The sequence below is a fragment of the Miscanthus floridulus genome, chromosome 7, assembly GCF_019320115.1.
Source record: "Miscanthus floridulus cultivar M001 chromosome 7, ASM1932011v1, whole genome shotgun sequence".
Classification (NCBI taxonomy): domain Eukaryota; kingdom Viridiplantae; phylum Streptophyta; class Magnoliopsida; order Poales; family Poaceae; genus Miscanthus; species Miscanthus floridulus.
The window spans coordinates 11,158,464-11,230,552 of NC_089586.1; the positions used below are offsets into that span (position 1 = coordinate 11,158,464).

At 47.9% G+C, this 72,089-nt stretch overlaps 2 non-coding genes across 2 annotated transcripts; both read right to left on the reverse strand.

Annotated features, from left to right (window-relative positions):
* Positions 1 to 22,913: 22,913 nt before the first annotated feature.
* On the reverse strand, positions 22,914 to 22,995 carry LOC136468224 (small nucleolar RNA Z196/R39/R59 family). Its single transcript, XR_010761757.1, has one exon. It is a non-coding gene; the product is annotated as a small nucleolar RNA Z196/R39/R59 family (small nucleolar RNA).
* Positions 22,996 to 48,976: 25,981 nt separating this feature from the next.
* Positions 48,977 to 49,058, reverse strand: LOC136468226 (small nucleolar RNA Z196/R39/R59 family). Its single transcript, XR_010761758.1, has one exon. It is a non-coding gene; the product is annotated as a small nucleolar RNA Z196/R39/R59 family (small nucleolar RNA).
* Positions 49,059 to 72,089: the final 23,031 nt, after the last annotated feature.

The window sequence follows — 72,089 nt, forward strand, 5'->3', positions numbered from 1 at the left end:
CTTGGCAAGAAGGTCTGCTTCCATTTTGTTCCACTTCTTAATGGCAGTCGGGTAGCCACCTGATCCCAAGGTATGGTGGTATGTCTTCTGTTGGGCATTACGTTGGTTCTTTATCACCCGACTCACACCCTCTTCCAAAGTCTTGTACTGTACAAACTCATCCCAATAGGGCCTCTGCTTTGAGATCGGGCCTGGGACAGTAAAATCTAGTGCTATGTTCTTCTTGACATACGTCGTGTATAGGTGTTTCTTCCAAGTCTGAAACTGGGTGGCCATCTTCTTCATTGCCCAATCCCTAACTCGCTCCTTCAATTCATCACCATCTATTATATCATCATAACCATCTGTTTGGAGCGTGAAATGTACCAAGACATCATTTCAAATTAACGCCTTGTCACGATCGGAGACAAAACTGATATGAGGAGCATTGGTCTTCTTCTTCCATTCACGGGTACTAATCGGGAGCCGGTCCCGTACAAGGTAACCACAGTGGTGCACAAATTTCATTTTATTCGCCCCCCCGGTTCTCCTGTATCCACATTGAACTCCGAGATGATGAAGCGGCCCTCCAATGGCTTTTTGGGACCTCAAACATTTTTACTCTTCGTTGTAGTTGTTGATGTCGATCCAGAGGGCTACAAAACATAAACATTATTTTTAATGTCATGAGCACACATAAGACATATGATAATATATATAGCTAATAATAAAAAATATATACTTGGCCAATATGTTGTTGCTCATTTTGTTCAAGAGCTAAGTACTGACTCCCGTCATCTGCATCCTCTTGCACATTATTTTTAGCACCATCATCGCCGGCAACTTGAGTGCTAGTGTTGATCAAATTCATCATCAACTCCTCCTCATCCATGTTTCTTGGGTCGGCCATCTAGCTTCAAAAAACAAAACCAATATATAGTATGTCAAATCTTTGCTTACATGCGTAAAATCTACGAACCACGTCGGTGACTAGGGCGAACCACGTCGGTGACATCAACAGCGCGGTTCGCCCTGGTGTGATTGTTTAGCATTAACGATAACGATAATACGAATGTTGATCAACTAGGCCACGAGAAAGGGCGGTGTGACAAGAGTGGCGGTGCTCCACTCCGCCGTATATATGTCTATACACATGGGTGAACGAGGGCGGCGGTGCTCCGCCGTATACATAGAAACGCATGGACGAACGAGGGCAGCGGTGCTCCGCGACGTATATATACATGCATATGAATACAAATGACATATATATACGTGTCGGCGCGGTGGCCGGTGTGCTGACGACGACGACGTGAGGCGGGCCGACGTGCTGACGACGACGACGACGTGAGGCGGGCCGGGGCGGTGTCGGTGCGTGATGTTGTGATCCTATGTACCATGTGAACCATGTAGTCATTCATCATATGAGAAAATTCTATGTTAATAATGTAAGTATAAGTCATTATGAAATGTAAGTATATGTGTCTTATTGCTAATATAACCGTTACTATTTCCGAAATGATAAGAATTTATTTTCTTCTTCTACAGGCGATCTCTGATGCTATGATATAAAGTTTGAAGATAGTCTTCCCGGAAAAAATATGTAATGCTCATATTACTTTAGCAACATTAATATATTATATCTGTATATTCAAAACGCTTAGTTTACAAACTGGGTATCAAAATTGAGTTCCTATTTGACCATTATATATCCTACAACAAATCCTTAAAAAAAAGACCCTACATGAATATATTTGGATAAAATTTCGTTAACAAACATTGATCTATAAAGATAGAAAAAATTCTTCTATTGAAACTGCATCTTGGAATAATGGCATATCATATAGTGATGAATATATGGCGGTTGATGGGCTGGATCATTTTCAGCTTTAGTTCATTAGCGGATGGTTCGTAGCGTTGTTTCCAAATAATATATAGCGTGTTTATTATACAAGCCATGGATTTACATCGATCTAATTAATTTCTAAAGTAATTTTATTGGTGGTCCTTAATTAAACTTGTCATGAGTTCAGGTCCCAGTGATCTTAAAATGTATTTTAGTACCATAAAATGCAGTTTTTGACACTCTAATTAAACTTGCTAATTTATCCATATAATATCCAAATATTCAAAACTTGCGTTAAGATATGTTTTTTATTTAAAATCATTTAGAGTTCCAAATATTCATTTTCAGTTCCTAGATTTTGTGATTCAAAATTTGGAATTTTCAATCGACCTCGAGCGTTGACATGGCTTACACCAAAGTTGTAGTTTTCGACGTGATCTATAACTCGGCAGTGGAGGGCTCGGGCGAATGTACAAAGAGATCGACGAACATATCACCTCGAGCTCGGCAGTGGAGGGCCTCGGGCGCGGTGGGGCAACTACGCGCGGTGGAGGGCCTCGGGCGCGGAGGAGGGCGCGGTGGAGGGCCACGGGCGCGCGCGGAGGAGGGGCACGGGCGCGCGTGGTGGAGGCCGCACGAGGAAGAAGAGGGCGGCGCCGGTGTCACGGAAGGCGAACAGACGCGGCGCGAGGAAGAAGAGGGCGGCGGTGTTCGACGAGGAAGAAGACGAGCGGATCGATCTACGCCAGGCGCTGGAGGTTATATATCAGAGAGAATTACTCCCGGTGCCAGCCACCAACCGGGAGTAAAAACCCTTTACTCCCGGTGCGTATTACCAACCGGGAGTAAAGGTACCTTTACTCCCGGTGCGTGTTACCAACCGGGAGATACTCCCGGTTGGTAACACGCACCGGGAGTAAAGGATTTTTTTGGCGGGCCACGAAACTGCAGCCCACCTTTACTCCCGGGTGGGCTTCCCACCCGGGAGTAAAGGTGGCCTGCAGTTTCGTTTCCCGCCTGTTTTAAGCAATAGTCTTGTTAAATACAATAGAAATGCAATAGTTTTTGTTAAATACATAGTAAATTAAATAAAAGGCATAAAATTATTTTGTTAAAAATATGAATTTTCTTTTTGTTTATTGCACATAGGAAAAATCTATAACCTAACTTTTTTTATTTTTTGTTAGAATTATAAAACATAATGTAACTAATATTTATTATTTCGTTAATGCAAAAATGTAGTGTTTAATTAAAATTATTAAAACTATTGGTTTTGGACAGGAAATTTGTTTTCACATCATTTTAACGTTAATATTTTAATTTTTCATCACTCAGTATCCTAATTTACCTTTTTGAGAGAGAAATCCCACCAAATCAAACATTGATTTAATTTGAAACATGACATAATAAACATCTGAATTCACAATTATTACATAATATCTCAAACACACACTATATTAAATCACTATATCATCAAGTGGGCACAGCAGTGAACTTCTTCTTTACGTATGTCCCTTGGTTATGATCGCTTCGTAACCATGGAGTGTCCTCATCATTTACCAAGATGCTAGGGTCTTTGTTCACTTTGAAGGGCGGAATTCGGTCATCCTTTTCATATTCTTCTGACATGTCCGACTTGTCCTCAATTCCCACGATGACTCTTTTCCCTGAAAGAACTATGTGGCGCTTTGGCTCTTTGGTTGAGTCATTATCGTTTTTCCCTCTTTTTGGTTTGGTAGACATATCATTGACATAGAACACCTGATTCACATCCTTGGCAAGGACGAATGGTTCGTCTTTGTACCCAATATTACTAAGGTCTACTGTTGTCATTCCATACTCGTTGTCTACTGTTACCCCGCCTCCGGTCACCTTGACCCATTGGCACTTGAACAATGGGATCTTCAAAGTAGGTGCATATTCTAGTTCCCATATTTCATCTATGCATCCATAATATGTCTGCTTATTCCCATTCGGGTCTGTGGCATCTATGCGGACACCACTGTTTTGGTTGGTACTCCTTTTATCTTGGGCTACTGTGTAGAATATGTTCCCATTTATCTCGTACCCTTTGTATGTGACGATATGCCATGATGGTTGCATAGCCAATAAATACAGTTGCTCATGGATGCTCTCATCACCTTGACATTTTTTTCGCAACCAACCGCCGAAAGTTTCCATGTGCTTATGCGTAATCCAAGCTTCAGTCTTCCCTGGAAACTCGGATCGTAAGAGATCCTTGTGTGTCTCAATATACGGATCTACCAAAGAGGAGTTCTGTAGAACTGTGTAGTGCGCTTTATTGAAATAATCATCATCCGTACCAATATATGTTTTCCTCCCTAGTGTCCCCTTTCCGCTTAGTCTCCCCTCATGTCTCGATTCAGGAACACCAATCGAGTCAAGGTCAGGGAATAAAGTCAACACAGAACTCAATGACCTCTTCTGTTCCATAGCCCTTGGCGATGCTTCCTTCTGGGCGAGCACGGTTGTGAACATATTTCTTCAGGACTCCCATGAATCTCTCTAAGGGGAACATGTTGTGTAGGAACACAGGACCGAGAGTGAAAATCTCCTTGACTAGGTGAACTAGGAGGTGTGTCATAATATCAAAGAAGGAAGGAGGGAACACCAACTCAAAGCTGACGAGACATTGAACCACATCATTCTGTAGTTTAGCTAGATCAGTTGGATCAATTGCCTTCTGAGAAATTGCATTGAGGAATGCACATAGCTTCACGGTGGCTAGACGTACATTTGGAGGTAGAATTCCTCTTAATGCAACTGGAAGTAATTGCGTCATGAGAACGTGACAGTCATGGGACTTTAAGTTACAGAATTTCTTCTCTGGCACATTTATAATACCCTTTATATTCGAGGAGAATCCAGATGGTACCTTGATGTTGTTTAAGCATTCAAACATGATTTCCTTCTCCTCTTTGCTTAGAGTGTAGCTAGCAGGACGTAAGTAATGGCGTCCATCATCTGTCTTCTCTGGATGCAGGTTGTCTCTTTCTCTCAAACAACGCAGGTCCTGTCGTGCTTCAAATGTGTCCTTAGGCTTTCCATACACACCCATAAAGCCTAGCAGGTTCACACAAAGATTCTTCGTCAGGTGCATCACGTCGATCGAGCTACGGACCTCCAGGACTTGCCAATAGGGTAGGTCCCAAAATATGGACTTCTTCTTCCACATGGGTGCGTGACCGTTAGCGTCTTTCGGAATAGGTTGGCTTCCATGTCCTTTTCCAAAGACGACTTTCACATCATTGACCATATCGAGTACATCCTCACCGGTTCGGTTGCGAGGCTTGGTCAGGTGGTCTGCCTTCCCTTTAAAATGCTTGCCTTTCTTTCTTACGGGGTGATTTGCAGGAAGAAATCGACGATGGCCAAGGTACACGACCTTTCGACATTTTTTCAAGAATACACCTCTAATATCACCGAAGCAGTGTGTGCATGCATTATATCCCTTGTTTGACTGTCCTGAAAGATTACTTAGAGCAGGCCAATCATTGATTGTTACGAACAACAATGCTCGCAGATCAAAGTGTTCCTGTTTGTACTCATCCCACACACGTACACCTTCTTTATTCCACAAAATGAGAAGTTCGTCAATAAGTGGTCTCAGGTACACATCGATGTCATTGCCAGGTTGCTTCGGGCCTTGGATGAGCACAGGCATCATAATGAACTTCCGCTTCATGCATAACCAAGGAGGAATGTTGTAGATACTTAGAGTAACAGGCCAAGTGCTATGACTACTGTTCTGCTCTCCAAAAGGATTGATACCATCTGTACTTAAAGCAAACCTTAAGTTTCTTGCGTCATTTGCAAACTCCGGGAATTCTCTGTCGATTGCTCTCCACTGGGACCCATCAGCAGGGTGTCTCAACATATTGTCTACCTTACGGTCTTCTTTGTGCCATCGTAACAATTTTGCATGTTCTTTGTTTCTGAACAGACGTTTCAAGCGTGGTATTATAGGAGCATACCACATAACCTTGGCAGGGATTTTCTTACGCGGACGTTCGCCCTCAACATCACCAGGGTCATCTCGCCTGATCTTATACCGCGACGCATGGCATACCGGGCATGCATCCAATTTCTCGTACTCTTTGCCACGGTACAGGATGCAGTCATTAGGACATGCATGTATCTTCTCTATTTCTAGCCCCATAGGACAGACAACTTGTTTTGCTTCGTAGGTAGTGGCGGGCAATTCATTGTACTTCGGAAGCATCTTCTTTTGGATTTTTAGTAACTCTCCAAATCCCTTGTCAGATACACCATTCTTTGCCTTCCATTGCAGCAATTCTAGTGTGGTTCCCAACTTTTTCTGCCCTGCATCACAAGTTGGGTACAACAATTTCTTGTGATCTTCTAGCATCCGCTCGAACTTGATCTTCTCCTTTTCACTTTCACATTCTCTTTGTGCGTCACGAATGACCTGACAAAGATCATCAGCCGGCTCATCTTCTGCGGCTACCTCTTCTTCAGCTTCTCCCATTGCAGTATCATTGAAGCACGCACCATCAGGAATAATATCATTGTCGTCCCATTGTTCTTCTTCACCTTCTTCCATTACAACACCGGTTTCTCCGTGCTTTGTCCAACAAATATAGTTTGGCATGAAACCCGACTTGAACAAGTGTGAATGAAGAGTCCTTGAGCAAGGATATTCCACCGTATTCTTACATATGGCACATGGGCAGCACATGAAACCGTCGCGTTTGTTTGCCTCGGCCGCACGTAACAAAGAATGCACGCCGTCAATGAACTCTTGGGAGCGGCGATCAGCATTATACATCCAATGACGGCTCATCTGCATTACATGACATAAATATCATATTAAAACCTAGATCATAATTAATTATTTATACAACATGCGTGCCACCACAAAAGATACAAATTTATGAAAGCATCGCTACAATGTAGACAATCCCAACTACCACTAAAAGAACTAAAGCTAAAATACATTTCAGGAGCACAAGGATTTCGCGACCAATCTCAACTAAAACAGACAGATCCCCCGATTGTGCAACATCTTTGGGCTTCTTCGGCTGGATCACTGCCTCATTAGCCGCCGTATCTGCCTGTTGTGCAAGATATTTTTGCACGAGTTCAACATACTCTTCCTCCCAGTAGAAGCCTGAACATCGTCCACTGCCATCCCACTGAAATTAAAACAAAAAATTAGAACTTTAATCACAACCATCATGAAAATAGGTATAAACTAACCATAATCATTAAATACGATAAAATAACTCACATTGCGATCCGGACACTTGTAGAAGATACGATCCTTGTTGGGACCCTCCTTCTTCACTCGGTACTCCATCACAATCTTCGTCTCATCACGACACTTGCCGCATGGAATGAGAGGAAGGCCCGGCCTAAGTCGCTTTGGAAACCCATGAGAGGCCGAGGACCCGGAAGCAGTTGCCATCTACTCTCTATACTCATTTTTTAATACACTATAAATTTCTCCTTTTATAAACAAATAAAATTAACAAACTATAAAATTATCTAGATCTCTAAACAATGATATTTTTAATGGTCATTGTGTTCTCGTCTTTTACTGCGGCAGGTAAGTAATTCACATGATATTTCCGCAAATTAACAGAAGAATGGGAGTGTACACACATAACAGACTACTGCGACGATATCGGGACGTGTGAATAAATAACCATCCGTACTAGTTGACCTTGCTTACGTGATCATCTCGGCGAGCATTTCTCCACCGGACGGCACCGTACTTGGCCACGGAAGAGCTCCAATTCTACGAGGAAGGGAACACGGTCTTCCACGACCGTTGCCGCTCTCCCTCGTAGAATCAAAGCTCCTCCTTGACGTCCGTTACCGCTCGGCAGAGAACATGCTCGCCGAAATGAACACGGTCCGCTAGTTCAACTAGTACGGATTTTCTATAATTTTCTAACTATTTTCTAAGTTTTTCATTTCATAAAAAGTTAAAATAAAAAGTACGGTGATTGACAGACTACTGCGACGATATCGGGACATGTGAATAAATAACCATCCGTACTAGTTGAACTTGCTTACGTGATCATCTCGGCGAGCATTTCTCCACCGGACGGCACCGTACTTGGTCAAGGAAGAGCTCCGATTCTACGAGGAAGGGAACACGGTCTCCCACGACCGTTGTCGCTCTCCCTCGTAGAATCAAAGCTCCTCCTTGATGTCCGTTACCGCTCGACAGAGAACATGCTTGCCGAGCTGAACACGGTCCGCAAGTTCAACTAGTACGGATTTTCTATAATTTTCTAACTATTTTCTAAGTTTTTATTTATATATACTACGTTTAGGTACGGTGATTGACAGACTACTGCGACGATATCGGGACATGTGAATAAATAACCATCCGTACTAGTTGACCTTGCTTACGTGATCATCTCGGCGAGCATTTCTCCACCGGACGGCACCGTACTTGGTCAAGGAAGAGCTCCGATTCTACGAGGAAGGGAACACGGTCTTCCACGACCGTTGTCGCTCTCCCTCGTAGAATCAAAGCTCCTCCTTGACGTCCGTTACCGCTCGGCAGAGAACATGCTCGCCGAGCTGAACACGGTCCGCAAGTTCAACTAGTACGGATTTGCTATAATTTTCTAACTATTTTCTAAGTTTATATTTATATATACTTTAACCTTCTTTCATGTAAATATGCAAGCTTGAAGTGATTTTGAGCTCAAATTGCTTACAAATGAAAAAAAACCACAATAAAGAACCATAAATATATATAGTGAACAAAATGGCATAAGAAAATGGTGAAAAATGAGAGTATGAGATTGGTAACCTTTACAACTGAAGAATCGACGGAGGAATCGAAGAAATCGATGGAGGAATCGAAGAATGGATGGAGGAACAATGGAGGGAGGGAGGAAGCAAGAACACTACTGCAGTGAGCTTCAAAATGTGCTGAGCTCGGGCTCGGGGAGGAAGGAGGAGACGGCCGATTTATAAAGGGAGAACATTTAGTCCCGGTTGGTGGATCCAACCGGGACTAAAGGTAACTTTCCAACCCCGGGCGCAGCCACGGCCCGGGAGTAGACCTTTACTCCCGGTTGGAGCCACCAACCGGGAGTAAAAGTATACCTTTAGTCCCGGTTGGTGGATCCAACCGGGACTAAAGGTCCCTGCCACCTCTGTCTGGCGCAGTAGCCGTTGGGCAGGGACCTTTAGTCCCGGTTGGAGCCTCCAACCGGGACTAAAGGTATTTCTAGTCCCGGGGGCAAAAAATTCCTGGGACTAGAGCCCATTTTGACCGAGGATCAAAGGTCTGTTCTCTACTAGTGTTTGTTTTGACGTAGATGCTAGCGTAAGCGGTTACCGCCGAGGATTGGGTGTAATCGACGTGCTAAACGGCCGTATCTATTTCCCCTGGAATCCGATTACACCATACGCGAAACAAACAATAACTAATGCAAACGAGTAGCGCTGTGATTGGATCACGCTACAAAATAAACCAACCAAACAGCACCGGTTATACTACGATCCAGTTCCTTGTTTACTGACGGAATCAAGAAGCAGCAGCAACGAGCGCCGCGTGCATGCAATTTATATTGCTTCTTGCCATAATATATGTTCCCAAAGGGCCAGTACAGTAAGTAGAATAACATCACCCTATTTTTTTGGTTGACAAACTAAAACACAAACTCTATTAAGCAACGGGTCACGCGCGACCCGTCTTCCACCTCGCGCTCGCCTCCTAGTGCCCGTGGGCGAGCTCCTCCCTTCCTCGTCTCCAGCGGCGGCGGTGCCGGCGAGGTAGGCCTCCTCCCCCCTCTTCCACACGACCACGTGCCTAACCGTGCCCAGGTCTTCTTCCCCAACTCCAGCCGGCGGCTAGGGTTTCGGCGACTGGCGCCCCTCTTTCTTCAACAATTTTGGAGGGCTATAGAAGGGACGGACGGGGGGAGGCAGGCCGGCCAGGCAGTGGGGAAGGAGGCCAGACGGTTTAGGGGCCCTGGTGGTGGTAGCGGCGGCCTGGCTAGGTCGGGGTAGGGATGCCATGGCTGGAGCTTGGAGCTCGGCGTCACCAGTGACCATGACCATGGCGGAGCTCTGGCGAGAGGAGGGAGGGGAAGAAGGTGGCTGCCACAGGCGCTAGGTTTCGCTGGAGCTCCGGCGAACCCTAGCGCCCGCGGCGGGGCTATGGCTGGCGGCGGGGGCGAGGACGAGGAGGAGGGCGGGGTCGAGGACGACGGCGAGGGAGGGAGCAGAGGAGGACAGGCACGGGGAGGGAGAAAGGGCGCGGGGGGCAGAGGCCGGGCACGAGGACGACGGGGTCGCGCGATAACCTTGCCCAAACTAATAGTCACACAAAACAAGGATAAAAAATAGACCATTTTAATTTTTTAAGTAAGTAAACAAAGGGGCTCAGCCGTTCCCTTTCGCCAGTTGTAATTTTCGATGTTATTGGTGATAGCTAATGTAACAAACCAAACATTTTATAGAGTTATAACATGGAAATTGTAGTACAAGTGATGCACTTCAGATTTGTATGGAGCCAAGATTAAGGTTTGGTGCAAAATCAATTTAGGCGATAAAAAACCAGACTATTGATGTTATTCACTTTTTAATTTAGGCCATCAGTTCGTTTTTTTTTTTTTGCCTGAACTAGGCCACAGATTGTTTTCGTGCTTTGGCTCGCCATTAGTCTGGCGGATGTTGTGTTCGGCACGCGGCCTAACTGTGGTTGCCTTCCAAATTGACCCTAATAATACTCAAATGTATTACTAGAACTAACTTGCCTGTCATATTTGGTGTATTATTATAAGTGTGCCGTTTGAGTATCTATACTATAGTATAAAGATACTATAGTATAAAAAGCGTGTAAGCCGGCAACTTCCGTCCCTCTCACATATCACTGTTACCGGCACAGTAAACGCGAGACGGTTTTCGTTGGCAACAGTAACGGACTTTCTGTGAACAGCAACGGGTTTTATGAACAGTAACGGATTGCTATGAACAGTACTCGATCCATTAAGGAACAGTTCGGTTTTTTTTTTTTTTTACACAATACAAATTTTTTTTCCCCACTATTACCTGCGCAACGCGCGGGGTTACCTGCTTGTTTCTATATATACGTGTGCAATAAGCAGGCCGGGGCACGCTCCCATGTGTTACACACATGTACGTATAGCAAGTGACTAGCAGAACCTACCTGTGGTAGCATGTGGTTAATGACAACATCATCAAGATAATGACATTTTCCATGTTGGCTTCAGATTACGTGACATGAATACATTCCGTCAGGAAAGAAAATCTTATCTCCTATATACAACTAAAAAGAACAAAGCGTGGACACTTTTTGGTGCGACATTTGTTTTGGGCCTGCCTCTCCCCGTGTGATACCGATACCGCCGCGATCGCTCGCACACGCACACGCAAGGAAACCTCGCGCAAACGCCTCGCCATCTCGGGAAGGAAACCTCGCGGCCTCCATCATCCTGTGACTCATCGATCTTGAGCGGCAGTCATCGCCATCGCGCGGCCCTCCCTCATCCTCGCTCATCGGGCAGGCACCCGGTGCTGGTGTTCTACCACGGCGGCGTGTTCGTGATCGAGTCGGCGTTCACGGCGCTGTACCACGATACCTGAACGGGGTGACGATGAAGGCGTGCGTGGTGGCGGTGTCCGTGGAGTACCGCCTAGCGCCGGAGCACCGGCTGCCAACGGCGTACGATGACTCGTGGCAGACGCTCAACTTTGTGGCCCAGAACGCCGCGTCCGGGCTGGAGCCGTGGCTGCGGGACCGTGCCAACCTGTCCTGGCTCTTCGATGCCGTGGACAGCGCCGGCGCCAACATCGCGCACTACATGGCCATGCATGCAGAGGGCACGGAGGAGGGTGGGCGGCGGCTGGACGGCGGCGCAGCCAGCACGGGGTCCTGCTCCTAGACCCTTACTTCTGGGGGAAGCTTCCGGTGGCTGGGGAGATGACGGACCCGGCGAGGCAGCACCAATATGAGGCGACATGGTCCTTCATCTGCGATGGGCGGTATGGCATCGATGACCAGTGGGGGGACCCGCTATCGATGCCGGCGTTGCAATGGCGGAAGTGGGCGTGCTCGCACATGGCGGTCACATCGTTGGGCCCCAGTGTTTTCTGCCACCTCCAGTGTTTGGAGCTGATACAAGTACGTCATCGATTCCATCTCAGCCATAGCAAATGTGATTCATCGCTTCTCATACTCTTTGTTTATTTGTAGAATTAAGTCTATTGTACAAGTGCAGATACTAAATAATTTTGTGCCAGCTCCGACCTGATATAAGTACGTCGACGACTCCATCTCAACAATAGCAAAGGCGATTCATCTATTCTCATGCCTTGTGATTACTAGCTCGCTACCTGATAATAAACGTAACATTATCTTTAAAATAAACAAGTGAGATCAACTGTTCATTTTCTAGAAAATACACTACGTGAAAAACAGTTTATAGCAACGGGGCTTTTTTTTAGGGGCGGCTGGCATTGGAGCAGCCCCTACAGTGGCGTGCTCGGGCTCCGGTACAGCAGCCGCCCCTATAAATAGCACAGTAGGGGTGACTGGTAATATGAGCCGCCCCTACAAATGCGTCGATTCGTAGGGGCGGCTGGTATGTATAGCCGCCCCTGCTGTGTCCATTTGTAGAGGCGGCTGAATCACCAGCCACCCCAACAAATGCCCGCTGTATATATAGCAGCCACCTTCTTCCACCTCTCATGGGCTCGACACAAAAAATATCTTCCTCCTCTCTTCCACTTCTCATGTTGCCTCCTCGTCTCCACCGCTTCTTTCTCCCCCAACGGCGACTCCTCTTGCTCCATCCGTACCAGGCCACATCGGTCGGCGACCGGCCCTATCAGCACGGTCGCCCTAGGCGCATGCGATGCCGACAACCTGGAGAGGAGACCCTAGTGCCACAGCTGCTGCTCCGCCCCTCCCGACATGACCAAGCCCTCGCGCAGCGACACGGATGACGACCGGCCCCAGCAGCGCGGCTGTCCCAACGCATGCGACGCTGGCCGCCCCGACGGCGTGGCCCCAGTGCCATCGCTGCTGCTCCGCCCCTCCCGACACGAGCAAGCCCTAGCGCGGCGGCACAGATGCGGCCGTCCCGGTGCGAGAGGCCTCAGTCGCGACCAGCCCTAGGTGAGGGTGTGTTGTCTCCTTTGTTCCTCTCCCCTTCCCTCGCCGATGCCGGGGACAAGCGATTTGTTGATGGAGATGACTATTGGAACGAGGGTCAGGCCACCACAATGAGTTTCTTTGAGGTTTGGTTCTACTGCCCCTTTGTCCTTCTTTCTTGTCGCAAGCAAAGAGATAACAAGCACGCTCAATGTTTGTTCAATCCAATTTAGCCAAGTTGCAGACCACTCAAATGTTGGAAATTATGAGGATGTTTATTTTGTCCTAAATTTTGTGCTGCAGCTTCGATCAACTAACTTGCTTTGGATATCAGTTTTGCCTTGCTAATATCGTAGAGTTAATGAAAGGGATACCTTGTCCATGCTACCAGCTTGCAACTAATTTTAGTTGGGGATTCTCTGTAGTTTTCGATTACTGTCATGCTTCTATTGTCTAGAAAAAGTCTTAATTTTATTTGTAAAATCTTTGGAGTAATCTATCCTTGAAATTGAACTATATTAATGCACCCTTCTTTTTCTTTTAGATGCGATCCGGTGATTTCCATGTTTCTCTTTTGTAACCACTATTGTACCAAGGTGATCTGGGTTTTATTTAATTTTTTATTCCCTTTCAATAGTTGTGTATGCAATTCTAATGTTCTTCATGTATATGAGCGGGCATGTTTCCTATATCAGAAAATACAGAGCAACACGCAGTAGAAGATATTCTTCAAGATTTGCCAAACTTGATTGCTTCATCTTGAATTTATGTTGCCAATTCTCTGGCCGGACACAAAACTAATATTGTTGGACCTTCACTTGAATTATGCTTTATGCGCTCCACAAGAATAAACCCTGGGAGAAGATAGGCCAATGTTTTAGATGAACAACCTGTCTTTGCCACAACTACTATATCGTGACCCTTTATACCAGTTGGAGATGACTGAGCATAGATACAATTTCCCTAAAGCAATATGCTAGATATTCATTTGGTATGTCATTCCTATCAGATTGTTCAAGCATCTTTGTTGAGCATGGACATTAATTAATTTAGAGTTGCTGTAGAGAGGCCTAAAAGGCATTCATTTCTGGTAGATTAGTTTGCACAGCAATCAGAAAGAAAAATATTAGGCCTGCCCTTGTTTCAATCATAGGGTCAGGTGACCTTTCCATTCCATCTTACAAGAAGTTCAGGGCATCTGTGTCAGCTTCGCTTTTTTCCCATGTGTTCTCAGTTTTCACGGTATTAGTTGGTCCTCATGGATGTGAAGCTAAATAATTATGTTCTGTATATAGACCCAGTATAGAATTATCAATGCCTACCTACATTGTCCATGCCTGATATTCTGTTTTGTTTTACTCTTTCTGCTACTACCATGAATTGAATGAGATTTAGATTTGAACGCATAAATGAGTCCTCCTACACGGATTCGTGGACTGGATGCTTTATGGATTAAATTTCACTTTAACATTGGTATTTAATTTTACAGTATTATTATCTTATCGTGTGATCCGTGTATTTTTAGTATAAAATGTTAGCTATCCCGTAGCAACGCACGGACACGCTACCTACTAAAGCATATAAAATCCGACCTCTATACCCGCGTGGGAGATATACAGCCAATAATGCAAACCCCTGCTATGTGCTATCTGATGCAAATCCATTTATATGCACACTGCTCAGGAACACGCGCGCATGCAAGCTCTGTCTAGATACACCACTGTACCAGCAGGTAGCTAGAATTATTGTCCATAAGTAGTATAGATAGCCTTCAGACGATACATGGATGGAGCCATCTAGAGCCCTAGCCGACGACGGGGGTGAGGGCCACCTTCAGATTGTAGTCTTGGTAGACGAAGAGGCGGACGCGCTTGTCGTCGTAGTCCGGCGGCACCTGCGTGCCGACCACCAGCACCGGGATCTGCACGTCCGGCCTGTCCTTGTGGATCATGTCATGCGCGTAGTGCCCCGGCGATCCCACCAGCTCCGGCCATGACGTCTTCAGGTCGTCGTCGGACCCCTGCCCCTGCGCCTCCATGTGTCTCTCTCAGTCTGTCTTCAGGTAGCTGCTGTGTCTGCGCTTGTAGCGAGCTCCAGATGCTTGCTTTTGCTGTATATACAGGCCATGCGGCCAAGGCCCTGCAATAATCTGCATGCATGCCTCGATCTTGTCCATACATGCATGGGATTAACCAGCAGCTACATCGCGTTAATCGCCGTCGCTGGGGTTAACACGAAGCCACATCTATCACGTCTCCACGGCATTGCGCATTGGTTGCATTGGGAACTTCGATGAGCTTCGTCGCATGCATCGCCCGCGTTTGGTCGCATGCAGGCATGCACTCCACGTCTCCACGTGTACGCACCTTAGCTTGTTTTCCATTGGCTCCTGCCTTGCTTGATGACGATGTTTTCCAGGTGGTACATAGCTAGCAAACGAATATGTATAACTTCTGGATATAGACAAAAGCCGGCCGGAATTAGTCAGCACGTACAACTATACTCATCCGCGTGTCTTTCTTTTCAGAGAGACCCATGCATTGTTTCCAGTGACAGGCTAACGGCCCGTTAGGCAGAGCTCCGGCTACGGTTAAAACAGTTTCAGCCATGAATTTATCCGTAGAGCAGATTCACCTGAGGAGCTAAATCAGTTCTTTTTTTTTAACCGTTTGATAAAACAGTTTCTCCGGACTCCAGGTAGTCTAAAAGGTTGAAATGTCCATAATACCTTTTTTCTTTTCTTTTCTCTTTCTTTTTTTTCTTTTTTCCTTATTGTTTCTTCCCTTATTCTCTCCTCGCTTCTTCTCTGCCCCAGACTGCACGCCTTGGCCTTATCGCCCCCATCTCAACCGCCCTTCTTTTTTTTCCTTTTTTTCTTTCTTTCTTTCTTTCTTTCTTTCTTTATTTTCTTCCTTTTCTGTTCTCTGTTATCCTCTTCACATCACCGCGTCCGTTCAACGCAGTACGCAGCGCCCCGCCGCCAAGCCCCGCGTTCGTCGGCCACCGGGTGACTCCGCCCCGCCCCCCAGCCACTCCGTCGCTTGCACCTGTGCTCGCCCGGCGCTCAGCACGCCCGGTAGTCCGGCAGCTCCGCGTCCGACGGGGCCGCCCACCCCCATCGGCCTTGCGGCTCGCGCACGTAGCACCGGCGGACTCGCGCCCTCGCGGTGGCGGCGGCCTGGAGACCGGGCGGCGCCGGCGACCCCGCGCCCGCACGGCTCGGTGGGGGCAAATCTGCCCATTGCCCTGCGCTGGACCCACGGCACCTTGCGGAGCCGGTTGAAGCTAGTTTTTCTGGCTCCGGTTCTCTCTCTCCTCTCCTCTCAGCGGGTTTACCGTGGCTCCCGGCGCGGAGCGGAGCCGTTTTCTCTCGTTTGGCTGACGAAGCAGCGAAACTGCTCCCGGAGCTGGTCCAGGAGCCATACCAAACAGTCTCTAAGGCCGGCTCTGATCCCAAATAAAATGCTGCAAGGTACAGTTTGGTTCTCATCAAAACTGAGACAAGCATTGTCTGGAGAATTATTGGAATTAGCTAGGATCCCACAATTCAACTTGTAGGTTGAAGATGAGCATCATCGCTGGCCTCGCTATAAAATCAGCGCCATCATTTCACATAAAAACATGTATTTTTTATTTCATAAAAGCCGCCTCTGGTCCCAAATTCTGTTACCAATAATGGAATATATATAGTATCTGCTAGTTTACGCAAAGAGAAACAACCCAGAGCTCAAATAAATCTCATAGCAGAATGTGTTTTTCACTGTTTTCCAAAGATAAAGTTTTATTTTTTTTATAAAAAGAAGTACTGTAGAAATAATTTGTAGGATTGACTAGAATTTCTGGGACGGTTTTCCCAACCGGCAACCTGTACTTAGGGTATAGAGAAATCAACATTTCTTAAGAAGGGGGTGGGGGTATGTTGTACAGTTTCCTCAGAATTTGAAGAACAAAGCACACAATTGTAAGAAGGGAGATGCATGCATGTGTTTCCTCCTCAAAATGTTATGGGTACTTGGTCTGTCATGAGTGAGCAACCAGAAGAAGATAGTGAGACGACAGAACTTATTGCACTAGCGGACCAAACATCATCGAGGAGGCAGGCAGGTCACGCGGTGGGTATTGGCGGTTTGGGTGGTTATACAGGCTTAGCTCCGATTTTAGGGCGTGGAACAAGTCCTTTCCGTAGGAAATTACAAGGTTCCATTTGTAATGGAGTAAAATTTTCTGGTATCTGTTTTTCTTGTGTAAAATGAACTAATTCTTATAAAATTTCTATGTAACTCCTGTGAAATTAATGCATTCCAAAGGAGCCCTTTTAAGCTGAAATAGGAACATTGAGTATATAAATAGGGATAGGAGTGCACTGTGAATAATATAAATGGACCGTATAAACCGCCGCCCATGCATCACTACGGGGAACGGGAACTTTGTCCTGTGCCTAGGGCACATGGCAAAGCCACTAAAACACTCGGCAAACCCTTTGCCGAGTGGCACTCGACAAATGGCACACGACAAAAATTCTACCGGCAAACTAACTTTGCCGAGTGTTTTTAGGGACAAAAAAAACACTCGGCAAGCAAATTTTCAGAAAAAATAAAAAAAACCAAGCCGCCGACTTCTCCTCCCTCTCGCCGCGCCACCACCACGCCCCACCATGTCGCACCACCACCACGCCGCACCACCTTCACGTCGTGCCGCCACCACGCTGCGCCACCATGCCCAAGCCGCCACCACGCCCAGGCTGCCGCAACAGCCACGCCCGCCACCACCACCACGCCCATCCCTGCCGGATCTGGAGAGGGAGGGCCGGGAGGGGGGCAGCGCCGTCGGATCCGGGAGAGGGAGGGCCGGGAGGGGGTAGCGCCATCGGATCCGGGAGGGGAGCGGCGCCGTCGGATCCTGGAGAGGGAGGGCTGGGAGGGGGTCCGGGAGAGGGAGGGCCAGGAGGGGGGCGGCGCCGTCGGATCTGGGAGAGGGAGGGCCGTGAGGGGGGCGGCGCCGCGGGATCCGGGAGAGGGAGGGCTGGGAGGGTGGGGGCCGTCGGATCCAGGAGAGGGAGGGCCGGGAGGGGGGTGGCGCTACCGGTTCCGGGAGAGGAAGGAGGGTCGGGAGGGGGAGGCGCCGGATCTAGTGTGGGGAGGGTGGGGCCAAGCCGGAGAGGTAGGGGAGGCGGGCGCGGCGGAGAGGGAGGATGAGGGGGCGTGGTGGAGAGGGAGGGTGGATGGAGGGGAGGGGGGGCGCCGGCGCCGGAGAGGGAGGGGAGTGGCTTGCCAGCGAGGGAGGAGGGAGGAGGGGAGGGAGGGAGGGGGCGGCCGCGGGAGAAGAAGAAGGGTGAGGGGAGGGGCGCGCGCCGGGGAATTTAATAGGATTTTGTCCTTTGCCGAGTGTCCTAGATCTGGGCACTCGGCAAAGTTTTTTTTTTATTTTTTTTCTTTACCTTCTTTTCCAGAAAAAAGATTTTATTCCTTTGCCGAGTGTCTTAGATCAGGGCACTCAGCAAAGTTTTTTTTTCATTTTTTTTCTTCTCCTTCTTTCCCAGAAAAAAGATTTTATTTCTTTGTCGAGTGTAAAAAAAGAAAACACTCGGCAAACCCCACTTTGCCGAGTGTTTTTTTTACACTCGGCAAACCTCCTCTTTGCCGAGTGTTTTCAGCGCAGCACTAGGCAAAGAACTTGTTCGCCGAGTGTCCGAGGGAATACACTCGTCAAACAAAAAAACACTCGGTAAATTTGATGTTTCCGATAATGCACACTACTACACAAACTTTACTGGAGGCGGGCGTTTTCAGTTTCCCGCGGCGGGCAAAACCTTCCGCCGCGGCCTAGAGGCCACGGTAAATCGTGACTTAACCGCGGCGGGCAAGTAAGGTGTCCTGCCACGGTAAACCCTTTTCCCGCAGCGGGCGCCTCGGTGGCCAGCCTCGCTGGCCGGCCACCGGTTAACCGTGGCGGGCAAAAGAGGTGCCCGCCACGGAGCCCATTTTGGCCACGCTACGCAAATTGATTCCTGTAGTAGTGGCATTATTTCGTGTTTATTTATAATTATCTTCCTTGCATACATAGTCCTGACCTGATGGACTGCACTGTGCCGAAATAAACTGCCGCTGTGATGCGGCGTTCTGAGCTAGCCAACGACGGCAGTCTTGACGACGACGCTCCCGTAGTCTCTGAAGATGATGATAACGCGCTTGGAGTTGTAGTCCGGCGGCAGAGGGGTGGTGTCACTGTAGAAGGCAGTCGACACGTCGGGCCGGTCGCTGTTGATCTTGAATGACGCGTTCAGCGTCACCCATCCCACCACCTCCGGCCACGACGTCTTCAAGTCCTCGTCGTCGCTCGCCGCAGCAGCGGCCGCGGCGGCCGGGGTAAGGACGACTCTGCCCATATTTTTTTTAAAGCGTGCATTTGCACGTGCTTCATTAAGGCAAGTGGGAAAAGTTACAACGCCTGTGGTCTGTGATGGCGAGATGCCGCAGGAAGCCAACAGAACGAACGCAGACAGAGATCACCGGCTTGAACGGTGGCGCTAAAGGGATGTACTAAGAGATAAACAAATTACGTGAGCAGCGACGAGAAGGTCGGCAACCCGGCGGCAATGCAGGCGTCAGCTTCCTCACGGATTACGGCGATGACCTGAGCCGTCGTTGCGTTCTTTCCAAATGATCCAAGAGACCAGCAGGACAAGGGAGTCGAAGCCTACTGGAATCTCGCTTTTTTCTGTGTGTGCGAAAATACAAATACCGTCACAAATTTTTTTTTCTGATGGTGTACCTTCAGAAAAATACACACAAAAATATAATGACAGAAAAATCAAATTTTTCTGTGGGTTCATCGTCAAAAACAATTTTTCTATGAGTCTCACATACATAGAAAAATTGTGTTCATCCAGATTAAAACTAATTTTTCTATGTGTTAATCCACACAGAAAAAGAAATAAACGCACAAAAAAACACATGTTTTTTTCTGTCGGTCTAGGTGACTCACAGAAAAATTCATTTTGCCCAGATTAAAAATAATATTTCTGTGTAGCCAGCCTCACAGGAAAAAAGAGTTAAACACACAAAAAATATATTTTAAAACAGTAACAACAGCATATTAAAATATATATTTTTCATACAGTAATTTTTGTGCATGACCAACAAGGTTTCATTCAAATAATACACAAATCAGTAGTTCATCATTAATGGAGTCAACACTTATGTCAAAAATAGAACCAGTCTGATCTATCAGCACATATATCATATATACAGATATGATATCTGGTCATCTACATGTTCAACATGAATACTACAATGAATTCACAAATATGGATATCTGGTCATATACAGAGGAGGAACCAGGCACCAAAGCAGAAGGGCTCCCACCACCTCCAGCTAGTGGCGGCACCACAGCACGACGGACTGGGCATTGGGCTGCGTTGGCAGCATGAGGGCGCAGGCCACAGGGGCATCGTGGTGTCGGGGGCTGAGGGGCGCCGCCGCTGGGATCGATTCCGTGGAAGGAGGCGTCATGGTCGCATCCTCGCATGAGGCTCTCAAGGTCAGGGGAGGCAGCGGGGAAGAAGAAAGAAACTGCTTCACCTTCTACTCCATCTCTACCTGTGAGAATATTACAAAGGCACTAATTAGTGGGGTCATTCCATTGGTATGCATTATTATCTATTGCGCAGATTTTTTCTAGAGTTTTTATTCAAACATTTGACTGGTGACAGACAGGGAGCCAAATGTCTAAGATCCACTTATGTGGTCAGTAGAGATAACCTAGTCCATAGCAAATAATTTGTAAGCCTCTGATGAAAACTTGTCACTCAGAATCAAAGTTTCAGTTTAAATATATAAATTGCTTATCTAATGCCAGCTAATCAAGAACATCTTATTTGGCGAAAATGTTAAATGCCATAGCCATACCTTGGGAGTCGACAGCGAGGAGAACATCTTATTTGGCATCCCAACAGAAGTAACCTAAAAGCTGGCATCAATGCTGGACTGCTGCATCAATGAAACAAAGCGCGTAAGTGGAGAGCAAACAGAGAAGAATGGAAGACAGGAATACTCAGAAGTCCTAGACTGATTAATTCTCGTGACAGTACAGTGCATGCAAACTACACTTGGAGAATAAGAAGTCCTAGACTGATTAACAATAAGATTGTAAGGAATACTGAGTACTATGAAGAAACACTTATTAGTTCACCAACGTATATCTTGACATATCACCTTGAAGGAAAAAAAGGATAGCTTGATTTATGAGTCAATTCCTTATCTTTAGAAGGTAAACATCGATTTTTCTACAGATGGTTATATAAAAGTAGTTGTTGACACTAAAATTGCTCATTAATAATTGATCAAACATAAAAGAGGGCTTTGCAATCTTTATTCAATGTATCTCTTCCCTTATTTGAGTATGCCTTCCAATGCTCATGTATTCTGATCAATGATACTTTATACTAAGATCTATGAAAGTTTGCATCAGCTAACAATTGGCCAAAGATGCATGAGTTAACCACAAGGAACTACAAAAAGGTAGCTCATTAAGTCATTTGCACAACAAAAATGTAGTTGTTGTATGTGGACCTACTAGACTTCCCATACATTTCTAACAAAAATGTAGTTGCATTTGATTTCCCAATATTCTTAGAAGGGCTACCATGTTTCGAGACACACAATCACAAAGAATGACTACAACACTACTACAGAATATTTATTCGTGTCGGGCATTTTGGGTTTCCCGCGGCGGGCAAACCGGTCCGCCGCCGCCGAAAGGCCACGGTAAATCGTGGCTTCCCGCGGCGGACAGCTTTGCCCGCCGTGGTTAATCGTTCAGGAAAAACAAAAAAAAAGAAAAAAAAGCCCACACGGGCTTGGATCCGGGCCGCACTGAACCTAGATCCCGCCGCCGCCGTCGATTGGATCCGCCGCAGCTCCAACCCGCCGCACCGCCGGAGGGAGAGGAAGGGCCGGGGTGGGCGCCACGCCCACCGGATCTGCGCCGCTGTCGATTGGGTGGGAGGGAGACGACGCCCCTCCGTGGATCCGTGCCATCGCGGTGGGTTGGGGCCCCTCCGTGGATCTATGCCGTCACGGCGGGTTGGCGCCGCCCCGCCGTGGATTCGCGCCGGACGGGCCACGCCGCTGCTCGCAACCGTGCGCGGAGGAGCACCCGTCGCCGCTGCTCGCCACCGTCATCGGGGATCTACAAGGGTGCGAGTGTGAGAGGGACAAGATCCACCATTGATCTGAGAGAGAAGAAAGAGGGCTCCACACCTTGCGCCGGATCCACCGCCGGGGCCTCCATGCCGGCGTCGGGGCCTCCACGCCGGCCGGAGGAGGGAGAGGAAGGGGCGCCGTCGGGGCCTCCACCGCCGGCCGAAGGAGGGAGAGGAAGGGGCGCCGTCGGGGCGGCCTGACCTGGAGCGCGTGGGGAGGAAGAGAGGCCGACTGCGCCTAAGTATACCTATATATACGTGTAGACGAATATCGGGCTAGCTTGGGCCTGATGGGCCTAGGCCTTTTCCGTGGTGGGCTTTTAACGTTGTCCGCCACGGTAAATTGATTTACCGTGGCGGACACCTTACGATGTCCGCCACGGTAAATAGGGTATTTACCGTGGCGAGCATCTTAATATGTCCGCCACGGTAAATCGATTTACCGTGGCGGACACCTTACGATGTCCGCCATGGTAAATAGGGTATTTACCGTGGCGGACATATTAAGATGCCCGCCACGGTAAATCGATTTGCCGTGGCGGGCAAAAGTGCCCGCTGCGGTAAATAAAAAATACCCGCCGCGGTAAATCGTGGGATTTACCGCAGCGGGCAAAAATAGGTGCCCGCCACGGAGTGCAAAAGTGCAACACTGCGCATATTCGTTTGTGTAGTAGTGCAAGTCAGATACCAAATGGCATTGACTACAACAAACTACACTAGAAAACATACTCTGAATGCAATAAAAACTAAATTTGCGGTGCAATCTCTGCCGAAAGATGGTGATTTTTGTTGCAATAATCATAGTGATTCACGAAATGGGAATTTGCATCACAGATTGCACATAAAAAATACAACAACCAACAACCACCACCACGCCCCGCCGTCGGCCACCACCACCACCACCGCAGCCACCGGCCGGATTCGGGAGAGGGAGGGCCGGATTTGGCCGGGTGAAGAAGGAGGAGGGGAGGGGCACCCGCTGGGGAAGAAGGGGGAGGGGAGGGGCGTCGGCGGGGGAGAAGAAGGGGGAGGGGAGGGCCGTCACCACCACCATGCCCCGCCACCGGCCACCACCGCCACCGCAGCCACCGGCCGGATCTAGGAGAGGGAGGGCCGAATCTGGCCAGGTGAAGAAGGGGGAGGCGAGGGGCACCCACCAGGGAAGAAGGGGGAGGGGAGGGGCGCCCGCCGGGGAAGAAGAAGGGAGAGGGGAGGGCCGCCGCCACCGCCACACCCCACCACCGGCCACCACCGTAGCCACCGGCCGGATCCGGGAGAGGGAGGGCCGGATCCGGCCAGGTGAAGAAGGGGGAGGGGAGGGGCACCCACCGGGGAAGAAGAAGGTGGAGGGGAGGGGAGCCGGCGGGGGAGAAGAAGGGGGAGGGCACGGATCTGCTCGGTCGTCGTCGGTGGCGACGGATCCGGATGCAGCCTCGCCTCGTCCTCGCGCCACCGGTGAGGGAGGGAGAGTAGAATCGCCGTAGTTGATGACAATGCGCGCGGCCACCAACGTGGAGGTGGTGCCGCTGGATCCAGCCGCCTAGGGGTGCGCTCGCCATGGATTTGGCCAGATCCGAGGGTGAAGGAGAGGGGCCACGCCCACTGCGTCGATGAAGAGGGAGAGGGAGGAGGGGAGGAGCGGTGGCGCTGCTTGGGTAGGGGAGGAGTGGCGGCGCTGCTCGAGGAGGGGACGAGCCCATGCGCCGAGTCGCAGTGGAATGGGCGCGGCGCTAAGCCACGAGGCGCTGAAAGGAGAGATTGAGGGAGGGGGCGCGGTCTAGTGCGTGCGTGAGAGGGTGTTTGGGGGGTGGCGGCCGGCGGGTTAGGGTTAGGATTTTTCTATGCTTGCACATATTTTTTCTGTGCGTTTTTAAAGAACCGACAGAGTAAATTGCATTTTTCTATGAGTGCTGATTTTTTCCGTGTGTGTATTGTCACTACCGGAGATGACTTTCTTTGCTGAGTATCCCAGACTTTGCTGAGTGTTTCTTATCGGGCACTCGGTAAAGAGGCTATTTGCCGAGTGCCAGATAGAAAGCACTCGGCAAACAAATGGCACTCAACAAAAAGGTGGTTTGCTGAGTGCCGAACACTCGACAAAGACCAATTTTGACGAGTGTCAAACAATAACACTCGGCAAAGGGCCGCCACCATTAATGGCCGGTAGCCGCCGTTAATCCTTTGCCGAGTGTCTTATCTTGACACTCGGCAAAGAGGCTCCTTTGCCGAGTGCCATTTTTTGACACTCGGCAAACCATATTTTTTTCACTTTTGACCTCTAAACTTTTTCTGCGGTCCTCAGACAATACCTGGTACTCCATATTCCAATGTGGCACATTTCTTGGACTTTTTCTATATTTCTTTAATTGAATTTTCTTGTATAATTCAAATTAAATGAAATAAATTAAAGAAATATAGAAAAAAGTCTTAGAAATGTGCCACACTGGAACATGGAGTACCAGGTATTGTTTGAGGACTACAGAAAAAGTTTGGAGGTCAAAACTGAAAAAATATGGTTTGCCGAGTGTCAAAAAATGGCACTCGGCAAAGGAGCCTCTTTACCGAGTGTCAGGATAAGACACTCGGTAAAGGAGTCTCTTTGCCGAGTGTCAGGAACTATGACACTCGGCAAAGATTTTTTTTCAAAAAATTAAAAAACCTCTCTTTGCCGAGTGCCAGGCCAGGTGGCACTCGGCAAAGAATTAAAAAAAAATAAAAAACTTTGCCGAGTGCTAGATCGGGGCACTCGGCAAAGAAGACATTTAACCTCCTGGCCCAGCCGGACCACACACCGCATGCACGCACACACGCACGCCCGCGCCAGCGCCGCCGCCGCCTCCCGCTCTAGCGCCGCCACCGCCACGGCCCGTGCCCGCGCCGCCGCGCCAGCCCCGCCGCCCGCCCCCGCCCGCGCCGCTGCGCCAGCCCCGGCCCGCACCTACCCTCGCGCCGCCGCCGCCGCCCGTCGCCGCCCGCCGCTGCCCGCACCCGTTTGCAGCGCCGCCGCTGCCCCAGCCCGCGCCAGCCCCGCTGCCTCCCCCGCCCTGTGCCAGCCCGCCGCCGCCGCCCCCACCCACGCCACCCCCTGCGCCACGCCGCCGGAGGAGGAGGAGAAAGAGAGGAGGAGGATAAGAGGAGGAGAGGAGGAAGGAGCAAGAGAAGGAGGCAGAGGAGGAAGGAGTAAGGAGGAAGAAGATGGAGGCTCCAGCCCCGCCGCCGCTTGCCCCCGCCCGCGCCGTCCCCGGCGCTTCCCCAGCCGTCACCTTGTCCACCGGCGCCCTGACCCCTTCACCACCACCGCCATACGACGCCCACTAAGTATGCCCTACCGTCGTCGTCGTTGTAGTATTACTAGTAGTTGCGGTAGTAGTAGTGGTAGAGTAGCAGTGGTGGTAGTCGTAAGAGTGGTTGTGACATTGTTATATATATATGTGATTGGATATAATCTTGTGCATGTTGGCCATCGTGCCGTTAGTTTTCTTCTAGGTTTTGGAAACCTGACCGTGCAGGGGAGGTGTTGCCGAAATTTTGTATTGATAGTTTTTTGTTTCTTTTTTTGTAGAGAAGAGCCCGTCGGAGCAGAGACAGAGTACCTCGGTGACCTCGATCGCTTTCCTCGCCGCTGCAGGTCTGCCTGCACCGTGTCGCCTCGCCACTACACTGACCCACCATGGCCCCGCTAGCCTGACTCCACCGCCACCCTAGGTATAACCCCTCTTTCCGTATCATGGTCATAGATCACGTAACCCAGTTAGGTGTCTCCCGTTCGAAAGAGATACGGTTGGAAATATGCAAATATTTCCATATCTAAAGCCGTATCTATTTCGAATTGTCCACGTTTTTTGGACAGCCCGCGGATGCGTAGGTAGGGTTAGTTTCCATGGTCTGCTCCGATCCGAGATAGAGTTTCGGCATCGTCTCCCTATTGATCTCCGGATAAACACTCTCCCTGACAGGACGTGTATTTGGAGAACAGCTGGGAGGTGCTGCCGAAATTCTATCTCGGATAGGAGTAGAGCATGGAAACTAACCCCACCTACGTATCCTCGCGTGGGATTAGGACCTATCCTCACCTATTAGATAGTAGGAACATCGTGTAGATGCAATTGATGTTTGTATTACTCGTCGCTATATATGTTAGAGGATAGAGGACTGTGAGTGGATGTACATGGGCCGAGCAAGTCAGGGTCAGGTCACCAATAAATGGATCGACAAGACTGATGCTTTCTTGGAACGGGCATTTGGCGTGGCTGCCAAAGGAGCGAGTAAAATTTGTAATATTGGGGCGCAATCGACTCGGCCATACGACCTCGGCAAGACACTTCACACCACCGGGTGGAGGCACTTGAGGTTATTCCTGGTTTATTCGTCGTTCATTGGTTTTTTCATATCTTTCCTTTGCATTATTGTAACATTGGGGTGAATATATTGTAGGCCCAGCTGGAACAAGAGAGGAGGATACGGGAGCAGATGCAAGCGAAGATGGAGAGGGTGGAGGCCGAGCGGGAGGCCGAGCAGCGAAGGATGGCGGAGATTCTTCAGTACATGCAAAGTCTTAGCGCCGCTACGGGTGTAGCTCCGCCACCTTCGATATTCGCTCCACCTCCTCACTATTCTACTCCTGTGAGTATAAATGTTTTAGTTTGTATGTTCATGCTTACGGTCAAACCTAGTTGAGTATGAAAGTTTTATTCATGTATGGTATATATTTATCTTGTTTCACACATGCAATCCCTTTTCCTTTGTGCAGAATTAATCGGCGGCATTGAACGATCCTCATGCTTCAGGGAATCCTTCACCAAATCAGTAATGATACTTGTGGTTGCTAATGATACTTCTATTTGCAATTGTGGTTGACGATGATGGAGCACTTGGATTGCTTGTGAACTTATTTGTGATATATTGTGAAACATGTGACGTTTGTGATATATATGTGGTGTTGGTGATATATATGTGATGTTGATGATATATATGTGATGTTGGTGATGTTTGTTATATATATCTTCTGTTTGTTTGGATGGGATGTAAAAAACAAATAAAAAAGGCTATTTTCAGTCACTTTGCCTAGTGCAATGGCCATGACACTCAGCAAAGTGACCATCTAGGAACTACCTGGAAACATGCTTTGCCGAGTGCAATGGCCATTGCACTCGGCAAACATCACAGGTTTGTCGAGTGCCTGGTCCGTGGCACTCGGCAAAGGTGGCCACTTTGCCAAGTGTCTAAGTCAACGGCGCTCGGCAAATTGGGTACCTTTGCCGAGTGCTTGACCTTGACACCCGGCAAAGCCGCCATCACGGTGGCGCTCGCCGTCATGGCTACTTTTCTTTGCCGAGTGTCGGATTGGCACTCGACAAAGCCTTTGCCGAGTGCCCGATAAAGTGCACTCGGCAAAGTGGTCTTTGCCGATAAACTGTTTACCTTGCGCCCTTTGCTAAGTGTATATCGGCCTTTACCGAGTGCCTCAGGCACTCGGCAAAGGAATTGAATCCGGTAGTGGTGTCACGCACAGAAAAATCATGGATTTTCGTATTTTTCTGTCGGGATATTTTAGAACCGACAAAAAATCGTGCGTACCGAAAAAAACGCATGGAAAAATTTATCACCCACAGAACAATTCGAGTTTCCGCACCTGAATGTCTTTGGGAACGTCGCCCGGGTCTGCATCCACCACTCGGCAATAGTCGAGTCATTGTGCGGCCCAAGCTGCTGTAGTCCCACGGACGCGAGGAGCCGGACCCAGACCTCGCGCGTGAAGGAGCAAGCACAACGGGAGAGGCAAAATTTCCCGAGTGTCGCAGGCTTCCCCGAGAGCCATAAATCGGGCACTCGACATTGCCAATCTTCCCCGAGTGTTGCACTCGGGGAAGAATTGCACTCGGAGAAGATAGGATTTGCCGAGTGCCATAGAGTGCCAGGCACTCGGTAAAGAGCGGCACTCGGCAAAGGCCCTCTTCCCTAAGTGCAACACTTGGGGAAGAGCGGCACTCAGCAAAGAAAAATGTTACTTGACGGCTTAGCCCGTCCACGCCGTTATCTTCCCCGAGTGCCTTTCCTGACACTCGGGGAAGAGGCCCTTTGCCGAGTGCCAGGCAGAGGCACTCGGCAAAGAGGATGGCTTCCCCGAGTGCCCTGTCCTGGCACTCGGGAAAGGGCCTCTTCCCCGAGTGCCAGGGAAGGCACTCGGGGAAGAAATTTTGTTTTTTTTGTTTTTTTTTGCCCCATTTTTTTTGTGAGGCCTTCCCATATTATTTAAAACTCCTTGTTCAAATTTGGGACAATTTTGACTTTTTTGGTATATTTCGTTAATTTTTTTTGTTTCGTTGAATTTTTTTGCATACTTCAAATTTGAACTGCAGGTGCATGAAATAATAGAATTTCTTGATTCAAAAAATGATATTCATGATATTTGGTGTATGTTGAGGCCGTGTCTAGGAACTCGCATGAAATGTCGCGCATCTTGTTGACGTAACATGACGAACAACTTGCGGAAAAAGTGTTTTTAAATTATATAAAATCCGAACGAAGTCCGAAAATCACGAAACTTGTCTGGGCATCGTGTTATCGCATGTAGAGGCTATGATAAAAAATTGAGAAGGTTTCGAGCAAGTTGTGACGTCGGATGCCTAAAACCCAGACATCTCCGCATGTGATCACTTGGGGAAGACTCGGGGAAGACTAAAAAAAAGCCCACCAGCCGGCCCAGCGTGGCCTTATCCTAAACCTAACCGGCCACCACCCCCACCCGTGCTCCACACCACGCGCGCCCCTGTTGCCTCCCCGCGCCTGCACCCGCTCCGCCGGGAAGCTCGCCGCCGCCACCCGACCCGCCGCCGCGGGCCCCCCCGCCGCCGACATGCCCCCGGCCCTGCGTGCCCCCGCCCCTGCCTCCCGCCTCCGCGCCCCCCGCCCCGGCCCCCGCGCGGCCTCGGCCCTGCCTCCCCCGACCCGCCGCCGCCGCATCCCCCCCTGCCGGAGCGCTGCCGGCCCGCACGCCGCGGCCTTCGCGCCTCCCCGCGCTTCCCCTCCTCCACGGCCGCGCCTCCCCTCCTCCGCGGCCATGGCTCCCCGCAAGCAGCACGACGACGCGACAAGCGCGCGACGAAAGAGGCGATGAAGGCCTGCTAGGGTGGCCTGGCAGTCGCGGCGTGCAGGTCGAGCTCCCTGGCCGCGTGCGCCGTGCAGGTCGTGCTCTCTGGATGGCTCCCCCGCCCCGGCGGAGCCCTAGCCCCGACGCCGTGCGCCTCCAACCGCCGCCCTAGCTCCAGCCCCGATCTGTCGCGGTGAGCCACGTCCCCAAGCCGTCCGCCCCGACTCCGACTCCGGCGAGCCCCGACGCCGTCCGCCCCCCAGTTCGCCTCCAGCAGCCCCGCGGCGTTGTCCTCCCGTGTGCCTCCATCAGCCACACCGCCGTCCGTCCGCAGGTGCTAGGCTGGTGTGCCTCCTCTCTCTTCTACTTGCAGCATGCTGCCCAATGTTGTCGTTCTTGCATTAGCAGAGATCTGGTAAACGGTCCATCGGATTCAGCAAAATCAGCATTGCTAGTGAGGTTTTATTCGAGATAATTGTTTATTTGATTGTACCTCGCATTCAAAAATTGTTTTTGCTCTTTGCAGCAGCTAAATCCTTAATTGTACTCTCCTATGATTGTGTCTGATGGATGCTTGTTATTTGAGATTTAAGATATTGGTTGGTTAGGTAAATTTGTTAGCGCTCTTTATTGCAATATATACTTACTGCTTCAGTACACAGGTTTTTGCGAGCTTTGACTTGGAGATGTTACCGTGATGCAAAGAACATGAATTGGCTCATCTACCGTGGATGACAGGTACATTCACCATGCCATAAATTGACACGGCTAACAGTCATCATGCTCTACATTTATCTGCAAAACTGTGACTTTTCCATGCTATAATTTGAGTGTTTTTTAAACAAGTATTTTTCTAACAGTAGGTAGGTCCAAACTTAATGTTTCAACAACCATTTCCCCTATTGATTTCAGATTGATTGACATTTGTTTACACATCCTAGGTGCCTGTGTGGCTCCATCCTTCTTCCGTGCCACTTCAATAGGTATGTTTCTCTTGCACACAAACAGAAGGCGTGTACCTATCTCTTCAAGATTCCACTTCTTCTGGTCCTCTGAACCCCACTTTGCAGTATCATTGTACACAAGGTAGTAGAGAGCCAGTGCAGTGTTGATCGATTTGGTTTCAATAAAAATGACAGGTTAATTTTAATTCTAACTTTCTGGAGTATGTACTGCAATCTATTTATCTTCTTATACGGCTTGCCTTTATCTTTTGCCTGTGAAGTTTTCCCACTTTATGCAAAGCTTGTCCTGCAAAATGTTAGACCCATTTTGATATGTGATAGATACAGTTAACATAGTATAAATTATATGTGTATGCTTGTTTCACATATAGCATCATTCAGATAACATGGAATGTCAGTTAACTAACATGAAGTGTAGTATGATCTCAAGAAGTTAATCAGTTTTTTACGTGGTTTTTCCAGAATAGGACTTGTTTGGATTAAATAAATTACTATGCATTGGAACAAGTTTTTGTATATGAACATGTAACTGCTGTCACACATACAGTGTGGGCTGCTCTAACTTGTAAAGTAGTATTTTTTAAAAAAAAGGAAAGAACATCAAGTTCTGGCTTGCTAGTTGGGAACTGGACATGGTTGAGTATTGGCGTGGCTTCACTCAGTGAAGATTTGAGGCCAAACTAATGCTTTAGAAAATTAAGCACTTGGCCTGCTTGGAGACAATTGTATTTTTCTTATATATTTCTGAATTTTCATGTATTAGGAAAATCCTTTATGCTATCTCTTGGTACCTGCTGCACATAGGGCTACATAGATGTATGTACTAGTGACCATTTTCAATGATTTGTATATGTACCTGTGACCATTTTCTTTCAAAATTGCACTAAATTTCCTAAGTCTGGCAACGTGAACATGTTATGCAATGCATAGTGTGAATTTATCATAATTGGCCCATTGAGTAATTTTATACTTTGGGTACTTGCTCTTCTGCTATTGTAATCTTTTTCAAGTTATCTTAGATCCAAAAATTGTGGCTGTACTAAGAAACGATTTTGTATTGTATATTGTGTTCATTTTGGTATTATAGCACTTCAGTGCAATAATACCCATTGTTGTGACCAGCAGAGCATGTACTGTTACTACAATCAATAATATGCCATAATAGACATCTTTTTTTAAAAAAAATAAGAAAACAGGCTTCCCCGAGTGTCTGTGCTGCGGCTATCGGGGAAGAGGGTTTTTAAAAAAAAACAAATTTCTTTGCCGAGTGCCACAGCCCAGGCACTCGGGGAAGAGGGTTTTTTTTTTAAAAAACAAAATTTCTTTGCCGAGTGTCTGAGCTGCGGCACTCGGCAAAGAGTATTTAAAAAAATTCAAAAATCTTCCCCGAGTGTTGCACTCGAGGAGAAAATAAAAAAAAAAGAAAAAGAAAACGGCGTCGGCCATCGGCCAACGGCGTGAAATCTTCCCCGAGTGCCAGCACGGCACTCGGCAAAGCCTTCCCCGAGTGCATGATTTTCGGCACTCAAGAAAGATGTCTTTGCCGGACGAGGATTAGCCGGAGGGTCTTCCCTGAGTGTTGCACTCGGAGAAGGCTTCCCCGAGTACAACTCGGCCTTCCCCGAGTGCAGCTGGCACTCGGGGAAGCCACTGGCTGCTGTAGTGAAGAGGCCAGAAGATGATCGGTGGTCTCGTCATCTTGGTCACAAAGCGCGCAGTTAGCGTCCGCTTGAAGTCTATGACGTTTCCAGCGTTCGGCAGTCCATAAGCGACCGTGGAGAGCAAACCAAAAGAGCTTCACCCCTTTGGCGGCACGGAGGACCTCCAGACGAGCTTGGCTCCAATCAACGAGGTCATTCCATAGAAGAAGGCTATGTACGTGGAGGAGACGGAGTAATTCCCGTTCGGCGTCCACTTCTAGATGTAGCGGTCGGCGGCGTGCGGCGATAGCTGGAATGGCTCGACTAGGTCCCAGACACGGACGTACTCTCAGAGAACAACGGCTGTCGGAGCACCGGTGATATCCCACGCCCATTGGTGATTTGTAAGTGCTTCCATGACGGTACGCTTACGCTGGTGGCACCCAACCGCCAGGAATAGGTTTGGTGCAAAGTTACAGATGGCTCCATCCGGGAGCCATGAATCCGTCCAGAAGCGCGCGGAGGCTCCGTCGCCCACCAAGACAGTGACCGAGGCCCGGATCATGTGGTCGACCTTTCTCTCCGTCCTGGAAGGCAAGCACGCCCAGGCGCTGTCCGGCTGCGTCCGGCGTAACCATTCCCAGCGTAGGCGCAGGGCGAAGCCAAGAACCCGGAGGTCCGGCAGCCCCAAGTGATTTTGAGCTCAAATTGCTTACAAATGAAAAAAACCACAATAAAGAACCATAAATATATATAGTGAACAAAATGGCATAAGAAAATGGTGAAAAATGAGAGTATGAGATTGGTAACCTTTACAACTGAAGAATCGACGGAGGAATCGAAGAAATCGACGGAGGAATCGAAGAATGGATGGAGGAACAATGGAGGGAGGGAGGAAGCAAGAACACTACTGCAGTGAGCTTCAAAATGTGCTGAGCTCGGGCTCGGGGAGGAAGGAGGAGACGGCCGATTTATAAAGGGAGAACATTTAGTCCCGGTTGGTGGATCCAACCGGGACTAAAGGTAACTTTCCAACCCCGGGCGCAGCCACGGCCCGGGAGTAGACCTTTACTCCCGGTTGGAGCCACCAACCGGGAGTAAAAGTATACCTTTAGTCTCGGTTGGTGGATCCAACCGGGACTAAAGGTCCCTGCCACCTCTGTCTGGCGCAGTAGCCGTTGGGCAGGGACCTTTAGTCCCGGTTGGAGCCTCCAACCGGGACTAAAGGTATTTCTAGTCCCGGGGGCAAAAAATTCCGGGACTAGAGCCCATTTTGGCCGAGGATCAAAGGTCTGTTCTCTACTAGTGTTTGTTTTGACGTAGATGCTAGCGTAAGCGGTTACCGCCGAGGATTGGGTGTAATCGACGTGCTAAACGGCCGTATCTATTTCCCCTGGAATCCGATTACACCATACGCGAAACAAACAATAACTAATGCAAACGAGTTGCGCTGTGATTGGATCACGCTACAAAATAAACCAACCAAACAGCACCGGTTATACTACGATCCAGTTCCTTGTTTACTGACGGAATCAAGAAGCAGCAGCAACGAGCGCCGCGTGCATGCAATTTATATTGCTTCTTGCCATAATATATGTTCCCAAAGGGCCAGTACAGTAAGTAGAATAACATCACCCTATTTTTTTGGTTGACAAACTAAAACACAAACTCTATTAAGCAACGGGTCACGCGCGACCCGTCTTCCACCTCGCGCTCGCCTCCTAGTGCCCGTGGGCGAGCTCCTCCCTTCCTCGTCTCCAGCGGCGGCGGTGCCGGCGAGGTAGGCCTCCTCCCCCCTCTTCCACACGACCACGTGCCTAACCGTGCCCAGGTCTTCTTCCCCAACTCCAGCCGGCGGCTAGGGTTTCGGCGACTGGCGCCCCTCTTTCTTCAACAATTTTGGAGCGCTATAGAAGGGACGGACGGGGGGAGGCAGGCCGGCCAGGCAGTGGGGAAGGAGGCCAGACGGTTTAGGGGCCCTGGTGGTGGTAGAGGCGGCCTGGCTAGGTTGGGGTAGGGATGCCATGGCTGGAGCTTGGAGCTCGGCGTCACCAGTGACCATGACCATGGCGGAGCTCTGGCGAGAGGAGGGAGGGGAAGAAGGTGGCTGCCACGGGCGCTAGGTTTCGCTGGAGCTCCGGCGAACCCTAGCGCCCGCGGCGGGGCTATGGCTGGCGGCGGGGGCAAGGACGAGGAGGAGGGCGGGGTCGAGGACGACGGCGAGGGAGGGAGCAGAGGAGGACAGGCACGGGGAGGGAGAAAGGGCGCGGGGGGCAGAGGCCGGGCACGAGGACGACGGGGTCGCGCGATAACCTTGCCCAAACTAATAGTCACACAAAACAAGGATAAAAAATAGACCATTTTAATTTTTTAAGTAAGTAAACAAAGGGGCTCAGCCGTTCCCTTTCGCCAGTTGTAATTTTCGATGTTATTGGTGATAGCTAATGTAACAAACCAAACATTTTATAGAGTTATAACATGGAAATTGTAGTACAAGTGATGCACTTCAGATTTGTATGGAGCCAAGATTAAGGTTTGGTGCAAAATCAATTTAGGCGATAAAAAACCAGACTATTGATGTTATTCACTTTTTAATTTAGGCCATCAGTTCGTTTTTTTTTTCTTTTTTTTGCCTGAACTAGGCCACAGATTGTTTTCGTGCTTTGGCTCGCCATTAGTCTGGCGGATGTTGTGTTCGGCACGCGGCCTAACTGTGGTTGCCTTCCAAATTGACCCTAATAATACTCAAATGTATTACTAGAACTAACTTGCCTGTCATATTTGGTGTATTATTATAAGTGTGCCGTTTGAGTATTTCTATATATACGTGTGCAATAAGCAGGCCGGGGCACGCTCCCATGTGTTACACACATGTACGTATAGCAAGTGACTAGCAGAACCTACCTGTGGTAGCATGTGGTTAATGACAACATCATCAAGATAATGACATTTTCCATGTTGGCTTCAGATTACGTGACATGAATACATTCCGTGAGGAAAGAAAATCTTATCTCCTATATACAACTAAAAAGAACAAAGCGTGGACACTTTTTGGTGCGACATTTGTTTTGGGCCTGCCTCTCCCCGTGTGATACCGATACCGCCGCGATCGCTCGCACACGCACACGCAAGGAAACCTTGCGCAAACGCCTCGCCATCTCGGGAAGGAAACCTCGCGGCCTCCATCATCCTGTGACTCATCGATCTTGAGCGGCAGTCATCGCCATCGCGCGGCCTCCCTCATCCTCGCTCATCGGGCAGGCACCCGGTGCTGGTGTTCTACCACGGCAGGCGTGTTCGTGATCGAGTCGGCGTTCACGGCGCTGTACCACGATACCTGAATGGGGTGACAATGAAGGCGTGCGTGGTGGCGGTGTCCGTGGAGTACCGCCTAGCGCCGGAGCACCGGCTGCCAACGGCGTACGATGACTCGTGGCAGACGCTCAACTTTGTGGCCCAGAACGCCGCGTCCGGGCTGGAGCCGTGGCTGCGGGACCGTGCCAACCTGTCCTAGCTCTTCGATGCCGTGGACAGTGCCGGCGCCAACATCGCGCACTACATGGCCATGCGTGCAGGGGGCACGGAGGAGGGTGGGCGGCGGCTGGACGGCGGCGCAGCCAGCACGGGGTCCTGCTCCTGGACCCTTACTTCTGGGGGAAGCTTCCGGTGGCTGGGGAGATGACGGACCCGGCGAGGCAGCACCAATATGAGGCGACATGGTCTTTCATCTGCGATGGGCGGTATGGCATCGATGACCAGTGGGGGGACCCGCTATCGATGCCGGCGTTGCAATGGCGGAAGTGGGCGTGCTCGCACATGGCGGTCACATCGTTGGGCCTGGACGACTTCCGGCCGCGCGGCCTGGTGTACGCAGCGTCGCTCAACGGCAGCATGTGGGACGGGGAGATCGAGCAGTAGGAGATGCCCGGCGAGTGGCACGTCTACTTCCTGGATAGGCCCAAGGACCCCCAACTCCATCAAGGAGCTGGCCTTCGCTACCGGCTTCCTCACCCGGGAGTGGAGTAGGTAGCCATCACGGCGAGGGCCAATCGTGAGGATTGCTGGTTGCGGTACATGATTAATTAATAGAGATAGAGATTCTTATTGTTGCTAGCACCGTAGCATGTTCTCTTTTTTTTGTGTTTTGATCTTGATAGGGTTCTCGAGAGTTGATGATGATTTGGTTGATGGCGAGCACATGAATCTGGGGATGGTAGCTCACTACAGCTCTGACATCGTGTGGAAAGCTGCCTGCAGAGTGCAGCGTGTGATGCTGTCGTATGTTCGCTTCAATTCCTACCGGGGAGCTGATGCAGTTGGAGCTGGTCCACCCAGCTGCCTCGGGAGGAGAAGGGTTCGTGGTGCGCGTGCTCGACGATTGTGGGGAGATGTGGGAGGCCGCGGAAGACATCAGCGACGCCGCCATGCTCCTGGACGCGGCGGGCGCCGTGGCCGCATCCACCAGGTTGTGTCCCGGCGCTGAGGCCCAACACCGTGTACTATGCCATGGCGCGGGTGTGGGCGTACAGCCTCACAGGCAAGCACAAGCGCATCGAGGTCACCAACAGGTACAGGGCGCCGTGCTTCTGGTTAGCGTAGGTGTACTCGCAGCGGTGCCCCACGGCCGTGACTCGTGATGCAACCAAATCCGTTTGCTTGCTGCATTGGCATGCTTAGTTTGTGTCGGGTGCTCTATCAGTATGGGTTTCAGTGGTGCAGATGTAATGTACATCGTCACCATACTGTTGAGTGATTTTTCAGTGGTGCATTCTTTGTTTCATAATTTGGATTCATCGAGACAAACTGGACAGATAGTGAAGTAGCAAACAATTTTGGTCTTGTAGTCATTCACGAATTCGTAAACCTGGTAAGTTGCTTGCATCTCAGAGTAACTTCATTTTCAGGTCTTCCTCTACCACTGCTCCTATCTGACAAATTCAATTTTGCAGTTTTGTTATTTGAAGTTACTCCTTTCAGTCTTGCATGCATGTTTCCGTCTACCACTATATGTTGGTCATCAATCTATAATATACTTGCTTGCATCACCTTGCGTTGGACACCTACGCTATTTTTCACCATCAGATAGTAGTAGAAAATTGAGCAGTAGTAGTTAGAATCTTTGTCAGCAGATGGTAAATCAATATCACGTTGTGGTCTGATATATAGTAGAAAATTGAGCAGTAGCATATGAAGTCATCGAAACTCTGAAAACTCCTTTTATATAATAGTAGACTTTATTAATATCTAATTTTCATTATGGTTTTAGTCATCCAATCAGCACACTATGGAATACTAAGTAGAATTAGCCAACCAATAGTACACATAGAGCAACAAGTTCGCCTCGTAGAACTATTGAGAGATTATATTCTTAACTGTACAATATATTCCATGAAGACTTATATAATATTGATATTGATGTTACCAACATCATGATAGTATATCTTTTAGATAACAGACACACGCTCCCGTTGCAACTCATGGACATTTACTTCTATTTCATAAAATGCCTCTGCAAAATTAAGTTACTTATTTTATATTGATTATATTCTATACACTGAAATGATAGATTGTTCAATCTTTTGATCTTTTGTTGTTCGTTCAACACAACATATTTTATAGATTAGGTCAAGTGGCATCCAAGTTTAAGTAAAATTTCACAAGAGACTTGAATTAAGGTTATTCAGGACTGCATGCTTGGTTCAATGATTTACAAATTCTTGATGCAGAGCTAACAACTAAAGCAACAAATTCTTGTGCCGAGCTAAGCATAAAAGCAAAGAGCAAGCAGAGATAAAGATTAAAGCAAGGAATTCCTGTGCCGAGCAAACCATTAAATTAAGCAGCAAGCTTGTGCTTCAACAAGTTCCTATGCGGAGCTAACCGAGTTCTCCAGTGTTGAATCAGTGTTTTTCAATCCTGAATCAGTGTTTTACAATCCTTTGTATACCATAAGTAGTCTGTGTTATCCTTTGGTTCAGTAATAAATTGCAACAAGTTATCAAGATAATTTATTTTGGTTTAGTTAAACTTGTAAGAATGATCCATTCTGCAACTATTGTCGTGATTAATATATCTATGTTTATTCAGAATGAGCTTTGTTTACTGGTAATACTAAATAATTTTCTGCCACCTCCAGTGTTTGGAGCTGATACAAGTACGTCATCGATTCCATCTCAGCCATAGCAAATGTGATTCATCGCTTCTCATGCTCTTTGTTTATTTGTAGAATTAAGTCTATTGTACAAGTGCAGATACTAAATAATTTTGTGCCAGCTCCAGAGTCTGGACCTGATATAAGTACGTCGACGACTCCATCTCAACAATAGCAAAGGCGATTCATCTATTCTCATGCCTTGTGATTACTAGCTCGCTACCTGATAATAAACGTAACATTATCTTTAAAATAAACAAGTGAGATCAACTGTTCATTTTCTAGAAAATACACTACGTGAAAAACAGTTTGTAGCAACGGGGCTTTTTTTTAGGGGCGGCTGGCATTGGAGCAGCCCCTACAGTGGCGTGCTCGGGCTCCGGTACAGCAGCCGCCCCTATAAATAGCACAGTAGGGGTGACTGGTAATATGAGCCGCCCCTACAAATGCGTCGATTCGTAGGGGCGGCTGGTATGTATAGCCGCCCCTGCTGTGTCCATTTGTAGAGGCGGCTGAATCACCAGCCACCCCAACAAATGCCCGCATGTATATATAGCAGCCACCTTCTTCCACCTCTCATGGGCTCGACACAAAAATATCTTCCTCCTCTCTTCCACTTCTCATGTTGCCTCCTCGTCTCCACGGCTTCTTTCTCCCCCAACGGCGACTCCTCTTGCTCCATCCGTACCAGGCCACATCGGTCGGCGACCAGCCCTATCAGCACGGTCGCCCTAGGCGCATGCGATGCCGACAACCTGGAGAGGAGACCCTAGTGCCACAGCTGCTGCTCCGCCCCTCCCGACATGACCAAGCCCTCGCGCAGCGACACGGATGACGACCGGCCCCAGCAGCGCGGCTGTCCCAACGCATGTGACGCTGGCCGCCCCGATGGCGTGGCCCCAGTGCCATCGCTGCTGCTCCGCCCCTCCCGACACGAGCAAGCCCTAGTGCGGCGGCACAGATGCGGCCGTCCTGGTGCGAGAGGCCTCAGTCGCGACCAGCCCTAGGTGAGGGTGTGTTGTCTCCTTTGTTCCTCTCCCCTTCCCTCGCCGATGCCGGGGACAAGCGATTTGTTGATGGAGATGACTATTGGAACGAGGGTCAGGCCACCACAATGAGTTTCTTTGAGGTTTGGTTCTACTGCCCCTTTGTCCTTCTTTCTTGTCGCAAGCAAAGAGATAACAAGCACGCTCAATGTTTGTTCAATCCAATTTAGCCAAGTTGCAGACCACTCAAATGTTGGAAATTATGAGGATGTTTATTTTGTCCTAAATTTTGTGCTGCAGCTTCGATCAACTAACTTGCTTTGGATATCAGTTTTGCCTTGCTAATATCGTAGAGTTAATGAAAGGGATACCTTGTCCATGCTACCAGCTTGCAACTAATTTTAGTTGGGGATTCTCTGTAGTTTTCGATTACTGTCATGCTTCTATTGTCTAGAAAAAGTCTTAATTTTATTTGTAAAATCTTTGGAGTAATCTATCCTTGAAATTGAACTATATTAATGCACCCTTCTTTTTCTTTTAGATGCGATCCGGTGATTTCCATGTTTCTCTTTTGTAACCACTATTGTACCAAGGTGATCTGGGTTTTATTTAATTTTTTATTCCCTTTCAATAGTTGTGTATGCAATTCTAATGTTCTTCATGTATATGAGCGGGCATGTTTCCTATATCAGAAAATACAGAGCAACACGCAGTAGAAGATATTCTTCAAGATTTGCCAAACTTGATTGCTTCATCTTGAATTTATGTTGCCAATTCTCTGGCCGGACACAAAACTAATACTGTTGGACCTTCACTTGAATTATGCTTTATGCGCTCCACAAGAATAAACCCTGGGAGAAGATAGGCCAATGTTTTAGATGAACAACCTGTCTTTGCCACAACTACTATATCGTGACCCTTTATACCAGTTGGAGATGACTGAGCATAGATACAATTTCCCTAAAGCAATATGCTAGATATTCATTTGGTATGTCATTCCTATCAGATTGTTCAAGCATCTTTGTTGAGCATGGACATTAATTAATTTAGAGTTGCTGTAGAGAGGCCTAAAAGGCATTCATTTCTGGTAGATTAGTTTGCACAGCAATCAGAAAGAAAAATATTAGGCCTGCCCTTGTTTCAATCATAGGGTCAGGTGACCTTTCCATTCCATCTTACAAGAAGTTCAGGGCATCTGTGTCAGCTTCGCTTTTTTCCCATGTGTTCTCAGTTTTCACGGTATTAGTTGGTCCTCATGGATGTGAAGCTAAATAATTATGTTCTGCATATAGACCCAGTATAGAATTATCAATGCCTACCTACATTGTCCATGCCTGATATTCTGTTTTGTTTTACTCTTTCTGCTACTACCATGAATTGAATGAGATTTAGATTTGAACGCATAAATGAGTCCTCCTACACGGATTCGTGGACTGGATGCTTTATGGATTAAATTTCACTTTAATGTTGGTATTTAATTTTACAGTATTATTATCTTATCGTGTGATCCGTGTATTTTTAGTATAAAATGTTAGCTATCCCGTAGCAACGCACGGACACGCTACCTACTAAAGCATATAAAATCCGACCTCTATACCCGCGTGGGAGATATACAGCCAATAATGCAAACCCCTGCTATGTGCTATCTGATGCAAATCCATTTATATGCACACTGCTCAGGAACACGCGCGCATGCAAGCTCTGTCTAGATACACCACTGTACCAGCAGGTAGCTAGAATTATTGTCCATAAGTAGTATAGATAGCCTTCAGACGATACATGGATGGAGCCATCTAGAGCCCTAGCCGACGACGGGGGTGAGGGCCACCTTCAGATTGTAGTCTTGGTAGACGAAGAGGCGGACGCGCTTGTCGTCGTAGTCCGGCGGCACCTGCGTGCCGACCACCAGCACCGGGATCTGCACGTCCGGCCTGTCCTTGTGGATCATGTCATGCGCGTAGTGCCCCGGCGATCCCACCAGCTCCGGCCATGACGTCTTCAGGTCGTCGTCGGACCCCTGCCCCTGCGCCTCCATGTGTCTCTCTCAGTCTCTCTTCAGGTAGCTGCTGTGTCTGCGCTTGTAGCGAGCTCCAGATGCTTGCTTTTGCTGTATATACAGGCCATGCGGCCAAGGCCCTGCAATAATCTGCATGCATGCCTCGATCTTGTCCATACATGCATGGGATTAACCAGCAGCTACATCGCGTTAATCGCCGTCGCTGGGGTTAACACGAAGCCACATCTATCACGTCTCCACGGCATTGCGCATTGGTTGCATTGGGAACTTCGATGAGCTTCGTCGCATGCATCGCCCGCGTTTGGTCGCATGCAGGCATGCACTCCACGTCTCCACGTGTACGCACCTTAGCTTGTTTTCCATTGGCTCCTGCCTTGCTTGATGACGATGTTTTCCAGGTGGTACATAGCTAGCAAACGAATATGTATAACTTCTGGATATAGACAAAAGCCGGCCGGAATTAGTCAGCACGTACAACTATACTCATCCGCGTGTCTTTCTTTTCAGAGAGACCCATGCATTGTTTCCAGTGACAGGCTAACGGCCCGTTAGGCAGAGCTCCGGCTACGGTCAAAACAGTTTCAGCCGTGAATTTATCCGTAGAGCAGATTCACCTGAGGAGCTAAATCAGTTCTTTTTTTTTAACCGTTTGATAAACGTTTCTCGGTATAAGTTTAAATAAATTTATACAAAATTTGTACGAAAAAGATAGATATTTCCTTATCGGCACCCACGGATAAAGAGGATATATCAGAAATATCAAGAGATTTTGGCCGATATTGAAAACCATGTCTCCAGGTAGTCTAAAAGGTTGAAATGTCCATAATACCTTTTTTCTTTTCTTTTCTCTTTCTTTTTTTTTCTTTTTTCCTTATTGTTTCTTCCCTTATTCTCTCCTCGCTTCTTATCTGCCCCAGACTGCACGCCTTGGCCTTATCGCCCCCATCTCAACCGCCCTTCTTTTTTTTCCTTTTTTTCTTTCTTTCTTTCTTTATTTTCTTCCTTTTCTGTTCTCTGTTATCCTCTTCACATCACCGCGTCCGTTCAACGCAGTACGCAGCGCCCCGCCGCCAAGCCCCGCGTTCGTCGGCCACCGGGTGACTCCGCCCCGCCCCCCAGCCACTCCGTCGCTTGCACCTGTGCTCGCCCGGCGCTCAGCACGCCCGGTAGTCCGGCAGCTCCGCGTCCGACGGGGCCGCCCACCCCCATCGGCCTTGCGGCTCGCGCACGTAGCACCGGCGGACTCGCGCCCTCGCGGTGGCGGCGGCCTGGAGACCGGGCGGCGCCGGCGACCCCGCGCCCGCACGGCTCGGTGGGGGCAAATCTGCCCATTGCCCTGCGCTGGACCCACGGCACCTTGCGGAGCCGGTTGAAGCTAGTTTTTCTGGCTCCGGTTCTCTCTCTCCTCTCCTCTCAGCGGGTTTACCGTGGCTCCCGACGCGGAGCGGAGCCGTTTTCTCTCGTTTGGCTGACGAAGCAGCGAAACTGCTCCCGGAGCTGGTCCAGGAGCCGTACCAAACAGTCTCTAAGGCCGGCTCTGATCCCAAATAAAATGCTGCAAGGTACAGTTTGGTTCTCATCAAAACTGAGACAAGTACATTGTCTGGAGAATTATTGGAATTAGCTAGGATCCCACAATTCAACTTGTAGGTTGAAGATGAGCATCATCGCTGGCCTCGCTATAAAATCAGCGCCATCATTTCACATAAAAACATGTATTTTTTATTTCATAAAAGCCGCCTCTGGTCCCAAATTCTGTTACCAATAATGGAATATATATAGTATCTGCTAGTTTACGCAAAGAGAAACAACCCAGAGCTCAAATAAATCTCATAGCAGAATGTGTTTTTCACTGTTTTCCAAAGATAAAGTTTTATTTTTTTTTATAAAAAAGAAGTACTGTAGAAATACTTTGTAGGATTGACTAGAATTTCTGGGACGGTTTTCCCAACCGGCAACCTGTACTTAGGGTATAGAGAAATCAACATTTCTTAAGAAGGGGGTGGGGGTATGTTGTACAGTTTCCTCAGAATTTGAAGAACAAAGCACACAATTGTAAGAAGGGAGATGCATGCATGTGTTTCCTCCTCAAAATGTTATGGGTACTTGGTCTGTCATGAGTGAGCAACCAGAAGCAGATAGTGAGACGACAGAACTTATTGCACTAGCGGACCAAACATCATCGAGGAGGCAGGCAGGTCACGCGGTGGGTATTGGGCGGTTTGGGTGGTTATACAGGCTTAGCTCCGATTTTAGGGCGTGGAACAAGTCCTTTCCGTAGGAAATTACAAGGTTCCATTTGTAATGGAGTAAAATTTTCTGGTATCTGTTTTTCTTGTGTAAAATGAACTAATTCTTATAAAATTTCTATGTAACTCCTGTGAAATTAATGCATTCCAAAGGAGCCCTTTTAAGCTGAAATAGGAACATTGAGTATATAAATAGGGATAGGAGTGCACTGTAAATAATATAAATGGACCGTATAAACCGCCGCCCATGCATCACTACGGGGAACGGGAACTTTGTCCTGTGCCTAGGGCACATGGCAAAGCCACTAAAACACTCGGCAAACCCTTTGCCGAGTGGCACTCGACAAATGGCACACGACAAAAATTCTACCGGCAAACTAACTTTGCCGAGTGTTTTTAGGGACAAAAAAACACTCGGCAAGCAAATTTTCAGAAAAAATAAAAAAAACCAAGCCGCCGACTTCTCCTCCCTCTCGCCGCGCCACCACCACGCCCCACCATGTCGCACCACCACCACGCCGCACCACCTTCACGTCATGCCGCCACCACGCTGCGCCACCATGCCCAAGCCGCCACCACGCCCAGGCTGCCGCAACAGCCACGCTCGCCACCACCACCACGCCCATCCCTGCCGGATCTGGAGAGTGAGGGCCGGGAGGGGGGCAGCGCCGTCGGATCCGGGAGAGGGAGGGCCGGGAGGGGGTAGCGCCATCGGATCCGGGAGGGGGGCGGCGCCGTCAGATCCTGGAGAGGGAGGGCTGGGAGGGGGGTCCGGGAGAGGGAGGGCCAGGAGGGGGGCGGCGCCGTCGGATCTGGGAGAGGGAGGGCCGTGAGGGGGGCGGCGCCGCGGGATCCGGGAGAGGGAGGGCTGGGAGGGTGGGGGCCGTCGGATCCAGGAGAGGGAGGGCCGGGAGGGGGGTGGCGCTACCGGTTCCGGGAGAGGAAGGAGGGTCGGGAGGGGGAGGCGCCGGATCTAGTGTGGGGAGGGTGGGGCCAAGCCGGAGAGGTAGGGGAGGCGGGCGCGGCGGAGAGGGAGGATGAGGGGGCGTGGTGGAGAGGGAGGGTGGATGGAGGGGAGGGGGGGCGCCGGCGCCGGAGAGGGAGGGGAGTGGCTTGCCAGCGAGGGAGGAGGGAGGAGGGGAGGGAGGGAGGGGGCGGCCGCGGGAGAAGAAGAAGGGTGAGGGGAGGGGCGCGCGCCGGGGAATTTAATAGGATTTTGTCCTTTGCCGAGTGTCCTAGATCTGGGCACTCGGCAAAGTTTTTTTTTCATTTTTTTTCTTTACCTTCTTTTCCAGAAAAAAGATTTTATTCCTTTGCCGAGTGTCTTAGATCAGGGCACTCAGCAAAGTTTTTTTTTCATTTTTTTCTTCTCCTTCTTTCCCAGAAAAAAGATTTTATTTCTTTGTCGAGTGTAAAAAAAGAAAACACTCGGCAAACCCCCCTTTGCCGAGTGTTTTTTTTACACTCGGCAAACCTCCTCTTTGCCGAGTGTTTTCAGCGCAGCACTAGGCAAAGAACTTGTTCGCCGAGTGTCCGAGGGAATACACTCGGCAAACAAAAAAACACTCGGTAAATTTGATGTTTCCGATAATGCACACTACTACACAAACTTTACTGGAGGCGGGCGTTTTCAGTTTCCCGCGGCGGGCAAAGCCTTCCGCCGCGGCCTAGAGGCCACGGTAAATCGTGGCTTAACCGCGGCGGGCAAGTAAGGTGTCCTGCCACGGTAAACCCTTTTCCCGCAGCGGGCGCCTCGGTGGCCAGCCTCGCTGGCCGGCCACCGGTTAACCGTGGCGGGCAAAAGAGGTGCCCGCCACGGAGCCCATTTTGGCCACGCTGCGCAAATTGATTCCTGTAGTAGTGGCATTATTTCGTGTTTATTTATTATTATCTTCCTTGCATACATAGTCCTGACCTGATGGACTGCACTGTGCCGAAATAAACTGCCGCTGTGATGCGGCGTTCTGAGCTAGCCAACGACGGGAGTCTTGACGACGACGCTCCCGTAGTCTCTGAAGATGATGATAACGCGCTTGGAGTTGTAGTCCGGCGGCAGAGGGGTGGTGTCACTGTAGAAGGCAGTCGACACGTCGGGCCGGTCGCTGTTGATCTTGAATGACGCGTTCAGCGTCACCCATCCCACCACCTCCGGCCACGACGTCTTCAAGTCCTCGTCGTCGCTCGCCGCAGCAGCGGCCGCGGCGGCCGGGGTAAGGACGACTCTGCCCATATTTTTTTTAAAGCGTGCATTTGCACGTGCTTCATTAAGGCAAGTGGGAAAAGTTACAACGCCTGTGGTCTGTGATGGCGAGATGCCGCAGGAAGCCAACAGAACGAACGCAGACAGAGATCACCGGCTTGAACGGTGGCGCTAAAGGGATGTACTAAGAGATAAACAAATTACGTGAGCAGCGACGAGAAGGTCGGGAACCCGGCGGCAATGCAGGCGTCAGCTTCCTCACGGATTACGGCGATGACCTGAGCCGTCGTTGCGTTCTTTCCAAATGATCCAAGAGACCAGCAGGACAAGGGAGTCGAAGCCTACTGGAATCTCGCTTTTTTGTGTGTGCGAAAATACAAATACCGTCACAAATTTTTTTCTGACGGTGTACCGTCAGAAAAATACACACAAAAATATAATGACAGAAAAATCAAATTTTTCTGTGGGTTCATCGTCAAAAACAATTTTTCTATGGGTCTCACACGCATAGAAAAATTGTGTTCATCCAGATTAAAACTAATTTTTCTATGTGTTAATCCACACAGAAAAAAGAAATAAACGCACAGAAAAACACATGTTTTTTTCTGTCGGTCTAGGTGACTCACAGAAAAATTCATTTTGCCCAGATTAAAAATAATATTTCTATGTAGCCAGCCTCACAGGAAAAAAGAGTTAAACACACAAAAAATATATTTTAAAACAGTAACAACAGCATATTAAAATATATATTTTTCATACAGTAATTTTTGTGCATGACCAACAAGGTTTCATTCAAATAATACACAAATCAGTAGTTCATCATTAATGGAGTCAACACTTATGTCAAAAATAGAACCAGTCTGATCTATCAGCACATATATCATATATACAGATATGATATCTGGTCATCTACATGTTCAACATGAATACTACAATGAATTCACAAATATGGATATCTGGTCATATACAGAGGAGGAACCAGGCACCAAAGCAGAAGGGCTCCCACCACCTCCAGCTAGTGGCGGCACCACAGCACGACGGACTGGGCATTGGGCTGCGTTGGCAGCATGAGGGCGCAGGCCACAGGGGCATCGTGGTGTCGGGGGCTGAGGGGCGCCGCCGCTGGGATCGATTCCGTGGAAGGAGGCGTCATGGTCGCATCCTCGCGTGAGGCTCTCAAGGTTAGGGGAGGCAGCGGGGAAGAAGAAAGAAACTGCTTCACCTTCTACTCCATCTCTACCTGTGAGAATATTACAAAGGCACTAATTAGTGGGGTCATTCCATTGGTATGCATTATTATCTATTGCGCAGATTTTTTCTAGAGTTTCTAATTCAAACATTTGACTGGTGACAGACAGGGAGCCAAATGTCTAAGATCCACTTATGTGGTCAGTAGAGATAACCTAGTCCATAGCAAATAATTTGTAAGCCTCTGATGAAAACTTGTCACTCAGAATCAAAGTTTCAGTTTAAATATATAAATTGCTTATCTAATGCCAGCTAATCAAGAACATCTTATTTGGCGAAAATGTTAAATGCCATAGCCATACCTTGGGAGTCGACAGCGAGAGAACATCTTATTTGGCATCCCAACAGAAGTAACCTAAAAGCTGGCATCAATGCTGGACTGCTGCATCAATGAAACAAAGCGCGTAAGTGGAGAGCAAACAGAGAAGAATGGAAGACAGGAATACTCAGAAGTCCTAGACTGATTAATTCTCGTGACAGTACAGTGCATGAAAACTACACTTGGAGAATAAGAAGTCCTAGACTGATTAACAATAAGATTGTAAGGAATACTGAGTACTATGAAGAAACACTTATTAGTTCACCAACGTATATCTTGACATATCACCTTGAAGGAAAAAAAGGATAGCTTGATTTATGAGTCAATTCCTTATCTTTAGAAGGTAAACATGGATTTTTCTACAGATGGTTATATAAAAGTAGTTGTTGACACTAAAATTGCTCATTAATAATTGATCAAACAGAAAAGAGTGCTTTGCAATATTTATTCAATGTATCTCTTCCCTTATTTGAGTATGCCTTCCAATGCTCATGTACTCTGATCAATGATACTTTATACTAAGATCTATGAAAGTTTGCATCAGCTAACAATTGGCCAAAGATGCATGAGTTAACCACAAGGAACTACAAAAAGGTAGCTCATTAAGTCATTTGCACAACAAAAATGTAGTTGTTGTATGTGGACCTACTAGACTTCCCATACATTTCTAACAAAAATGTAGTTGCATTTGATTTCCCAATATTCTTAGAAGGGCTACCATGTTTCGAGACACACAATCACAAAGAATGACTACAACACTACTACAGAATATTTATCCGTGTCGGGCATTTTGGGTTTCCCGCGGCGGGCAAACCGGTCCGCCGCCGCCGAAAGGCCACGGTAAATCGTGGCTTCCCGCGGCGGACAGCTTTGCCCGCCGTGGTTAATCGTTCAGGAAAAACAAAAAAAAGAAAAAAAGCCCACATGGGCTTGGATCCGGGCCGCACTAAACCTAGATCCCGCCGCCGCCGTCGATCCACCGCTGTCGATTGGATCCGCCGCAGCTCCAACCCGCCGCACCGCCGGAGGGAGAGGAAGGGCCGGGGTGGGCGCCACGCCCACCGGATCTGCGCCACTGTCGATTGGGTGGGAGGGAGACGACGCCCCTTCGTGGATCCGTGCCGTCGCGGTGGGTTGGGGCCCCTCCGTGGATCTGTGCCGTCACGGCGGGTTGGCGCCGCCCTGTCGTGGATTCGCGCCGGACGGGCCACGCCGCTGCTCGCCACCGTGCGCGGAGGAGCACCCGTCGCCGCTGCTCGTCACCGTCATCGGGGATCTGCAAGGGTGCGAGTGTGAGAGGGACAAGATCCACCATTGATCTGAGAGAGAAGAAAGAGGGCTCCACACCTTGCGCCGGATCCACCGCCGGGGCCTCCATGTCGGCGTCGGGGCCTCCACGCCGGCCGGAGGAGGGAGAGGAAGGGGCGCCGTCAGGGCCTCCACCGCCGGTCGAAGGAGGGAGAGAAAGGGGCGCCGTCGGGGCGGCCTGACCTGGAGCGCGTGGGGAGGAAGAGAGGCCGACTGCGCCTAAGTATACCTATATATATGTGTAGACGAATATCGGGCTAGCTTGGGCCTGCTGGGCCTAGGCCTTTTCCGTGGTGGGCTTTTAACGTTGTCCACCACGGTAAATTGATTTACCGTGGCGGACACCTTACGATGTCCGCCACGGTAAATAGGGTATTTACCGTGGCGGACATATTAAGATGCCCGCCACGGTAAATTGATTTGCCGTGGCGGGCAAAAGTGCCCGCTGCGGTAAATAAAAAATGCCCGCCGCAGTAAATCGTGGGATTTACCGCAGCGGGCAAAAATAGGTGCCCGCCACGGAGTGCAAAAGTGCAACACTGCGCATATTCGTTTGTGTAGTAGTGCAAGTCAGATACCAAATGGCATTGACTACAACAAACTACACTAGAAAACATACTCTGAATGCAATAAAAACTAAATTTGCGGTGCAATCTCTGCCGAAAGATGGTGATTTTTGTTGCAATAATCATAGTGATTCACGAAATGGGAATTTGCATCACAGATTGCACATTAAAAATACAACAACCAACAACCACCACCACGCCCCGCCGTCGGCCACCACCACCACCACCGCAGCCACCGGCCGGATTCGGGAGAGGGAGGGCCGGATCTGGCCGGGTGAAGAAGGAGGAGGGGAGGGGCACCCGCTGGGGAAGAAGGGGGAGGGGCGTCGGCGGGGGAGAAGAAGGGGGAGGGGAGGGCCGTCGCCACCACCACGCCCCGCCACCGGCCACCACCGCCACCGCAGCCACTGGCCGGATCCAGGAGAGGGAGGGCCGAATCTGGCCAGGTGAAGAAGGGGGAGGCGAGGGGCACCCACCGGGGAAGAAGGGGGAGGGGAGGGGCGCCCGTCGGGGAAGAAGAAGGGAGAGGGGAGGGCCGCCGCCACCGCCACGCCCCACCACCGGCCACCACCACCACCACCGTAGCCACCGGCCGGATCCGGGAGAGGGAGGGCCAGATCCGGCCAGGTGAAGAAGGGGGAGGGGAGGGGCACCCACCGGGGAAGAAGAAGGTGGAGGGGAGGGGAGCCGGCGGGGGAGAAGAAGGGGGAGGGCGCGGATCTGCTCGGTCGTCGTCGGTGGCGACGGATCCGGATGCAGCCTCGCCTCGTCCTCGCGCCACCGGTGAGGGAGGGAGAGTAGAATCGCCGTAGTTGATGACAATGCACGCGGCCACCAACGTGGAGGTGGTGCCGCTGGATCCAGCCGCCTAGGGGTGCGCTCGCCATGGATTTGGCCAGATCTAGGGGTGAAGGAGAGGGGCCACGCCCACCGCGTCGATGAAGAGGGAGAGGGAGGAGGGGAGGAGCGGTGGCGCTACTCGGGTAGGGGAGGAGTGGCGGCGCTGCTCGAGGAGGGGACGAGCCCATGCGCTGAGTCGCAGTGGAATGGGCGCGGCGCTAAGTCGCGAGGCGCTGAAAGGAGAGATTGAGGGAGGGGGCGCGGTCTAGTGCGTGCTTGAGAGGGTGTTTGGGGGTGGCGGCCGGCGGGTTAGGGTTAGGATTTTTCTGTGCTTGCACATATTTTTTCTGTGCGTTTTTAAAGAACCGACAGAGTAAATTGCATTTTTCTGTGAGTGCTGATTTTTTCTGTGTGTGTATTGTCACTACCGGAGATGACTTTCTTTGCTGAGTATCCCAGACTTTGCTGAGTGTTTCTTATCGGGCACTCGGTAAAGAGGCTATTTGCCGAGTGCCAGATAGAAAGCACTCGGCAAACAAATGGCACTCAACAAAAAGCTGGTTTGTCGAGTGCCGAACACTCGGCAAAGACCAGTTTTGCCGAGTGTCAAACAATAACACTTGGCAAAGGGCCACCACCATTAATGGCCGGTAGCCGCCGTTAATCCTTTGCCGAGTGTCTTATCCTGACACTCGGCAAAGAGGCTCCTTTGCTGAGTGCCATTTTTTGACACTCGGCAAACCATATTTTTTTCACTTTTGACCTCTAAACTTTTTCTGCAGTCCTCAGACAATACCTGGTACTCCATATTCCAATGTGGCACATTTCTTGGACTTTTTCTATATTTCTTTAATTGAATTTTCTTGTATAATTCAAATTAAATGAAATAAATTAAAGAAATATAGAAAAAAGTCTTAGAAATGTGCCACACAAGAACATGGAGTACCAGGTATTGTTTGAGGACTACAGAAAAAGTTTGGAGGTCAAAACTGAAAAAATATGGTTTGCCGAGTGTCAAAAAATGGCACTCGGCAAAGGAGCCTCTTTACCGAGTGTCAGGATAAGACACTCGGTAAAGGAGTCTCTTTGCCGAGTGTCAGGAACTATGACACTCGGCAAAGATTTTTTTTCAAAAAATTAAAAAACCTCTCTTTGCCGAGTGCTGGGCCAGGTGGCACTCGGCAAAGAATTAAAAAAAATAAAAAACTTTGCCGAGTGCTAGATCGGGGCACTCAGCAAAGAAGACATTTAACCTCCTGGCCCAGCCGGACCACACACTGCATGCACGCACACACGCACGCCCACGCCAGCGCCACCGCCGCCTCCCGCTCTAGCGCCGCCACCGCCCCGGCCCGTGCCCGCGCCGCCGCGCCAGCCCCGCCGCCGCCCCCGTCCGCGCCGCTGCGCCAGCCCCGGCCCGCACCTACCCTCGCGCCGCCGCCGCCGCCCGTCGCCGCCCGCCGCTGCCCGCACCCATTGCAGCGCCGCCGCTGCCCCAGCCCGCGCCAGCCCCGCTGCCTCCCCCACCCGTGCCAGCCCGCCGCCGCCGCCCCCATCCGCGCCGCCCCCTGCGCCACGCCGCCGGAGGAGGAGGAGAAAGAGAGGAGGAGGATAAGAGGAGGAGAGGAGGAAGGAGCAAGAGAAGGAGGCAGAGGAGGAAGGAGTAAGGAGGAAGAAGATGGAGGCTCTAGCCCCGCCGCCGCTGCCCCCGACCGCGCCATCCCCGGCGCTTCCCCAGCCGTCACCTTGTCCACCGGCGCCCTGGCCCCTTCACCACCACCGCCATACGATGCCCACTAAGTATGCCCTACCGTCGTCGTCGTTGTAGTATTACTAGTAGTTGCGGTAGTAGTAGTGGTAGAGTAGCAGTGGTGGTAGTCGTAGGAGTGGTTGTGACATTGTTATATATATATGTGATTGGATATAATCTTGTGCATGTTGGCCATCGTGCCGTTAGTTTTCTTCTAGGTTTTGGAAACCTGACCATGCAGGGGAGGTGTTGCCGAAATTTTGTATTGATAGTTTTTTGTTTCTTTTTTTGTAGAGAAGAGCCCGTCGGAGCAGAGACAGAGTACCTCGGCGACCCCGATCGCTTTCCTCACCGCTGCAGGTCTGCCTGCACCGCGTCGCCTCGCCACTGCACTGACCCACCATGGCCCCGCTAGCCTGACTCCACCGCCACCCCAGGTATAACCCCTCTTTCCATATCATGGTCATAGATCACGTAACCCAGTTAGGTGTCTCCCGTTCGAAAGAGATACGGTTGGAAATATGCAAATATTTCCATATCTAAAGCCGTATATATTTCGAATTGTCCATGTTTTTTGGACAGCCCGCGGATGCGTAGGTGGGGTTAGTTTCCATGGTCTGCTCCGATCCGAGATAGAGTTTCGGCATCATCTCCCTATTGATCTCCGGATAAACACTCTCCCTGACAGGATGTGTATTTGGAGAACAGCAGGGAGGTGCTGCCGAAATTCTATCTCGGATAGGAGTAGAGCATGGAAACTAACCCCACCTACGTATCCTCGCGTGGGATTAGGACCTATCCTCACCTATTAGATAGTAGGATCATCGTGTAGATGCAATTGATGTTTGTATTACTCGTCGCTATATATGTTAGAAGATAGAGGACTGTGAGTGGATGTACATGGGCCGAGCAAGTCAGGGTCAGGTCACCAATAAATGGATCGACAAGACCGATGCTTTCTTGGAACGGGCATTTGGCGTGGCTGCCAAAGGAGCGAGTAAAATTTGTAATATTGGGGCGCAATCGACTCGGCCATACGACCTCGGCAAGACACTTCACACCACCGGGTGGAGGCACTTGAGGTTATTCCTGGTTTATTTGTTGTTCATTGGTTTTTTCATATCTTTCCTTTGCATTATTGTAACATTGGGGTGAATATATTGTAGGCCCAGCTGGAACAAGAGAGGAGGATACGGGAGTAGATGCAAGCGAAGATGGAGAGGGTGGAGGCCGAGCAGCGAAGGATGGCGGAGATTCTTCAGTACATGCAAAGTCTTGGCGCCGCTACGGGTGTAGCTCCGCCACCTTCGATATTCGCTCCACCTCCATCTCCACCTCCTCACTATTCTACTCCTGTGAGTATAAATGTTTCAGTTTGTATGTTCATGCTTACGGTCAAACCTAGTTGAGTATGAAAGTTTTATTTATGTATGGTATATATTTATCTTGTTTCACACATGCAATCTCTTTTCCTTTGTGCAGAATTAATCAGCGGCATTGAACGATCCTCATGCTTCAGCGAATCCTTCACCAAATCAGTGATGATACTTGTGGTTGTTAATGATACTTCTATTTGCAATTGTGGTTGACGATAATGGAGCACTTGGATTGCTTGTGAACTTATTTGTGATATATTGTGAAACATGTGACGTTTGTGATATATATGTGGTGTTGGTGATATATATGTGATGTTGATGATATATATGTGATGTTGGTGATGTTTGTTATATATATCTTCTGTTTGTTTGGATGGGATGTAAAAAACAAATAAAAAAGGCTATTTTCAGTCACTTTGCCTAGTGCAATGGCCATGACACTCAGCAAAGTGACCATCTGGGAACTACCTGGAAACATGCTTTGCCGAGTGCAATGGCCATTGCACTCGGCAAACATCATAGGTTTGTCGAGTGCCTGGTCCGTGGCACTCGGCAAAGGTGGCCACTTTGCCGAGTGTCTAAGTCAACGGCGCTCGGCAAATTGGGTACCTTTGCCGAGTGCTTGACCTTGACACCCGGCAAAGCCGCCATCACGGTGGCGCTCGCCGTCATGGCTACTTTTCTTTGCCGAGTGTCGGATTGGCACTCGACAAAGCCTTTGCTGAGTGCCCGATAAAGTGCATTCGGCAAAGTGGTCTTTGCCGATAAACTGTTTACCTTGCGCCCTTTGCTGAGTGTATATCGGCCTTTACCGAGTGCCTCAGGCACTCGGCAAAGGAATTGAATCCGGTAGTGGTGTCACGCACAGAAAAATCATGGATTATCGTATTTTTCTATCGGGATATTTTAGAACCGACAAAAAAATCGTGCGTACCGAAAAAAACGCATGGAAAAATTTATCACCCACAGAACAATTCGAGTTTCCGCACCTGAACGTCTTTGGGAACGCCGCCCGGGTCTGCATCCACCACTCGGCAATAGTCGAGTCGTTGTGCGGCCCAAGCTGCTGTAGTCCCACGGACGCGAGGAGCCGGACCCAGACCTCGCGCGTGAAGGAGCAAGCACAACGGGAGAGGCAAAATTTCCCGAGTGTCGCAGGCTTCCCCAAGAGCCATAAATCGGGCACTCGACATTGCCAATCTTCCCCGAGTGTTGCACTCGGGGAAGAATTGCACTCGGAGAAGATAGGATTTGCCGAGTGCCGCAGAGTGCCAGGCACTCGGTAAAGAGCGGCACTCGGCAAAGGCCCTCTTCCCTAAGTGCAACACTTGGGGAAGAGCGGCACTCAGCAAAGAAAAATGTTACTTGACGGCTTAGCCCGTCCACGCCGTTATCTTCCCTGAGTGCCTTTCCTGACACTCGGGGAAGAGGCCCTTTGCCGAGTGCCAGGCAGAGGCACTCAGCAAAGAGGATGGCTTCCCCGAGTGCCCTGTCCTGGCACTCGGGAAAGGGCCTCTTCCCCGAGTGCCAGGGAAGGCACTCGGGGAAGAAATTTTGTTTTTTTTTGCCCCATTTTTTTTGTGAGGCCTTCCCACATTATTTAAAACTCCTTGTTCAAATTTGGGACAATTTTGACTTTTTTGGTATATTTCGTTAATTTTTTTTGTTTCGTTGAATTTTTTTGCATACTTCAAATTTGAACTGCAGGTGCATGAAATAATAGAATTTCTTGATTCAAAAAATGATATTCATGATATTTGGTGTATGTTGAGGCCGTGTCTAGGAACTCGCATGAAATGTCGAGCATCTTGTTGACGTAACATGACGAACAACTTGCGGAAAAAGTGTTTTTAAATTATATAAAATCCGAACGAAGTCCGAAAATCACGAAAGTTGTCTGGGCATCGTGTTATCGCATGTAGAGGCTATGATAAAAAATTGAGAAGGTTTCGAGCAAGTTGTGACGTCGGATGCCTAAAACCCAGTCATCTCCGCTTGTGATCACTCGGGGAAGACTAAAAAAAAGCCCACCAGCCGGCCCAGCATGGCCTTATCCTAAACCTAACCGGCCACCACCCCCACCCGCGCCCCACACCACGCGCGCCCCTGTTGCCTCCCCGCGCCTACACCCGCTCCGCCGGGAAGCTCGCCGCCGCCACTCGACCCGCCGCCGCGGGCCCCCCCGCCGCCGGCATGCCCCCGGCCCTGCGTGCCCCCGCCCCTGCCTCCCGCCCCCGTTGCCCCCACCCCAGCTCCCGCGCGGCCTCGGCCCTGCCTCCCCCGACCCACCGCCGCCGCATCCCCCCGTGCCGGAGCGCTGCCGGCCCGCATGCCGCGGCCTTCGCGCCTCCCCGCGCTTCCCCTCCTCCACGGCCGCGCCTCCCCTCCTCCGCGGCCATGGCTCCCCGCAAGCAGCACGACGACGCGACAAGCGCGCGACGGAAGAGGCAATGAAGGCCTGCTAGGGTGGCCTGGCAGTCGCGGCGTGCAGGTCGAGCTCCCTGGCCGCGTGCGTCGTGCAGGTCGTGCTCTCTGGATGGCTCCCCCGCCCCGACGGAGCCCTAGCCCCGACGCCGTGCGCCTCCAACCGCCGCCCCAGCTCCAGCCCCGATCTGTCACGGCGAGCCACGTCCCCAAGCCGTCCGCCCCGACTCCGACTCCGGCGAGCCCCGACGCCGTCCGCCCCCTAGTTCGCCTCCAGCAGCCCCGCGGCGTTGTCCTCCCGTGTGCCTCCATCAGCCACACCGCCGTCCGTCGGTCCGTCCGCAGGTGCTAGGCTGGTGTGCCTCCTCTCTCTTCTACTTGCAGCATGTTGCCCAATGTTGTCGTTCTTGCATTAGCAGAGAACTGGTAAACGGTCCATCGGATTCAGCAAAATCAGCATTGCTAGTGAGGTTTTATTCGAGATAATTGTTTATTTGATTGTACCTCGCATTCAAAAATTGTTTTTGCTCTTTGCAGCAGCTAAATCCTTAATTGTACTCTCCTATGATTGTGTCTGATGGATGCTTGTTATTTGAGATTTAAGATATTGGTTGGTTAGGTAAATTTGTTAGCGCTCTTTATTGCAATATATACTTACTGCTTCAGTACACAGGTTTTTGCGAGCTTTGACTTGGAGATGTTACCGTGATGCAAAGAACATGAATTGGCTCATCTACCGTGGATGACAGGTACATTCACCATGCCATAAATTGACACGGCTAACAGTCATCATGCTCTACATTTATCTGCAAAACTGTGACTTTTCCATGCTATAATTTGAGTGTTTTTTAAACAAGTATTTTTCTAACAGTAGGTAGGTCCAAACTTAATGTTTCAACAACCATTTCCCCTATTGATTTCAGATTGATTGACATTTGTTTACACATCCTAGGTGCCTGTGTGGCTCCATCCTTCTTCCGTGCCACTTCAATAGGTATGTTTCTCTTGCACACAAACAGAAGGCGTGTACCTATCTCTTCAAGATTCCACTTCTTCTGGTCCTCTGAACCCCACTTTGCAGTATCATTGTACACAAGGTAGTAGAGAGCCAGTGCAGTGTTGATCGATTTGGTTTCAATAAAAATGACAGGTTAATTTTAATTCTAACTTTCTGGAGTATGTACTGCAATCTATTTATCTTTGTTGACACAAAATGTGACGCACTGTGCCTCACACACAGCAAGCCGAAAAGCGTAGCTTCAATCGGGTTCCCGGGTGTTTCATGATCCGGAAGCGTGCCAGTCAGTTTGACCTGAAAACTAACAAGGGATAAAACAATTAAATGTCAAACCGGAACATGTCGGGTAATACCGGACAGTTCCACATATACGGCCCTGAAGCCACTTACAACGACATACGGCTATAGAGAGCTGTCTGCCAACAAGTTCATAAACCATTCAGCTAACCGTAAGGTGAATGCACGTAAAGACCTAATTGCCGAATGCATGTGCATGGGAAGACATGTTTGAACAAGTGAAATTAATTATGAGTTAATGCATAACCAAGCTCGGCAATCCAGCCGAATTGGGGTCCACGAAGAAGGAACGTACAAATAAAAACGATTAAACTAAACCAAAACCTGCATCTGCCGCACGACACCTAGTTTCGTTAGAGCTTAAACGTGATTAACATGCATGAACCCGCAACATGTAACAATCTAGATTAAAGCAATTCAGCCATTATGAGCATGTTATCTATTTAGCAATGATCGTTGAAGCACGAATAAAACCACGAAAGAGATAAGGCCGAACAATATCAATCTAGATTGGACAGAAGTGTGTTACAAATATATGAAAGGTTTAAAACGTGCAACACTGTATAACTTAATGAATCTATTTAGATTTGCCATATCTAATATAGAGCCGATAACTATCTCGCTTTCACTAAGCATATTGAGCAAACGCCTGCCGCACGGTATTTACTCATAAACAAAGCATAAGCGAAGACTTCTTGATTGTCAAGCAAAGATCCGCCGCACGACCATTGAAAACAAACAAGACTACTTGCATCATGTCTAAATCCACCGCATGATACTAAACATGATAACAAGGTTGTCGGAACTTACGGAGGTCGACGGATCGATGATTCCTCTCGAAGAACTCGACGACACGACAAAAGGACTCGAAAGTTGGGTCTACCTGTCATCTTCCAGAATCGACCAAAATCCAGTGTTAACACATGCCCCCTCAATTTCGGGATAAAAGTTGTTTTATTCTGAAATTGACCACAAGCTCTTTCATCCTCCTAGGTCATCACCGTTCAAAACCGCAGCCGCTGCCCAAAAATTCAAGCTTTCAGCGCAACTTTGGACCTCCTTCAAATCTTCAATGGCGACCCAAGATGAAATCCCAGAGGTAAACTTTACTTATATTCGGCAACTTTCGTCTTATCCTCCTGCTCTTCTTCTGATTTACTCCCCTCTGATTTCAATCGTCTTCTAAAGGAATACAAGAGCCAGATTTTGATCCCCTATGCTGCCAACCCCGACTCCTATTTCCTTGGCCCAATGGGAAATCCTGACGCTTCTGAAATTATTGAGAAGGAAACCCAAAGAATTCCTTTCAAGTCTGGGATTACCTCGTCAAACCGATGGCCAAACACGTTCAAAAATTGGCCATTTCCCCCAATCACCGGATGGCGTAACTGGTACAGGAGAATGCTGGAGAAAAGCAGCAGCCACTGGGAAAGTCAGGACATCAGTCATTGTCTGGAATTATCTTTAGCAGAGACACCCAGGAATGACTCCCTTCTGATAGCAGCTTCTCATTTTTGGTCTGACGCCATCAATGCCTTTATCTTTGGTCATGGTATTATGACCATCACTCTAGCCGACGTATTCATGATGACTGGCTTGAATGTGTCATTGCCAGTATATCCCTACAAATACAAGAGCAAAAGTAACCAAAGAGCCGTCAGCTCTGGATGTGGATGGGTCAGACATATTCAGAACTACATGAATGCATCTGGCGCCGTCTCTGACAAAGAGTTGAAAGCCTTCATGAATATGTGGCTATGCAGATTCATCTTTTGTGGAAAATCCAATGAACCAACCCTGAATCACATGGTAATGGCTGAAGACTTAGCTGCAGGCACTCAGATCCCACTAGGCAAATATCTCTTAGGGTCTGCTTATCATATGATGCATCAGATCACCCTTCACATGCGCCAAGGTGGAGAAATTTCTTGTGTGAATGGTCCCTGGTGGTTAATTCAAATGTGGCTCCAACTATATATGCATTAGATAACCCCTGTGAGCCTCTTCAACCTAAGTTTCCCCTCAGTTAACTATGCTGAAGGCAGCACAGCAAAGGTTAAGGCTTGTCAGACTTACGGGGAAGCAGCAGCATCTATAAGCATTGATATAGACATTGGTCATTTCTTCAAGCTATTTTTCAAAGGATTCGGCAATGTGCTCTGGTTTCCTTACAGAGAAAATGAAGATCTGACTTTGCCCTGCAAGTTTAGCTATGAAATTGGTTGTTCAGGCCAAGAATCCACAGAGATTTTCAACTCCTTTATCAAACCTTGCACTTTGCCAGCCGAATTTCATCATGGGAGATTAGTACAATCCACCTATGAATTCTATTATCCAAACATGGTGGCCAGACAATTAGGATGTGGCCAACTGCCTCCAAAATTCCTCTTCTCAACAATCATAAAGTCAAGGGAAGTAATAACAGAAGGAATGGAAGCCAAGAAGGTCTTTGAATTAGGATGAGAATTGCCAATATACGAACCATCTCCATTTGGGCTAATAGATGTTGCTCATCCCTTCTTTGTTTCTTGGTGGCAAGAATGGCATGCTCATATCTTCAATATATCAGTTCATTCTTTATGCAAAAACTTGCAACCCGATTTTGCTTCTGACAGTGAGGTAATTTCATTATGCCCATCATTTCTTGTTCTTGAATTCACTTCTCATTTTAACATCTGGTCATGCACAGGATCTTGAGTTTACTCCCCCAACCAAAGCAATCCAGTACTATTCGGCTGGTCCCAAGCCTGCCCTGGGGTTTGATGCTCCAAACTTAAAGGAATTCATGAAAACTTCTGCAACTTTGGATTTAGCACCTCTAAAGGCACTCATGAGAACTCCTGCTACTTCAGCTACTGCATCTTCAAGAGGAAAAAGCAAAAGGAAAACACCTGAAAGTTTTCTCTTACCCAAAAAACCAAGGACCAAGAAAGCCAGATTATCCCTTAAGGCATGAATCTTTTATTTTCTTATCAGGTCAACAATCTCACTTAGCAGTAAGCCTGACTACCTCTATATTCATTACTTCCATTGCAGCCACAAGTCGAAATTCCCACACTGAGCAATACCTCAGCGTCTGCAGAACTAACCCCTGAAGTTCCTACTGAAGATGAAGAAATTCATGATAGCGAAATTTCAGAGACTCATGAAGCTGAAGGTTCAAAGGCTCATAAACCTGATGAGACTATAGGTAACATTGTTCAACCAATTCTCCTTTTCTTTCTTTTTAATAACATCTACTCTCTTATGCTCATTATCATTTACTTCACTGAAAATAGATGAAATCTTAGATGAACTGGCAAGGGAAACCTCTCCTGATCAAGCTCCAAACCTGTCCCCTCTGAATCCTCAGCCAAGTTCCCCAGCAAGCCAGGGTATAACCCATCCTGATGATCAATCATCTCAGCAGGTAATCCTTTGTTTTACACTATATTTTAGCAAAATTACCTAATCGGCTAACACCTTCTTTCTTTTCTTTTCTTTAGAAGAACATCGCTAAACCGACCACCAGTTACTCCTTCTCTATTGAGGATTACATCATTGAGAAAGGTGAAGAGATTACTTCCCATCAATCCTTATCGCTGGAAAATCAGTCCCGGCTAAAAGAGGTGATCATTCTGCTAAACAAGGATATCATCAGTCTGGTTCAGGATGCAGACCAGATAAAAGACCTCCTTGAACTTATTGATCAAGATATCCCATCTGCTCTTAAGGTTCCCCTAGAATCTGCAGCCCATCTTGACGACCATTTTGCTATGGTGAGAAGGGCAACCAAAAATATATCTTTGAGGACCGCTCTGCAGAAGGATAGATCTCTGAAAAAGCTGGAGATTAAAGATCTTCACTCTCATATCCAGACTACGAGAAATTCCTTGGCAACCTTGGAGCCTGAACTGAAAGCCATGGAGGATGAAAAAAGCAGACTAGAAGCTCAACTAGCCGAACTGAATGCCAAAATTCAGTCTCACAGGGCCCATATAACTAACTTGCCGAAGAACATAGAAGCAGCTTCACTAAAGATAGCTTCGACCATCAAAGAAGATCAGCAGATCAAGACTAAGCTATCCAGCATCCAGAATTCTGAAGATGAAGATCAAAAAGTGCTAGATAATGTTAGCCGAATCAGGACTGAGGCTATAGAGGCAATTAATCATCTTCTGAACCAGTAGACATTGGATTTGTAATAAACTTAAGTGTGATATCTTCTTCCCCTTGATTAACCAGCTTTATGTTTATTTATTTTTATTCATTCGAAAGCAATCGGCCCCTTTCCCTTAAATTACTCGATTAGAATGTAGCCGATTGTCTCCATTCTTCTGATAGCCGAACGAATCCAATTCAAACATTGTGAGGGTATAACCGAACAATGTTGGCTCCAACAAACCAGGGAGATATTCAAGCGACGTTTGACTTAAACCATGCCTGGCCCAGTCCAGTAACGGCCCAACCGAAAGGGAAAAAACCTACTCCGCCGTTCGGGATTCTCGCCCCACAACCCTGTGGAATTCGCCACGATCCTTCGCTTCGGCTTATAAATAGACCCTTCCGTTAGCCTTCATCGCTATCTTCGCCTCAGCGTTCTCACATCCGTCTCCTCCACTTCCTTCGTTCGATTCATTCCAGAAGAAAACCCTAACCTCCATCAAAGCAAATGACGAACAGTGGCAACCGTGGCAAGCGTCCTGCCGACGGAGAGGCTGAAGGAAGCAGAGCATCGCGCTGCTGGCGTCGTGGGTATGATTTGGCTCTTTGCCCCCTTTGCAATTTCCTTGTTCATCTCTTAATTTCGATTTTTCTTTCCTCATTCATCAGGATAAGGGTCATCAGCTCCAGCCAATACCATCTCCTTCCTCCGGTGACGGCAGCTCAACCGGGAACTCCATCATCCGGCTCCTTCGGGTCTTCTAGCTCTTCAAGCTCTCACCATTCCAATCCTTGGGGTTCGGCAGAACCAGCAGATGCACACCATCCATACTCTCACGAGGAGGCGCTCAAGTTTCGCCAGGAAAGAGATGAAGCCCGGGAGGAGCTAGGCGACGTCTCCAAGAAGTTCGGCATCGATCAAGCCGAATGGGAGGACCAGCGGAAGCAATTCTGCGACGCCATCACCGGTTTGATATCCTCATTTAGTTTTATCATCCTGGCTTCCTTTGCTTGCCAACCCATTTCTTCTTTTCTGTCCAGCTCTTTCCGCGGAGAATGACCGCTTGAAGGCGGCGGCGAACAAGATCGCCGACAAGGTGAATGCCCAGGGGGAGACATCCGAAGCACGCCTTGATGCTGTGGACGGCCGCATTGATCAGGCCGTCATCCAAGGTGTGCACCTTGGCGCTTCTCTCGGGCTGGCGACAATGACCTCCCAAACCAACGAGGACTACTCCTCCCAGCCAGTTGGCTTCGTTGGAGGACGCCCGGACGAGATCGACGACATTGATGAACGTCTGGAGGCCTACGATGATCATGCCGCTGCCCTTGCTGAAATCACAAACCCCCAGTCCATCCTCAACAAGTTATTTGAGGAGTAGTTTATATTAGGATGAACTTTTATAAATAATCTCGTCCTTTGGAATAATATTTACTTCTTTGACTCTTTCCACTTGCGACTGTCAGAAAAATGCTGAAAACAACCCAGTTTTGGATAAACATTCTTGTGCTAGAGGCGATGCAAACTGCATCGGCTATTTTGTGCTAAAGGCGATATGAACGATATCGGCTATTCTCAATCTTGTATCTGATTTTTAGGCCAAAGGCGATTTTCTCTTTGTCGGTTTTTCTGATTTACATTCATGAACCAACCTCAACACTAGGGTAGTATTTCTTAAGAAATCTTCCATTAATAGCTCTGGTAAACTCCTCTCCAAATAAAGTCTTTAATATGTATGCATTGCCAGGTACACATTCTACAATTCGGAAAGGACCTTCCCAATTTGGAGACCATTTGCCGAACGCTCTATCCTTTGTTCCAACTGGCAATATAGTTTTCCAAACCAAATCTCCTTTTGCGAATTGCTTCAGCTTAACCCTTTTGTTATAATACTTGGCAACGCGCATTTTATTTTTCTCAATATTTTCTAATGCCTTGAGACGAATCAAATGTAAATCTTCCAATTCATCCATCATCAGATTCTTATAGTCTACTTCTGCCAATTCTTTCTGTAACACAATTCGCCTCGAATCTGACCGTAATTCCCATGGTAGTACGGCATGATGCCCATAAACTAGTTCATAGGGAGACGTTTGAGTGGATCCATGACAAGCCATTCGGTAAGCCCACAGTGCTTCACTAAGAACCAAGTGCCATCTCCTTGGTTTTTCATCAATCTTCTTCTGAATGATTTTAATCATAATCTTATTTGATGCTTCTGCCTGTCCATTAGCTTGTGCATAATAAGGAGAAGAATTATACAATTTAATCCCCATATCTTTGGCAAAATCACAGAATTCCGAAGAAGTAAACTGAGTTCCTTTATCAGTTGTTATAGTCTGAGGAATCCCGAATCTGTGAACTATATGTTCCTTAACAAAACTGATCATATTCTCTGACGTTACCTTCTTCAACGGGATAGCTTCAACCCACTTGGTGAAATAATCCGTGGCCAAGAGTACAAACTTGTGTCCCTTAATAGAAGGAGGATTGATCTGACCAATTAAATCTATACCCCATCCTCTGAACGGCCAAGGCTTGATTATAGGATTCATAGCAGACGCTGGAACTTTTTGAATATTGCCGAATTTTTGACAATTGTGACACCCTTTGTAATATTCAAAACAATCTTCCAACATAGTTGGCCAAAAATAACCAGTTCTTCTAATTATCCACTTCATCCGATAAGCTGACTGATGTGCACCACACAATCCTTCGTGAACTTCATACATCACTTTCTTGGCCTCTTCTTGACTTAAACATTTGAGCAATATTCCATCGATGGACTTGTAATATAACTGATCATCAAGAAACACAAATTTGAGAGCTTTGTACCTGAGTTTTCGGGAAACCTTTTGAGATGGATCTTTCAGATAATTGGTAACTTCGTATCTCCAATCACCATCTACTTGATCAGTATTTAAAACATCTTCTTCCATAGCAAAAACTTCCCGACTCTCTCGATATCCAGAAGCAGCTTGAGCTAACTTATTTGCTTCTTCATTGCACTCTCTAGGGATATGATGCAAGGTCACTACCAGAAAATTCTTCAAAAGTTCTCTACACTCCTCATAATATTCTCTTAATACATTGTTCTTGCATTCATACTGACCATTCAGTTGATTAATCACCAACTCAGAATCCCCAAAGATTTCAACAGCATCGGCCTTTACTTCTATAAGAAGCCGAAGCCCTCTAAGCAATGCTTCATACTCTGCCTGGTTGTTAGTAACACGAAATTCAATAGGGACTTCATACTCAAAAGTTTTTCCTTGTGGGGAAATCAAAAGAATACCAGCACCACCACCTTTGCTACAAGATGATCCATCGAAGAACAAGGCCCAAGGCACAATGCTTATCGCCTCAACAGAAAGATCCCGATGTTGGGTAATAAAATCGGCAATAATTTGACCCTTTACCGCCTTTGCCGATTCATATCTTAAATTAAATTCCGACAACGCTAAAATCCATTTGCCAATTCTTTCATTCAAAATCAGCATTGATAGCATATGTTTGATTACATCAAAACTAGAAACCACCACGCATTCGGAATTCAACAAATAGTGCCGAGATTTGGTACATGAGTAATATACACATAAGCAAAGTTTTTCTGCAGCCGAATACCTTGTTTCCGGGTCTAACAGCTTTCGGCTAAGATAAGCTATGACTCTTTCTTTTCCTTCAAACTCTTGCATAAGGGCCGATCCTATCGTTAGGCTATCGGCCGCCACATACAACTTAAAAGGCTTGTCAAGTTGTGGAGGTACCAGCACAGGTGGTGCCTTCATATATTGCTTGATCTCATCAAAAGCCTTTTGTTGCACGTCGCCCCATACAAATTTTTGATCCTTCTTGAGCTTTAATAACGGAGAAAAAGGTAAAACTCTCTCTGATAGATTGGATATGAATCTTCTTACAAAGTTGATTTTGCCTAACAATGATTGTAATTCTGTGAGATTAGTTGGCGGCACAACTTTGTCTATTGCTTCCATGCTCTTTTTCCCAACTTCAATTCCCCCTTTATGAACTAAAAATCCCAAAAACTCACCAGCCGAAACTCCAAAGGCACATTTGTTTGGATTCATCTTCAAACCATGCTTTCTTGTGCACTCCAGAGTTTTTCTTAAATCGGCTAAATGTCTTTCATGATTTCTAGACTTGACTACTACATCATCGATGTATATTTCTACAATCTTGCCGATCAGCTCATGAAAAATATAATTCATAGCTCTTTGATAAGTTGCACCGGCATTCTTTAATCCAAACGTCATGACTATCCATTCAAACAAACCAATATGACCAGGACATCTGAAAGCTGTTTTTGAAATATCTTCTATTGCCATAAAAATTTGATTATAGCCAGCATTACCATCCATAAAACTAATGACTTCATATCCTGCCAATGCATCTACTAGTAAATCGGCAACTGGCATTGGGTAACCATCCATGGGAGTTGCCTTATTAAGATTTCTGAAATCTATACAAACTCTCATTTTTCCATTTTTCTTGTATACCGGTACTATATTTGAAATCCACTCTGCATACTTGCATGGCCGAATAAAGTTTGCTTCTATTAATCTTTCAACTTCCTTCTTTACATCGGCCAATACCTCCTCTTTGTATATCTTCCGTGGAGGTTGTTTGTAAGGACGAAATCCAGGTTTAATGGGTAATCGATGCTCAACAATGGAACGATCCAATCCAGGCATTTCTGTGTAATCCCAAGCAAAACAATCTTTAAACTCCTTCAACAGATTTATCAACTTTGATTTATATTCTGGGTCTAACTTCGCACTAATATACATCGGCCTTGGCTTAGAATCATCACCAACATCAATTTCTTCCAATTTATCAGCCGACATAAAACCACGTCCCAACTTTCCTTTGTTGCCATCGACAAGATTTCCCATTAAAAATTACTATGAGAGCCGACTGCTTGGATCGGCTGTTGGCCTTCGCTGAAAACATTTACAGGACCTTCTTTCCACACTTTTCTAGAGAAACAATCAACGCCTTCATATTCCCAGTAGGTAGACTCTGTGGCAGCAACACTTACCGAATCATCAGCATGTACAATTTCAACATCATCTCCAATCTATTGAATGAGAATTTGATGCATGGTTGAAGGAATGCAGCAATTAGCATGGATCCAATCTCTGCCCAAGAGTAGACTATATGCCCCCTTGCCATCAATGACAAAAAAGGTAGTAATCAGAGTTTTTGATCCAATAGTCAGCTCGACATGGATAGCACCTCGGGTATCGGAAGGATTGCCAGCAAAGTCCCTAAGCACCATGTCAGTTTTCAACAATTCTTCATTAGTCATCCCAAGTTTCCTGAAGGTAGTATAAGGCATGATATTGATAGCAGCCCCTCCATCAACAAACATCTTGGTCAAAGGCTTGCCATTGACATATCCTTTTAAATAGAGTGGTCTCAAGTGACGATTCTTGATTGGTTTGTCAAAAACAGCTTGCTGTGTTAATACAAGCTGGGCCATCAAATCCTGACATTCACTTTCATCAAAATCAGAGTACACCTCTTCTTGGACATCTTGGCTTTCGGGAGCTATAAACTCTGATGGGAGGAAGAAAGCCATGCAAGCATTAGCCGAAGGACCACATCCATCAGGCTTCTTTTTAGGATGCCATATCTGCTTTGTTTCAGTAACTTCCAGTTCCAACTCCCTATTCCTCAACCATTGCACTCTTCTTTTCTGACTTTTCCTCAGGCCTGGAGGACACCACTGTCCTTTTTGCCATACGTATTTATAGAAGTCAGCTTCTTCATCATGCACTCTATCATGCATCCAACCTGAACCTGCAACTCTTTTCCTTTGCTGATTCTCAAAGTCATCTATTTTTAAGCGCCGATCATCTTCAGGAACCTTCGTTCCAAGTCTTTCATAGACGGGACGGCGGTTGACTCGAGATTGCCTATACTCGGAGTACTGAGCACTACACTCTGGACAATTATTTCTTGCAGGCAACCTCAAGCCTTCATTCCAACAATGCCTAAAGAACGAACAACCCCAATGAGACTGCTCCTGTTCTGTCATGTATTCTTCTTGCTCCCTTCGGTATACTTTTTCCTCATACCTCCGGCATTCTTCCATAAACCATTGCTTCTTACAGTATTCCTTCTCTTGTTCCCTCTGCCACTTGTTTAGTAAAATACGTGATGTAACTCTGGGTTTAGAAGTTTGACCTTTCTCGGTTCGGCTATTCTGAAACCGAACTCGTTGCTGCAGCTCTCTACTGGTGACTTGCCGATCCGGGTCAACAGCACCACTTTCCTTTGCTCTATCAGAAGTCAACACCTTCACCTTGCCTTTACCTTTGAGATCATTGGTAGAGACCATATTCATAGAGAAAGAAATCATCTTTTGTGGAAAAGGCTGATCATCAATTTTCATCTTGCCATCAAACCTCAAATGTCCCTCTTGGATAGCTTTCTGGATTCGTATCCTGAACACTCGGCAATCATTGATAGAGTGAGAATTAGTGTTATGGAAACCACAATACTTTTTGTCTTTCACTCCTTCAGGACGTAGCATAGGATGTCCTTCTGGCAGCTTGATGCGTCCTTCCTTTATCAACAATGCAAAAAGTCTGTCTGCTTTAGTAACATCAAAATCATAGGTTCCCTTTTGTTGTTTCAACCAACGTTGACTAACTTGAGTGGGTTCCTTTGCCCAATTTAACTCAGCTGTAGCTATTTCATCTTCATCAATATACTCAGTCGCTTCATCCAAAAAGCCTTGATACACCTCATTAGTGGCATTGTTTTTCTGAAAGCGATTATCTCTCCTGAATCCTTGGGCTTGATTACTCATAGCTGCTAAACGCTGTGCAAGTTGGCCAAGATCATCAAACTCTAAACCGAACAACTTCTCCCTGATATTCGGCAACATTCCTGCTATAGCTATTCCAGGTAGTTGATCATCTGGTAAATTTAGAGAATAACACATATTCTTGGTCTCCCTAAATCTGCGAAGATACTCCAATGGTGTCTCATTTGTTCTCATCCTCAGACTCATGAGATCAACCAACTTCTTCTCATTGGTACCCGTATAGAAATATGAATGAAACTTCTGCTCTAGTTCTGCCCACGTACCAATGGAATGAGCTGGTAGAGACGTGAACCATGTGAAAGCTGGTCCTGTAAGAGACAAAGGAAAATATCGAATCCTCCAAGCTTCATCTGAAGCAGCTTCTCCAAGCTGCATTAAGTACCGACTGACGTGCTCTATGGTACTAGTATCATCTTGACCAGAAAACTTGGTCAAATCTGTTGGAGGCTTCACCCTTGGAGGCAATGCCACTCTGTTGTACCATTCTGGATAAGGAGACTTGTATGAATAGGATTGATTCTTTGGCTTCAAGCCGAACTGATTTTGCATCATATCAGCCATCCTGTGCATCAAAACATCAATGCCTGGATCCTGATTTCCTTGTACTTGCATTCCAGAAGGCAATCCTGAAACACTTCTATACCCTGGATTTGGCACAGCATTGATAGCACTGTAATCAGTAAATTCTTGATATCCATCTCCATACATATTCTTCTGCAATCTGTTTGATGCTGGAGAAACTCTATAAGCTGAAGGTGGCACTTCTCCTGTGGTACCAAATGTCACCTGACCATAGGTGGGATGTGATTGCTTTTCAGTGTGAGTCAATCCACCTATATTTGAAGGCGACGCTACTTCTTTTCCAACAGGCTTCTCTTGACGCTTTGGAACATTGAAAAGCGTCGGCCCACTGAGTGGTCCAACATTTTCTTCGAAATATTTATCAACCATTGGACCAAAAGTATTGATCATGATTGCTCGAAAGGTATTCAGGAAAGCTGTGTGATGGTTTGTCATGGTTTCTCCCATAGCTTTATAAACTAGGGCTGCCATCTTCTGAGCATCCTCCTCTTCAGTGTAATCAGTTTGATGCGGAAGAAGAACCCTTGGCATTGACTGCTTTTGAAACACTTTATTGCTCTTGTTTTTGGAAAAAGACATCAAGCATTTCCGTTGGTATTGCTCACATGCTTGTAGCACTAAATCCTTGTAATTATCTGGCAATTCTGCCATGCTTACATCCAGAACATGATCATTGTTGATCTCAGATGCCATCTTGAACTAACAGGTTGTCCCACCGAGCGTGCCAAAAAGTGTGTTGACACAAAATGTGACGCACTGTGCCTCACACACAGCAAGCCGAAAAGCGTAGCTTCAATCGGGTTCCCGGGTGTTTCGTGATCCGGAAGCGTGCCAGTCAGTTTGACCTGAAAACTAACAAGGGATAAAACAATTAAATGTCAAACCGGAACATGTCGGGTAATACCGGACAGTTCCACATATACGGCCCTGAAGCCACTTACAACGACATACGGCTATAGAGAGCTGTCTGCCAACAAGTTCATAAACCATTCGGCTAACCGTAAGGTGAATGCACGTAAAGACCTAATTGCCGAATGCATGTGCATGGGAAGACATGTTTGAACAAGTGAAATTAATTATGAGTTAATGCATAACCAAGCTCGGCAATCCAGCCGAATTGGGGTCCACGAAGAAGGAACGTACAAATAAAAACGATTAAACTAAACCAAAACCTGCATCTGCCGCACGACACCTAGTTTCGTTAGAGCTTAAACGTGATTAACATGCATGAACCCGCAACATGTAACAATCTAGATTAAAGCAATTCAGCCATTATGAGCATGTTATCTATTTAGCAATGATCGTTGAAGCACGAATAAAACCACGAAAGAGATAAGGCCGAACAATATCAATCTAGATTGGACAGAAGTGTGTTACAAATATATGAAAGGTTTAAAACGTGCAACACTGGATAACTTAATGAATCTATTTAGATTTGCCATATCTAATATAGAGCCGATAACTATCTCGCTTTCACTAAGCATATTGAGCAAACGCCTGCCGCACGGTATTTACTCATAAACAAAGCATAAGCGAAGACTTCTTGATTGTCAAGCAAAGATCCGCCGCACGACCATTGAAAACAAACAAGACTACTTGCATCACGTCTAAATCCACCGCATGATACTAAACATGATAACAAGGTTGTCGGAACTTACGGAGGTCGACGGATCGATGATTCCTCTCGAAGAACTCGACGACACGACAAAAGGACTCGAAAGTTGGCACGGGGCCGGTTGTATTGATTTGGTTGTGTACCCTTATTACAATGGTCGAGGGTCAATATTTATACCCTAGACAAAATGTGAGTCCTAAAGGACTACGATTTACAAAGGAACTTCTAAACAAACTTGGAAACTTACGATTCCTTACCCTAAACTTATAGATTCCTTTATTAATACAACTCTCATCTTTCCGATCGGTCTTGCCTGCCATCTTCTGTTTTCCCGAATGGAGTTACCGCCTTCCAGAGTAACCGACCGCACAAGCATTTAGCCGACCGCTTGTGTTGTTTGCCGAACACCCTTCTTCCCGCATGTGGGTCTACCTGTCATCTTCCAGAATCGACCAAAATCCAGTGTTAACAATCTTCTTATACGGCTTGCCTTTATCTTTTGCCTGTGAAGTTTTCCCACTTTATGCAAAGCTTGTCCTGCAAAATGTTAGACCCATTTTGATATGTGATAGATACAGTTAACATAGTATAAATTATATGTGTATGCTTGTTTCACATATAGCATCATTCAGATAACATGGAATGTCAGTTAACTAACATGAAGTGTAGTATGATCTCAAGAAGTTAATCAGTTTTTTACGTGGTTTTTCCAGAATAGGACTTGTTTGGATTAAATAAATTACTATGCATTGGAACAAGTTTTTGTATATGAACATGTAACTGCTGTCACACATACAGTGTGGGCTGCTCTAACTTGTAAAGTAGTATTTTTTTTAAAAAAGGAAAGAACATCAAGTTCTGGCTTGCTAGTTGGGAACTGGACATGGTTGAGTATTGGCGTGGCTTCACTCAGTGAAGATTTGAGGCCAAACTAATGCTTTAGAAAATTAAGCACTTGGCCTGCTTGGAGACAATTGTATTTTTCTTATATATTTCTGAATTTTCATGTATTAGGAAAATCCTTTATGCTATCTCTTGGTACCTGCTGCACATAGGGCTACATAGATGTATGTACTAGTGACCATTTTCAATGATTTGTATATGTACCTGTGACCATTTTCTTTCAAAATTGCACTAAATTTCCTAAGTCTGGCAACGTGAACATGTTATGCAATGCATAGTGTGAATTTATCATAATTGGCCCATTGAGTAATTTTATACTTTGGGTACTTGCTCTTCTGCTATTGTAATCTTTTTCAAGTTATCTTAGATCCAAAAATTGTGGCTGTACTAAGAAACGATTTTGTATTGTATATTGTGTTCATTTTGGTATTATAGCACTTCAGTGCAATAATACCCATTGTTGTGACCTGCAGAGCATGTACTGTTACTACAATCAATAATATGCCATAATAGACATCTTTTTTTTAAAAAAATAAGAAAACAGGCTTCCCCGAGTGTCTGTGCTGCGGCACTCGGGGAAGAGGGTTTTTAAAAAAAAACAAATTTCTTTGCCAAGTGCCACAGCCCAGGCACTCGGGGAAGAGGGTTTTTTTTTAAAAAAAACAAAATTTCTTTGCCGAGTGTCTGAGCTGCGGCACTCGGCAAAGAGTATTTAAAAAAATTCAAAAATCTTCCCCGAGTGTTGCACTCGAGGAAGAAAATAAAAAAAAAGAAAAAGAAAACGGCGTCGGCCATCGGCCAACGGCGTGAAATCTTCCCCGAGTGCCAGCACGGCACTCGGCAAAGCCTTCCCCGAGTGCACGATTTTCGGCACTCAAGAAAGATGTCTTTGCCGGACGAGGATTAGCCGGAGGGTCTTCCCTGAGTGTTGCACTCGGAGAAGGCTTCTCCGAGTACAACTCGGCCTTCCCCGAGTGCAGCTGGCACTCGGGGAAGCCACTGGCTGCTGTAGTGAAGAGGCCAGAAGATGATCGGTGGTCTCGTCATCTTGGTCACAAAGCGCGCAGTTAGCGTCCGCTTGAAGTCTATGACGTTTCCAGCGTTCGGCAGTCCATAAGCGACCGTGGAGAGCAAACCAAAAGAAGAGCTTCACCCCTTTGGCGGCACGGAGGACCTCCACACGAGCTTGGCTCCAATCAACGAGGTCATTCCATAGAAGAAGGCTATGTACGTGGAGGAGACGGAGTAATTCCCGTTCGGCGTCCACTTCTAGATGTAGCGGTCGGCGGCGTGCGGCGATAGCTGGAATGGCTCGACTAGGTCCCAGACACGGACGTACTCGCAGAGAACAACGGCTGTCGGAGCACCGGTGATATCCCACGCCCATTGGTGA